This window comes from Bombina bombina, chromosome 5, assembly GCF_027579735.1.
Source record: "Bombina bombina isolate aBomBom1 chromosome 5, aBomBom1.pri, whole genome shotgun sequence".
Lineage (NCBI taxonomy): Eukaryota > Metazoa > Chordata > Amphibia > Anura > Bombinatoridae > Bombina > Bombina bombina.
In genome coordinates, this window is record NC_069503.1 from 1,000,586,151 (window position 1) to 1,000,658,239 (window position 72,089).

Sequence of the window (72,089 nt, forward strand, 5' to 3'; positions counted from 1 at the left end):
AGTCTTGCTGCTGCTTGCTGGTGATACCTGTGTTATTATAGGCAGGAAAGCCCTTAACGATCAGTGATGTAAAGGGTACTTTGTGGGTGTTAAAGGGTTAAGCTGTAAGGAAAATATTTGCATTACAATTGCAAAAAAAAGGTAATACATATATATTCAACAAATCTTGATCATTACAGTACTTTGTATTTCCATTCAGAACATTCACCTGCCATATACACAAATATCCTATTGGAAGAGCTGTAATTGCTCATTGTGTCACTTTAACGAGACATTCCAGCTCAAGTTGGAATGCACATGGGTTGATTTCAGTTTTGAATAAAAGCATAGTGTTCAGAGGGACCAGACTGGGATGTCCATTATCCCCTCTCCTTTTCAATGTGTCTGTAGAACCTTTGGCAATATTATTAAGACAACATTTAACAGGCATTCAAGTGGGTGGACAGAAGTTTATCCTTTCTTTATATGCAGATGACCTCCTAATTTACTTAAGTAATCTAGGTGACTTGTTGCCCAAGCCGTTAACGGATATACAGTTAATTGGTGCTATTTCAGGGTATAAAATCAATTTGGGGACTAAACCTTAATAAAAATACACCTATTTTTACAGTTTTATCTCACATAAAAATTGTAGATTCTGAATCTGCTGAACATTTATTTTTTTTGTTTATTGTGCAGATGGATAATTATCTAGTATGTACTTTACCAAACACAACAGCACAATGCTGACTATACATTTAACTGGTCTATGAGTGTTTCAAAAGCAATGCTATCAACTCAGCATTAACCCCTTCCCAGCCAGGGCTTATTTGTCTACATCAGAACAAAGTTCTAATGTAAACAAATAAGTTTAAATTGAAATCATGTGATCATTCAAGTGATCGCATGATTTCAACGATGAGATTGGGTCAGGGGCAGTGCCTATGACGCTGAGAATGCCCTCCAGCCCGCGATCCCAGTTAGGAAGCAGTTATGGCTTCAGTACAGCCAAATGGCTAGGACATTCCATCCTAACGGGGCTAAAGTCCAGCGCAGTTAGGACAGCATGGAACATCCTAACGGCGGAAGGGGTAAAAATAATCAGACAACGGGGGCGTGTCTGAACAGCAAACCTGAACGGTCGCACTTCCAGGAGCTCCGGTTTAATAGCCCTAAATCCGACGATTATAGGCACCATCCTACAGCTGCTTTATTAAATCTCACACCTATAACGATAATTAGCCCTATTTAGGGTTCATCACTACATTAGTGGCTGTTTTCTTGACACCAGAACTCAGATCGGACAGTAAGGGCTTGGAGCGGCGGCTCACAACAGGAGAAGCTTCCCCCTTGGTAACACCAAAGTATCTGACCTCAATTGGACAATAAACCCATGTACTTTATGCAGCTAGGCATCTACCTTAGCACCAGAGATAAATTGCAAGAACCCACACTGAAATACCATATCCTGATGACATCCAGAATGGCGGACATGGCGGGAGAACACCATCTACAACAGCTTGATGAGCACCTAAAAAACTTGAATGATTGATAAAGCTCCATATGACCATCTCCTACAACTTCTACTGGTAAGCCCGATCGAGTCCTCAGACATAGAAAATCTTGATGACACGATATCTCCAACTTACCCGACCTCACTAATGACACAGCATGGCCCCTAGCCATCTCAGAGGGCCCTTATGGGGCAGCACACAGCAAAATTTTCAAAGCCGCCACCAAGAACCCTCAAAACCCCAACAAACCATCCTGCTGACAACCCTAAGAAATGATAAGAAAGAAAGAAAATGCTCTTAGCTAGTTATATCACACACCTCACAATCCCTAACTCCTTTTCTATTAGGGGAAAAGATAACTGGATAAAAGATTTATAGTGAGTGCGCTCAAAGGGTTAAGATACTAAAAAGATTTAATATCTCTAAAATGCACAATATTATTGGACAATTTATATTCAACACAGTAAAATTATGGTAAAAGGTGGGACGTCTCCCAATATATTCAACAATTCATATTAATGATATAAAACATAAATAAATCTAAAAAGTCCATTAGATACACAATAGTATCCAGAGATAAGTGTCCAAAAGGTAAAACATAACAGCATCAATAGATTTTCAGGATCCTGAAAAAATAAAAATTAGATGTCTGTCCGTTGTATATGGTAAGCCACAATTCAATGCCGTTATTTAATACAGGGCTTACTAAAGAATGTCACATGATTTATAGTAAAAATTGATCCTTAGTAGAAAATTCCATATCAGTTAAAACAAATAAGGGACTTACAGTTCCTTGCAGACTAACTTTGTATATCTCTTTATCCTGGCAGGTAAAGTGAACACTCTGTGTCAGTATTTAACCGTTCTGCCTCAGCCGTTCCTAATCCTACCCAGCATCTGATTACAACGCCGGATCACGTGCGTTTGCGTGATGTGGTGGATTACAGGCTTTTACTGAGAATAGTTGGAAGTGTCAAGCCTCCTGTTGTGATTGGCTTAGAATGCCCAGCCTCTTTCCTCCATCTAAAGTTAGAGATACTTAGGGTGTCAATGTTTTGTATTGCCCTGCATATACGCATGCAGGGATAAGTTATATTTCCAAGTGTGATGTCGGTTCCAAAATAATATGTACCCGTAACCCGGGTAACAATTACTAGGGTGAATAGGTAATACTTCACAAAGTGCTATCCTTTCTTTTCTACACATTTCACCCTCTTACAGGGTTTTATCAAGATCTGGATAAAGCTCTGTAAGAGGGTGAAACGCGTTGAAAAGAGAGGATACCACTTTGTAAAGTAATAAGCAGGCAATGTATTATTTAAATGGGACAAGACTTAGCCAAACCCAGGAGGAAAGGGATTTGGGGGTAGTAATAGATAACAAGCTAAAGATGGGTGCACAATGCAGGGCAGCAGCTTCAAAGGCTAATAAAATACTAGCATGTATTAAAAGAGGCATTGACTCAAGGGAGGAAAGCATAATTATGTCACTATATAAAGGCCTGGTAAGACCTCACCTTGAGTATGGAGTGCAGTTCTTGGGACCAATCGCAAAAAAAGATATTGCAGAACTAGAAAAAGTTCAGAGAAGGGCCACAAAGCTAATAAGGGGATTGGAGAATTTAACCTATGAGGAGAGGCTAGCCAAACTGGGTCTGTTTTATTTCGAAAAAAGGCGCTTAAGAGGTGACATGATTACTTTATATAAATATATTTCTACGCCCATATACAGAGATGGCAGAAGCTCTGTTTATTCCAAGAAAATTGTTTGTGACCAGAGGTCACAATTTAAGGTTGGAGGAAAGGAAATTTAATCTCCTGCAACGGAAATGTTTTTTCACTGTAAGAGCAATAAAATTGTGAAACTCATTACCAAAGGAGGTAGTGAATGCCAATACCCTAGATACATTTAAAAATTATTTGGATACATTTCTGTCTATAAACAAAATTCATGGATATGATTGCTAGTATTAAATGGATCACCTTTTAGTGGGATTATTTAAGCTTAACTGGAGCTTTTTGTATATATTTTAGATTTGTATAGGTTGAACTCGATGGACTTCGGTCTTTTTTCAACCTCATCTACTATGTTACTATGTTACCTATTTACCCTAATAATTGTTACCCGGTTACATATTATTTTGGAACAAACATCACACTTGGAATTATAACTTATCCCTGCGTGCGTATATGCACTAATAGCAGAGGACTTTTACACATCCTTTGGGGAATCTGCTACAATAAGGGCAATACAAAACATTGACACCCCAAATATCTCTAACTTTAGATGGAGGAAAGAGGCTGGGCATTCTAAGCCAATCACAACAGGAGGCTTGACACTTCTAACTATCCTCAGTAAAAGCCGGTAATCCACCACGTCACGCAAACGCACCTGAACACGTGATCGGGCGTTGTAATGAGACCCTGGGTAGGATTAGGAACGGCTAAACACTGTGGTGAGTGTTCACTTTACTTGCCAGGATAAAGAGATATACAGAGTTAGTCTGCAAGAAACTGTAAGTCCCTTATTTGTTTTAACTGATATGGAAGTTTTCCACTAAGGATCAATTTTAACTATGTTCTGTGACATTCTTTATTAAAGGGACAGTCAACACCAGACTTTTTATTGTTTTAAAAGATAGATAATCCCTTAATTACCCATTCCCCAGTTTTGCATAACCAACACTGTTATATTAATATACTTTTTACCTCTGTAATTACCTTGTATCTAAGCATCTGCACACTGCCCTCTTATTTTAGTTCTTTTGACAGACTTGCATTTTAGCCAATCAGTGCTCACTCCTTTGTAAATTCATGTGCATGAGCTGAATGTTATCTATATGAGTGGTGTAAAAACTGTCAAATGCAGAAGCGGCCTTCAAGGTCTAAGAAATTAGCATATGAACCTCCTAGGTTTAGCTTTCAACTAAGACTACCAAGAGAACAAAGCAAAATTGGTGATAAAAGTAAATTGGAAAGTTGTTAAAATTACATGCCCTATTTGAATTATGAAAGTTTTTTTCGGACTTGACTGTACCTTTAAGCCCTGTATTAAATAATGCCATTGAATTGGGGCTTATCTACAACGGACAGACATCTGATTTTTTTTTAGATTTATTTATGTTTTATATCATTAATATGAATTGTTGAATATATTGGGAGACGTTATTATTTTTTAATTATTATCGGTTATTTGTAGAGCGCCGACAGATTCTGCAGCGCTATAAACAAAGGCAGAGTACAACAAAACAATTATAGGGATCAAATGGCTAGATGGCCCTGCCAAGAGTTGCACTGATGTAGTCAGCTCTTATGAAGGTGATCTGCAAACAGCTGGACTCAGAGGCTTACATGCTAGGGGGGTTCAGGGGATAGCAATGGAGGAGAGGAACTGGTATAAAGAAAGGTTAGTGTAGGTTGTATGCATCCCTGAACAGTAGAGTCTTTAGGGAGCGCTTGAAGCTTTCAAAACTAGGGGAGAGTCTTTTGGAGCGAGGCAGAGAGTTCCACAAGATGGGAGCCAGTCTGTAGAAGTCCTGTAAACGGGAGTGTGATGAGGTAACAAGAGAGGAGGAGAGTAGGAGGTCATGAGCAGAGCAAAGGGGATGGAAGGGAGAGTATCTGGAGACAAGGTCTGAGATATAGGGGGGAGCAGTGCAGTTGAGGGCCTTGTATGTCAGAGTGAGAATTTTGTGTTTAATCCTAGAGGCAAGAGGAAGCCAGTGAAGGGATTGGCAGAGAGGTGCAGCAGATGAAGAGCGATGTGTAAGGAAGATGAGCCTGGCAGAGGCATTCATTATGGATTGTAAAGGAGCTAGGCAGTAGCTGGGGAGAGCAGAGAGGACAGATTTGCAGTAGTTGAGGCGGGAAAGGATGAGAGAGTGGATTAAAATCTTAGTTGTGTCTTGGGTAAGGAAATGCCTAATTTTAGAGATGTTTTTAAGGTGGAAGCGGCAGGCTTTAGCCAAGGACTGAATGTGAGGAGTGAAAGATATGATTCAAAGGTGCCCCCGAGACATCGGGCATGTGGAGTAGGGGTAATGATGGAGTTGTCGACAGTTATAGAGAGATTGGGGGTAGATATTTTGGAAGGGGGGAAAATAAGGAGCTGTTTTGGAGAGATTTAGCTTGAGGTAGTGAGAGGACATCCAAGAAGAGATGTGAGCAAGACAGTTAGTGACACGGGTTAGCAAGGAGGTAGATTTGGGTGTCGTTGGCATACAAATGATATTGGAATCCATAGAACTTTATTAGGAAACCTAAAGATGATGTGTAGATTGAGAAGAGTAGGGGACCGAGGACAGAGTCTTGTGGTACCCCAACAGAGAGTGGTAACGGGGCAGAGGAGGCCCCAGAGAAGGCTACACTAAAGATACAGTTTGACAGGTAGAAAGAGAACCACAAGAGGGCTGCCGAAGGATTGGAGGGTTTGGAGCAAAAGAGGGTGGTCAACATTATCAAAGGCTGTGGACAGTTCAAGGAGGATAAGCAGAGAGAAGTGGCCTTTTGATTTTGCTCTAAGTAAGTCATTGGTAACCTTAACGATTGCTGTCTCTGTGGAGTGATGGGGATGAAATCCAGATTGCAGTGGGTCAAGCAGGGAGTTTAATGTAAGGAAATGGGATAGACGTGCAATTACTAGTTTTTCGAGAAGCTTTGAGGCAAGAGGGAGGAGGGAAATAGGGCGGTAGTTGGATGGGGCGGTTGGATCAAGGGAAGGTTTTTTGAGGATAGGTGTGACCTGTGAATGTTTTTGAGATGAGGGAAATATACCGGTGCTGATGGAGAGGTTGAACATGTGTGTGAGTATAGGGGTAAGGGTAGAAGAGAGGGAGGGTAGTAGCTGTGAGGGGATAGAGTCAAGGGGACAGGTAGTGAGGTGAGAGCGCAGTATAAGTGCCGAAACGTCTTCCTCAGTGACAGGGGAGAAAGAGCTAATTTTATGGCTATGTGGGTTGTGGTTGGTTGCGAGCGTGTGAGGGGTGAGAGAATAGAATTATGTTGAGAGCTGATTTTGTTTCTGGTGGAGTCAATTTTGTTATTTAAGTGGCTGGCAAAGTCTTGAGCTGACAGAGAAGTTGTATTAGGATGTGGGGGTGGGCGGAGAAGAGTATTGAAAATGTAGAACAGACGTTTTGGGTTGGAAGAAAGATTAGCGATAAGAGTAGAGAAGTAATGTTGCTTATAGAGAATAAGGGCAGAATAGTAGAACATTCCTTAGCCCCACAGTGATGGACATACCATGGACATTGAATAGGGCATCTGCAGGTTACCCTTCTCCTGACGTATTCTTGGTTACCTTGCTCAGAAGTTGACTTTACCCACAGGTTTTTTAAGGGAATATTCTGTTGATATGCTTCTGTCACAGAAAAGTTAAAAATGTTGATCCCTAAGCTGATTGAATGGCATAAGGATGCATTTATTTCTATACTACCAAACTAACACAATATTAAAAGGTAGTCTAACCAAACAACATTAAAAATCGCATGTTCCCCAACATATAATACAAAATTAAGAGGTTTATGATCGTTGTGTTCTGGCATGTACCTTGCGGCCAGCGGCCGAGGCTGCAGGGGGTTCAGACTATTATAAACAATGAAAAAATCGACACACAAACAGTTCTACACAATTGAGAATACCAGTGATTCTTATTACACTTCAGGAACAACCAGTAAAATGTTACTACACTATAATTTGACCACTGGATAGCAGCTATGACACAATAGAAATCATTAAAATACTGGGGCTTAAGGAAAATCACACAGGATTCTAGAGGGGGTGATTTAAACAAAAGATTATTAAAAACAGAAGCAGAATTAATTTTCAATTTTAAGAACTTAGCCCCCCTGGGATTAAATGCTGAGTTAGATTTAAATCCCTTCATATAAATATCTGTACTCAAGTACATGGAATCCATATGTATTCTCAAAGTGTTTATGAAGCTTCTATATATTCCTATACTTATGTAAATATAAATACCTTTCAAAATTGCACCCCTTTCCTAAATTTCTATAAACTTGAGATAATCTGTATATACTCAAATATATTTTTAACATACAAAAAACAGAATTTATGCTTACCTGATAAATTACTTTCTCTTGTGGTGTATCCAGTCCACGGATTCATCCTTTACTTGTGGGATATTCTCATTACCAACAGGAAGTGGCAAAGAGAGCACACAGCAGAGCTGTCCATATAGCTCCCCCTCTAGCTCCACCCCCCAGTCATTCGACCGAAGGTTAGGAAGAAAAAGGAGAAACCATAGGGTGCAGTGGTGACTGTAGTTTAAAAATAAAAACCACCTGTCTTAAAATGACAGGGCGGGCCATGGACTGGATACACCACAAGAGAAAGTAATTTATCAGGTAAGCATAAATTCTGTTTTCTCTTGTAAGGTGTATCCAGTCCACGGATTCATCCTTTACTTGTGGGATACCAATACCAAAGCTTTAGGACACGGATGAAGGGCGGGAACAAGACAGGTACCTTAAACGGAAGGCACCACTGCTTGTAAAACCTTTCTCCCAAAAATAGCCTCAGAAGAAGCAAAAGTATCGAATTTGTAAAATTTGGCAAAAGTATGCAGCGAAGACCAAGTCACTGCCTTACAAATCTGTTCAACAGAAGCCTCATTTTTAAAAGCCCATGTGGAAGCCACTGCTCTGGTAGAATGAGCAGTAATTGCTTCAGGAGGCTGCTGGCCAGCAGTCTCATAGGCCAAACGGATGATGCTTTTCAGCCAAAAGGAAAGAGAGGTAGCGGTCGCCTTCTGACCTCTCCTCTTACCAGAATAGATAACAAACAAAGAAGTTGTTTGTCTGAAATCCTTAGTTGCTTGTAAATAGAACTTTAAAGCACGAACCACATCAAGATTGTGTAACAGACGTTCCTTCTTCGACGAAGGATTAGGAAACAGAGAAGGAACAACAATTTCCTGGTTAATATTCTTATTAGACACAACCTTAGGAAGAAAACCGGGTTTGGTACGCAAAACTACCTTATCTGCATGGAACACCAGGTAAGGTGAATCACACTGTAAATCAGATAACTCTGAAACTCTTCGAGCAGAAGAGATAGCTACCAAAAACAAAACTTTCCAAGATAAAAGTTTAATATCTATGGAATGTAAAGGTTCAAACGGAACCCCTTGCAGAACTGAAAGAACTAAATTCAGACTCCATGGCAGAGTCACAGGTCTATAAACAATCTTAATTCTGACTAAAGCCTGACTAAACGTTTGAACGTCTGGTACCTCTGCCAGACGTTTGTGAAAAAGAATAGACAAAGCAGATATCTGTCCCTTTAAGGAACTAGCTGACAATCCTTTCTCCCAATCCGTCTTGGAGAAAGGACAAAATCCTGGGAATCCTAACCTTACTCCATGAGTAACCCTTGGATTCGCACCAAAAAAGATATTTTCGCCAAATCTTATGGTAGATGTTCCTGGTGACAGGCTTTCTAGCCTGAATCAGGGTATCAATATCCGACTCAGAGAAACCACGCTTTGATAGAATTAGGCGTTCAATCTCCAAGCAGTCAGACGCAGAGAAATTAGATTTGGATGTTTGAAAGGACCTTGTATTAGAAGGTCCTGCCTCATTGGTAGTGTCCATGGTGGCACAGATGACATGTCCACTAGGTCTGCATACCAGGTCCTGCGTGGCCACGCAGGCGCTATTAGAATCACTGAAGCCCTCTCCTGCTTGATTCTGGCAACCAGACGAGGGAGGAGAGGAAACGGTGGAAAAACATAGGCCAAATTGAAGGACCAAGGCGCTGCTAGAGCATCTATCAGGACCGCCTGGGGATCCCGGGACCTGGACCCGTAAAGAGGAAGTTTGGTGTTCTGACGGGACGCCATCAGATCCAATTCTGGAGTGCCCCATAGCTGAGTCAGCTGGGCAAATACCTCCGGGTGGAGTTCCCACTCCCCGGGTGAAAAGTCTGACGACTTAGAAAATCCGCCTCCCAGTTGTCTACTCCTGGGATGTGAATTGCTGAGAGATGGCAAGAGTGATCCTCCGCCCATCTGATTATTTTGGATACTTCCATCATTGCTAGGGAACTCCTTGTTCCGCCTTGATGATTGACGTAAGCTACAGTTGTGATGTTGTCTGACTGAAATCTGATGAATTTGGCCGCCCTCAGTTCCAGAATGTTTATCGGGAGAAGAGCTTCTTCCCGAGACCATAAGCCCTGAGCTTTCAGGGAGTCCCAGACTGCACCCCAGCCCAACAGACTGGCGTCTGTCGTTACGATAATCCACTCTGGTCTGCGGAAACACATTCCCTGAGACAGGTGATCCTGAGACAACCACCAGAGAAGAGAATCTCTGGTCCCCTGGTCCAACTGTATTTGAGGAGACAAATCTGCATAATCCCCATTCCACTGTTTGAGCATGCATAGTTGCAGTGGTCTGAGGTGTATCCGTGCAAAAGGAACTATGTCCATTGCCGCTAACATTAGTCCGATTGTCTCCATGCACTTAGCTACAGATGGCCGAGGAATGGAATGACGAGCTCGGCAAGTAGTTAAGAGTTTTAACTTTCTGACCTCCGTCAGAAATATTTTCATTTCTACCGAGTCTATTAGGGTTCCTAGGAAGGGAACTCTTGTGAGGGGGGAGAGAGAACTCTTTTTGATGTTCACCTTCCACCCGTGAGACCTCAGAAAGGCCACTACAATTTCCGTGTGAGTCTTGGCTCTTGGAAAGTCGACGCCTGAATTAAGATGTCGTCTAGATAAGGCGCCACTGCTATGCCCCGCGGTCTTAGTACCACCAGAAAGGACCCTAGCACCTTTGTGAAAATTCTGGGAGCAGTGGCCAACCCGAAAGGAAGAGCCACAAACTGATAATGCCTGTCCAGAAAGGCGAACCTGAGAAACTGGTATTGATCTTTGTGGATAGGAATGTGCAGATGCGCATCCTTTAGATCCACGGTAGTCATATATTGACCCTCCTGGATCATTGGTAAGATTGTCCAAATGGTCTCCATCTTGAATGATGGGACTCTGAGGAATTTGTTTAGAATTTTGAGATCCAGGATTGGTCTGAAAGTTCCTTCTTTCTTGGGAACCACAAACAGGTTTGAGTAAAAACCCAGCCCTTGTTCCGCAATTGGAACTGGGTGGATCACTCCCATTGTATGTAGGTCTTCTACACAGCGTAAGAACGCCTCTTTCTTTGTCTGGTCTGTAGACAAACAAGAAATGTGGACCCTTCCCCTTGGAGGGGAGTCCTTGAATTCTAGAAGATATCCCTGGGATACAATCTCTAAGGCCCAGGGATCGTGTACATCTCTTGCCCAGGCCTGAGCGAAGAGAGAGAGTCTGCCCCCTACTAGATCCGGTCCCGGATCTGGGGTTACCCCATCATGCTGTCTTGGAGGCAGCTGCAGGCTTCTTGGCCTGTTTACCCTTGTTCCAGCCTTGGTAAGGTTTCCAGGCTGGCCTGGGTTGTGAAGCGTTACCCTCTTGCTTTGTAGTAGGGGAGGATGAAGCGAGGCCGCTCCTGAAATTTCGAAAGGAACGAAAATTATTTTGTTTGTTCTATATCTTAAAGGACTTGTCCTGAGGGAGAGCATGGCCTTTTCCCCCAGTGATTTCTGAAATAATCTCTTTCAATTCAGGCCCGAAGAGGGTCTTTCCTTTGAAAGGGATGTTCAATAGTTTGGATTTTGAGCCATAGCGCCATGCGCGCTAAAATGGCGAAACCTGAATTCTTTGCCGCTAACTTAGCTAGTTGGAAAGCGGCATCTGTGATAAAAGAATTAGCCAGCTAAAGAGCCTTAATTCTGACCATAATGTCCTCATATGAGGTCTCCGTCTGGAGCGCATCTTCCAGCGCCTCGAACCAGAAAGCAGCTGCAGTAGTTACAGGAACAATGCACGCAATGGATAATTTTTTATCCATAGGGTCTTTAAAAGCACAACTGTCTTCAATTGGTATGGTTGTGCGTTTAGCAAGTGAAGAAACAGCCCCCTCCACCTTAGGGACCGTCTGCCACGAGTCCCGCCTGGAGTCAGATATGGGCAACATTTTCTTAAAAACAGGAGGGGGAACAAACGGAATACCTGGTCTATCCCACTCCCTAGTAACGATATCCGCAATCCTCTTAGGGACCGGGAACACATCAGTGTAAACAGGAACTTCTAAGTACTTGTCCATTTTACACAATTTCTCTGGAACCACCAAAGGGTCGCATTCATCCAGAGTAACTAATACCTCCCTGAGCAATAAGCGGAGGTGTTCTAGTTTAAATTTAAAAGCCAACGTATCTGAGTCTGTCTGAGGAGCAACCTTTCCTGAATCAGAAATTTCTCCCTCAGACAGCACATCCCTCGCCCCCATTTCAGAGCGTTGTGAGTGTATATCGGATACGGCTACTAAAGCGTCAGAATGCTCAGAATCTGTTCTTAAAACAGAGCTATCACGCTTTGCAGGTAACACGGGCAGTTTAGATAAAAACACTGAGAGGGTATTATCCATAACTGCCGCCAAGTCTTGCAGGGTAAAAGAGTTAGACGCACTAGAGGTGCTAGGCGTCGCTTGAGCGGGCGTAACTGGTTGTGACACTTGGAGAGAGGTTAACGGGCTAACCTCATTACCTTCTGTCTGAGAATCATCTTGGGCCACATTTTTAAGTGCAACAATATGTTCTTTAAAGTGTATAGACATATCAGTACAAGTGGAACACATTCTGAGAGGGGGTTCCACCATGGCTTCTAAAAACATTGAACAAGGATTTTACTTGGTGTCAGACATGTTTAACAGACTAGTAGTAAGACAAACAGGCTTAGAAATCACTTTAATCAAGTAAAAACACACTTTGAAAAAAACGTTACTGTGCGCCTTTAAGAGATAAAAAAGGCACACAATTTTGCAAAACAGTGAAAAATGCAGCAAACTTTTCAAAATTTTTACAGTATGTACCTAAAGCATTAGTAAGATTGCACCACTAGCAATAAAAACGATTAAGCCCTTAATGCCCAAACCAGATCGACAGTAAGCCAAAAAAACGGTTAAAAACCGTTCAAGCACCTTGCCACAGCTCTGCTGTGGCCCTACCTTCCCTTATTTAGGAACCAGATTTGTGGGGAAAAAGCTTCTTATAGGCCCTCAAACTGCAGCAGGACCCTCCATGTGAAACAGCCTGAACTTCTAGTCAAATATTACTGCGCAACAGAGGCGCGAAATTAGGCCCCTCCCACCTCACTCCGGTGCTTGTGAGGCCTAAAGAAACACTCCTAAGTGTTTTAATAAAAGCCATGTGGGTAACAACCCCTGAAAGAAACCCAAAGGAACCTTCAAAGTGTCTCAAAAAACAAAATTTTTCAATAAAAACCGTTTGCCATTAAGTAGTGTCAGCCAGCATAAACTAGCCCTGTTATGTAAGCTTGCAATTCCATACTTACGGCTAGATTTAGAGTTTGGCGGTAGCCGTCAAAACCAGCGTTAGGGGGTCCTAACGCTGGTTTTTACCGCCCGCTTGTATTTGGAGTCAGGCAGGAAAGGGTCTAACGCTCACTTTCCAGCCGCGACTTTTCCATACCGCAGATCCCCTTACGTCAATTGCGTATCCTATCTTTCCAATGGGATCTTTCTAATGCCGGTATTTAGAGTCTTGGCTGAAGTGAGCGTTAGAAATCTAACGACAAAACTCCAGCCGCAGAAAAAAAACAGGAGTTAAGAGCTTTTTGGGCTAACGCCGGTTCATAAAGCTCTTAACTACTGTGCTCTAAAGTACACTAACACCCATAAACTACCTATGTACCCCTAAACCGAGGCCCCCCCACATCGCCGCCACTCGATTAAATTTTTTTAACCCCTAATCTGCCGACCGCACACCGCCGCAACCTACGTTATCCCTATGTACCCCTATTCTGCTGCCCCTAACACCGCCGACCCCTATATTATATTTATTAACCCCTAATCTGCCCCCCCCCAACGTCGCCGACACCTACCTACACTTATTAACCCCTAATCTGCCGACCGGACCTCGCCGCTACTATAATAAAGTTATTAATCCCTAAAGCTAAGTCTAACCCTAACACCCCCTAAGTTAAATATAATTTAAATCTAACGAAATAAAATAAATCTTATTAAATAAATTATTCCTATTTAAGGCTAAATACTTAGCTGTAAAATAAACCCTAATATAGCTACAATATAAATTATAATTATATTGTAGCTATTTTAGGATTAATATTTATTTTACAGGCAACTTTGTAATTATTTTAACCAGGTACAATAGCTATTAAATAGTTAATAACTATTTAATAGCTACCTAGTTAAAATAATTACAAAATTACCTGTAAAATAAATCCTAACCTAAGTTACAATTAAACCTAACACTACACTAGCAATAAATGAATTAAATAAAATACCTACAATTAAACCTAACACTACACTATCAATAAATTAATTAAATAAAATACCTACAATTAAATACAATTAAATAAACTAACTAAAGTACAAAAAATAAAAAAATATTTACAAACATTAGAAAAATATTACAACAATTTTAAACTAATTACACCTACTCTAAGCCCCCTAATAAAATAATAAAGCCCCCCAAAATAAAAAAATGCCCTACCCTATTCTAAAATTAAAATAGAAAAGCTCTTTTACCTTACCAGCCCTTAAAAGGGCCATTTGCGGGGCATGCCCCAAAGAATTCAGCTCTTTTGCCTGGAAAAAAACATACAATACCCCCCCAACATTACAACCCACCACCCACATACCCCTAATATAACCCAAACCCCCCTTAAATAAACCTAACACTAAGCCCCTGAAGATCTTCCTACCTTATCTTCACCACACCGGGTATCAGCGATCCGTCCAGGCTCCGATGTCTTGATCCAAGCCCACGCGGGGGGCTGAAGACATCCATCCTCCGGCTGAAGTCTTGATCCAAGCGGGCAGAAGAGGACATCTGGACCGGCAAACATCTTCATCCAAGCCGCATCTTCTATGTTCTTCCATCCGATGACGACCGGCTGATCTTCAAAACCTCCAGCGCGGATCCATCCTCTTCTTCCGACGACTAGACGACGAATGAAGGTTCCTTTAAGGGATGTCATCCAAGATGGCGTCTGTTACGGTACCAACAGTGTACCAAGGTTAATATCAGATGAACAATGTCCTGCATAGGGAATCAGCAATTCACAACCCAGCCAGTTTTCAGGTTTAAAACAGAATGACATTTATTAAAAGGCTATGCCTAGTATTTATGCAGGTCTGACCCCCCCCCCCCCCCAGATGGGGGTTGAAAGGCTGTTGTACATTACATGGAGGGAACAAGCCCTTTGACATGATACAATAGAATTATATTACTTAAACACTTCAACCACAAGACACTCTTGGCCCTTCTTATCACTTAGGCGTTTTCTCTCTGGAGGTGATCAAACAATAGAATGCTTAGCACTAATTAGATTATAGCTGGAGCCAGCAACTCTGTCTTTAGAAATTAGTTTCTTAGCTAAACACAATTAACTCCTTCAGTCCTGACAGAAGGGTCTGTCACATATCTCCCCCCTTGTGGAACACTCCGGCAGACCCGGCTTGACCCTTTGGCGGGTCAACCTGGGGATGACCGGACTAGGAGGTGGTAGGCATGTCAGTTTGCCAGGACAATCCATCTGTATTCCCGTTATGAGAGAGAATTCCTGTCCATACAAACAAGGGTTCAAATTCCTCAGTGCCCAGACCAGGGCTAAACAGTCCTTCAAAATCCCATCAGCTTCTTTACGAGTTTTCTGTACCTGCTCTTTATAGGTATCCACAATCCCTTCATACTGACATAGGGTGCCCTTGAGTTGCTGCACCTCACTATGAGCCAGCTTCTCCTCAAGTGTCACTAAGTTTGTCTTTAATGTTTCATGTCCCACTCTCAAGCTGGTGTTTTCTGCAGTCTGTCGGTGCAGCTTGTCTAGCAGAGATTCACGTTCTAAACATGCTTTTTCCTCTGCGCTCCTCTTCTCCTTCATCAGCGCATTGTAACGGGACTTCCACGTATCAATAGCGGATAGAGATTTACTGAGCTCAGCGTCCTGGGGCTTAGCAGCAGGGGGGTCAGTCTCTGCTGCACGGATCTGAGCACGGGTAGTCACAGGGTTAACATCAGCGGGACCCATGGGAGCATAGGCAGAAACAAGGGGAGCCAAGTCATTTCCAAGAAGAACATCAGCAGGTAAGTCCTTCTTGACCCCCACATTCACAGGTCTAGCGCCCACTCCCCAATCCAAATGTACCCTGGCAACAGGTAGGCTGAACACATCGCCCCCTGCTACCCTCACAGCCACAGTGTCTCCAGTGTACTGTTTCTCAGACACCAAGTTTTTTTGAAGCAAGGTCATGGTAGCACCAGTATCCCGTAGACCACTGACCTTCTTCCCATTCACTTTAACCAGTTGCCGGTTATTCCGGTGGGCAGCTTGCACAAGGTCTGCCTCATGTAGGATGCTCCAGCATTCTTGCGCCTCTACGTAGCGGGCCGCAGGCTGAGAGTTACGTGGGATTCCGCCGGCGGGTCTTCTCCAGGACTGTGCTTGGTTCGCTGCATTTAGGGGACACTCTGGTCTTTTGTGCCCTAGTTGCTTACATCCAAAGCACCAAATAGGCTGTGAGTAGCCCCGTGAATTGAACCGGGCTCTCTGAGGGTAGTTCGTGGCCGGAGGCCGTGTGGTATAGCGGTGCGCCGGGGGTTGGTAACTGGCAGCTGCTGGGGTGACTGGGGGTCTGTACTCCACTCTAGCAGGGGGCTTAGTGGTAGCAGTGTCCAGTTTGCGGGCATCCATATACTCATCTGCCAGGCGAGCAGCTTCATGCAGGGTGGAGGGTTTACGGTCCCGAACCCACTCTCTAACTCCTGCTGATAACTTGTCAAAGCAATGTTCCAACAGGAATAGCTGCAGCACCTCTTCCCCAGATACGGCTTGGCACCCCGCTATCCAGTGAGCTGCTGTGCGGTGCACCTTACATGCCCACTCAACGTAGGAATCACCAGCTAATTTAACAGTGTCTCTGAACCGCCTCCAGTGTAACCGCATACCTGGAGAGCAGAGCCTCTTTCACAGTATTATAATCCCCAACCTCCTCATCTGGAATGGCCCGAAAAGCCTCACTGGCCCCGCCGGATAATTTTCCGGATAATATCGTGACCCAGTCCTCTGCGGGTACCTTGTGTAGTGCACATTGCCTCTCAAAATCCGCAAGGAACCCATCAATCTCTCCTTCTGTTTCCAGGAAGTTTTTAAAAGCTGCAAAATTTACTTTTCTCTTTTCCACTTGGGCTGCTGCAGCGCTGCTTTGGCGAAGTAGGTTGGCCTCCACAGCTGCTATGACCCGGTCGATAATTTCCGTAGATGGGTTGGGGCCATAATATGCCAGTCTTATTTTAACCGCCCGATCAAAGCTTGCTTCTTCAGGGGTTCTGTCTGATATGCTGGGCCCATTGGTTCCTTCTGTCCCTGGTACTCTTTCCATCTTAGTCAGTATTGTAATAATCCCCCTCTTCCTGAGGTTACTGGCTTGTGTAGTTGCTCTTCTGGGCGATAAGGTTCATTCCGTCGCTTGCCACCAATTGTTACGGTACCAACAGTGTACCAAGGTTAATATCAGATGAACAATGTCCTGCATAGGGAATCAGCAATTCACAACCCAGCCAGTTTTCAGGTTTAAAACAGAATGACATTTATTAAAAGGCTATGCCTAGTATTTATGCAGGTCTGACCCCCCCCAGATGGGGGTTGAAAGGCTGTTGTACATTACATGGAGGGAACAAGCCCTTTGACATGATACAATAGAATTATATTACTTAAACACTTCAACCACAAGACACTCTTGGCCCTTCTTATCACTTAGGCGTTTTCTCTCTGGAGGTGATCAAACAATAGAATGCTTAGCACTAATTAGATTATAGCTGGAGCCAGCAACTCTGTCTTTAGAAATTAGTTTCTTAGCTAAACACAATTAACTCCTTCAGTCCTGACAGAAGGGTCTGTCACAGCGTCCCTCGAATTCCGATTGGCTGATAGGATTCTATCAGCCAATCGGAATTAAGGTAGGAAAATTCTGATTGGCTGATGGAATCAGCCAATCAGATTCAAGTTCAATCCCATTGGCTGATCCAATCAGCCAATTAGATTGAGCTCGCATTCTATTGGCTGTTCCGATCAGCCAATAGAATACAAGCTCAATCTGATTGGCTGATTGGATCAGCCAATCGGATTGAACTTGAATCTGATTGGCTGATTCCATCAGCCAATCAGAATTTTCCTACCTTAATTCCGATTGGCTGATAGAATCCTATCAGCCAATCGGAATTTGAGGGACGCCATCTTGGATGACGTCCCTTAAAGGAACCGTCATTCGTCGGGAAGTCGTCGGTGAAGAAGGATGTTCCGCGTCGGCAGGATGAACTACATGGATCCGGAAGAAAGAAGATTGAAGATGCCGCTTGATAGAAGACTTCAGTCGGATCATGGACCTCTTCAGCTCCCGCTTGGATGAAGACTTCAGCCGGATCATGGACATCTTCAGCCCCCCGCTTGGGCTTGGATCAAGACATCGGAGGCTCTTCTGGATCGATCGGTGAACCCGGCGTGGTGAAGACAAGGTAGGGAGATCTTCAGGGGCTTAGTGTTAGGTTTATTTAAGGGGGGTTTGGGTTATATTAGGGGTATGTGGGTGGTGGGTTGTAATGTTGGGGGGGTATTGTATGTTTTGTTTTACAGGCAAAAGAGCTGAATTCTTTGGGGCATGCCCCGCAAAGGGCCCTTTTCAGGGCTGGTAAGGTAAAAGCTTTTCTATTTTAATTTTAGAATAGGGTAGGGCATTTTTTTATTTTGGGGGTCTTTGTTATTTTATTGGGGGCTTAGAGTAGGTGTAATTAGTTTAAAATTGTTGTAATATTTTTCTAATGTTTGTAAATATTTTTTTATTTTTTGTAACAGTTCTTTTTTATTTTTTGTACTTTAGTTAGTTTATTTCATTGTATGTATTTGTAGGTATTGTATTTAATTAATTTATTGATAGTGTAGTGTTAGGTTTAATTGTAGATAATTGTAGGTAGTTTATTTAATTTATTTATTGATAGTGTAGTGTTAGGTTTAATTGTAACTTAGGTTAGGATTTATTTTACAGGTAATTTTGTAATTATTTTAACTAGGTAGCTATTAAATAGTTCTTAACTATTTAATAGCTATTGTACCTGGTTAATATAATTACAAAGTTACCTGTAAAATAAATATAAATCCTAAAATAGCTACAATATAATTATAATTTATATTGTAGCTATATTAGGATTTATTTTACAGGTAAGTATTTAGCTTTAAATAGGAATAATTTATTTAATAAGAGTTAATTTATTTCGTTAGATTTAAATTATATTTAAATTAGGGGGGTGTTAGTGTTAGGGTTAGACTTAGCTTTAGGGGTTAATACATTTTAGTAGCGGTTAGGTCTGGTCGGCAGATTAGGGGTTAATAAATATAATATAGGGGTCGGCGGTGTTAGGGGCAGCAGATTAGGGGTACATAGGGATAATGTAGGTTGCGGCGGTGTACGGAGCGGCAGATTAGGGTTTAATAATAATATGCAGGGGTCAGCGATAGTGGGGTCGGCAGATTAGGGGTGTTTAGAATCGGGGTACATGTTAGGTGCAGACTTAGAGAGTGTTTCCCCATAGGAAACAATGTGGCTGCGTTAAGAGCTGAACACTGCTTTTTTGCAGGTGTTAGTTTTTTTTTTTTTTTAGCTCAAACAGCCCCATTGTTTCCTATGGGGGAATCGTGCACAAGCACGTTTTTGAAGCTGGCCGCATCCGTAAGCACCACTGGTATCGAGAGTTGCAGTGGCGGTAAATTATGCTCTACGCTCCTTTTTTGGAGCCTAACGCAGCCATTCTGTGAACTCTAAATACCAGCGGTATTTAAAAGGTGCGGGGGAAAAAAGCATGCGTAGCTAACGCACACCTTTGGCCGCAGAACTCTAAATCTAGCCGTTAGTCTCTGAATACAGCTTACCCCTCCCTCATGGGGATATTATCAGTCTTTTCTAGCATTATCAAAGTCTTGTCTAGAAATAAATGACTGAACATACCTTATTGCAGCCTAACCTGCAAACCGTTCCCCCCAACTGAAGTTTTCTTGCACTCCTCAGTCCTATGTGGGAACAGCAGTGGAGTCATCTTCCTCCCTGCAGAACTCTTCATCTCCTTTCTGCTAGAGAGTAAATAGTACACACCGGTACCATTTAAAACAACAAACTTTTGCTTGTAGAAAATAAAAACTACATTTCTAACACCACATTCACTTTACCCTTCCGATTGCTTAGAGCCGGCAAAGAAAATGACTGGGGGGTGGAGCTAGAGGGGGAGCTATATGGACAGCTCTGCTGTGTGCTCTCTTTGCCACTTCCTGTTGGGAAGGAGAATATCCCACAAGTAAAGGATGAATCCGTGGACTGGATACACCTTTCAAGAGAAATATGTTTTTAAGTTTATATTGATTGTATTTTATTATAGTCTTTATATATTATATGTGTCTCCCCTAAAAATTAAATTAAGGAGGTTTTAAGTATAGTTAGGAATAATATACTAGAAAAGTAGCATGAGTTCTATTAATTTTAATAATTTTAATAATATTAGTGATTTTAAATGTACTCCCAACTGTGTCTTTTAGTGTTTCGAATGGTATATTTTATTCTGTTATATACTCATATTTTTATTTTAGTAAAACTAGTGCTATTTGTTTACGCTTACAGATAAGACTATTATGACAATTTATAAGCATTGTTCAAATGTCCATAATGATTTGGAAAATAGCAAGCTTTAAATTATGAGGTTCTCAACTAAGAGCGTGCAGGAAAATTTTCTTTTTCAATTGAAGGAATGGACGTTTTCAAATAGAAGCAGCCTGTAACTTTAAGAAAACAGGTATAAAAGGTATGATGGGAAGTCCACAGGCACATCTTGGAAAAAAGCACTTTAGCTGAAACGCGTAGATGATTTAGACCTGTGAAAGCTGGCCAGCTTTATATGGACGTCTCCTAAAGTAAAGATTGGACTTTTCAAAATATTACTGGAGCAGTAATCATGTAAGGCACACGACATGTACCGGGACACAGCCTAAACTATCGGGGTGTTTGTTGTTCCTAGTGTGGTGCCACAATATTGCAGTTGTTTGCATTGGTTGAAGCATTGCCCTTGACATAATTTTGACTGATCGATGTTTACAAAGCTCTTTGCTTTTGAAAAACTAAACCACCGGCAACCTGACCCAGTGATTGGTGGAGGAGTGCAGCACGTGTAGGAGACACGTCACAGCCCGAACAAACGGGTAGCAGCACGCCGAAAAAATCCGTACTGAAGGTAAAAGAGTCAGAGAAAGGCAGTGTATGTCTGCAACTTTCGTATTCTGGTGAGTGAATCACATTCTGGGCTACATTGATCGTTTATAAGATGATATCACAAAAAAATGCTTACAGTATATCCTATGAAAGTAACGTATAAACACCATAATTCAATCTCCTGCTCATCACCAATATTGGTTTGATACACATCCAAAGACTGGATACATTATTACAGAGCGGGATAAAACTTTGTTACAAGGTCTGGAAAAGAGCTTATTAGCACGCTTATAACCTCAAGTACCTTTTTTTGATATTTGGGATTGTGAAAGGACATTTAGAAAATGCACTAGTTTAGGTCTTTTTTGTGATTAGAATATTGTGTATTTAATATAAGGTGCACCTTATATCATTTTTATTTCATTTATGATTGCATATGATGTATAAGTTTTATAGCCGACTACTAAATAAACAAATTTATGTACCTTAACTGCTAGTACTATATCTGGGGCGCGATCCGATATAGATCGTAGTTTGCGGCGCAAGCGAGGGAAACCGCGTCGCCCGCAGTTTCAGCTCGCAACTCGAGCTAACCCATATACTGCGCCGTCAGATGCTAACGTGCCGTATATCAGATAAACCAGCGATGTCCAGAAATCTGCGCAAGTACAAATTTCTGGCGTCGCCAGTGACTTGCGGCACGTTAGAAACTGCCGGCGCCTACAAAACCTGACTAAAGTCTAAATCACCCGCACTGTCGAACACGCCTCCCTAACATAGCCCGACACGTCTAACCCTCTATCCGCTATCCCCCCTCACTAGCCTAACAATAAAATATGTATTAACCCCTAAACCGCCGCTCCCGGAGCCCGCCGCTACCTAAAAAAGTTATTAACCCCTAAACCGCCGCCAGCTATATTAAATCTATAACCCCCTAAAGTGAGCCCCTAACACCGCCGCCATCTACCTTACCTACCCCCTAAAGTGAGCCCCTACCCCGCCGCTATCTATTTTAAAATTATTAACCCCTAATCTAATCCCCCTACCCCGCCGCCATCTATATTAAATTATTTAACCCCTAAAATACTAAACTATCCCTACCACTAAACCTAAGTCTTACCCTACAAATAGCCCTGAAAAGGGCTTTTTGCGTGGCATTGCCCCAAAGTAACAGCTCTTTTGCCAGCCCTTAAAAGGGCTTTTGGCGGGGCTTTGTCACAAAGTAAACTGCTCTTTTGCCTACAATCTACATCCCCCTACACCGCGGCCACCTATAATAAATGTATTAACCCCTAATCTAAGCCCCCTACACCGCCGCCAGCTATATTAACTATATTAACCCTAATTATATTAGGGTTAATATAGTTATTATATTATATATATTAACCCTAATTATATTAGGGTTCATATAGTTAATATCGTTATTATAATTATATATATATTAAGTATAATAACCCTATCTAACTCTAACACCCCTAACTAAACTCTTATTAAAATAAATCTAATATTAATATTATTAATTAAAATATTCCTAGTTAAATCTAAATACTTACCTATAAAATAAACCCTAAGATAGCTACAATATAATTAATAATTACATTATAGCTATGTTAGGGTTTATATTTATTTTACAGGTAAATTGTTAATTATTTTAACTAGGTATAATAGCTATTAAATAGTTATGAACTATTTAATAGCTACCTAGTTAAAATAATTACCCAATTACCTGTAAAATAAATCCTAACCTAAGTTACAAATACACCTACACTATCAATAAATTAAATAAACTACAAATATCTATCTAAAAATACAATTAAATTAACTAAACTACAAAAAAAAACAAACACTAAATTACAAAAAATAAAAAAAAGATTACAAGATTTTTAAGCTAATTACACCTATTCTAAGCCCCCTAATAAAATAATAAACCCCCAAAATAAAAAAAATTCCCTACCCTATTCTAAATTAAAACAAGTTCAAAGCTCTTTTACCTTACCAGCCCTTAAAAGGGCCTTTTGTGGGGGCATGCCCCAAAGAAAACTGCTCTTTTGCCTGCAAAAAAAAACACAATACCACCCCCCAACATTACAACCCACCACCCACATACCCCTAATCTAACCCAAACCCCCCTTAAATAAACCTAACACTACCCCCCTGAAGATCTCCCTACCTTGTATTCACCCAGCCGGGCCGAACCGATTCAGGCGATGTGTTCCAGCAAGCGGCAGAGAGTCTTCTTCCATCCGGGCGATGTCTTGAAGCAAGCGGCAGAGAGTCTTCTTCCATCGGCGACTTCTTCAAGCAAATCGGCATCTTCAATCTTCTTACTTCGCTCCTCCGCCGCGGAGCATCCTTCCGGCACGACGACTTCCCGACGAATGAGGTTCCTTTAAATGACGTCATCCAAGATGGCGTCCGCCGAATTCCGATTGGCTGATAGGATTCTATCAGCCAATCGGAATTAAGGTAGAAAAATCTGATTGGCTGATTCAATCAGCCAATCAGATTCAAGTTCAATCCGATTGGCTGATTGGTTCAGCCAATCGGATTGAACTTGAATCTGATTGGCTGATTCAATCAGCCAATCAGATTTTTCTACCTTAATTCCGATTGGCTGATAGAATCCTATCAGCCAATCGGAATTCGGCGGACACCATCTTGGATGACGTCATTTAAAGGAACCTCATTCGTCGGGAAGTCGTCGTGCCGGAAGGATGCTCCGCGGCGGAGGAGCGAAGTAAGAAGATTTAAGATGCCGATTTGCTTGAAGACGTCGCCGATGGAAGAAGACTCTCTGCCGCTTGCTTCAAGACATCGCCCGGATGGAAGAAGACTCTCTGCCGCTTGCTGGAACACATCGCCTGGATCGGTTCGGCCCGGCTGGGTGAATACAAGGTAGGGAGATCTTCAGGGGGGTTTGGGTTAGATTAGGGGTATGTGGGTGGTGGGTTGTAATGTTGGGGGGTGGTATTGTGTTTTTTTTTGCAGGCAAAAGAGCAGTTCTTTGGGGCATGCCCCCACAAAAGGCCCTTTTAAGGGCTGGTAAGGTAAAAGAGCTTTGAACTTGTTTTAATTTAGAATAGGGTAGGGAATTTTTTTATTTTGGGGGGCTTTATTATTTTATTAGGGGGCTTAGAAAAGGTGTAATTAGCTTAAAAATCTTGTAATTTTTTTTATTTTTTGTAATTTAGTGGGGGTTTTTTTTGTAATTTAGTTTAGTTTATTTAATTGCATTTTTAGATAGATATTTGTAGTTTATTTAATTTATTGATAGTGTAGGTGTATTTGTAACTTAGGTTAGGATTTATTTTACAGGTAATTGGGTAATTATTTTAACTAGGTAGCTATTAAATAGGTAATAACTAATAGCTATTATACCTAGTTAAAATAATTAACAATTTACCTGTAAAATAAATATAAACCCTAACATAGCTATAATGTAATTATTAATTATATTGTAGCTACCTTAGGGTTTATTTTATAGGTAAGTATTTAGATTTAAATAGGAATATTTTAGTTTATAATATGAATTAGATTTATTTAATAAGAATTTAGTTAGGGGTGTTAGGGTTAGAGAGTTAATATAGTTAATATAAATACTATAGTAACTATATTAACCCTATAGTTAGGTAGATTAAATTAGGGGTTAATTTTAATATAGATGGCGGCGGTTTTAGGGGCTCACAGTAGGGGGTTAGTTTATGTAGATGGCGACGGTTTAGGGGTTAAATACTTTATTAGGGATTGCGGCGGGGGATCACGGTTGACAGGGAGATAGACATTGCGCATGCGTTAGGTGTTAGGTTTATTTTAGCAGATCGCGGTTGACAGGGAGATAGACATCGCGCATGCGTTAGGTGTTAGGTTTATTTTAGCAGCCAGTTTAGGGAGTTACGGGGCTCCAATACTCAGCGTAAGGCTTCTTACGGCTGCTTTTTGTGGCGAGGTGAAAATGGAGTAAGATTTCTCCATTTTCGCCACGTAAGTCCTTACGCTGTATATTGGATACCAAACTGCGCGGGTTTGGTATACCTGCCTATGGCCCAAAAAACTACGGGCGACGGCAGAAATATACGCGCGTAACTTCTAGGTTACGCCGTATATAGGATACCAAACCCGCGCAAATGTTGGCGTCGCCGACTTTTGCGGGCGACGATTTTTATCGGATCGACCCCCAGTTCTATTAATTATAGGTTTATAACATCCTTATAATTTAAAGTGCCTCTGATTAACCCTGAATAAAGTTTAGCTGTTCTAGTAGGTCTTTCCTGACATTTTCTTAGTCGCGTCCTACACAAAAGCCATGGTCCACAGAGAGCTTCCAAAGCATCAGAGGGATCTCATTGTTAAAAGGTATCAGTCAGGAGAAGGGTCTAAAAGAATTTTACAAGGCATTAGATATACCATGGAACACAGTGAAGACAGTCATCATCAAGTGGAGAACAAATGGCACAACAGTGACATTATCAAGAACTGGATGTCCCTCCAAAATTGATGAAAAGACGAGAAGAAAACTGGTCTGGGAGGCTACAAAGAGGCCTGCAGCAAAATTAAAGGAGCTGCAGGAATATCTGGCAAGTACTGGCTGTGTAGTACATGTGACAATAATCTCACATATTCTTCATATGTTTGGGCTTTGGGGTAGACGGCAAGACGGAAGCCTTTTTCTTACGAAGAAAAACATGCAAGCCCAGCTAAATTGAGCAAAAAACATAATTTATGTAAGAACTTACCTGATAAATTCATTTCTTTCATATTGGCAAGAGTCCATGAGCTAGTGACATATGGGATATACAATCCTACCAGGAGGGGCAAAGTTTCCCAAACCTCAAAATGCCTATAAATACACCCTTCACCACAACCACAATTCAGTTTAACGAATAGCCAAGCAGTGGGGTGATAAAGAAAGGAGTAGAAAGCATCAACAAAGGAAATTTGGAAATAATTGTGCTTTATACAAAAAATCATAACCACCATAAAAAGGGTGGGCCTCATGGACTCTTGCCAATATGAAAGAAATGAATTTATCAGGTAAGTTCTTACATAAATTATGTTTTCTTTCATGTAATTGGCAAGAGTCCATGAGCTAGTGACATATGGGATATCAATACCCAAGATGTGGAGTCTTCCACTCAAGAGTCACTAGAGAGGGAGGGAATAAAAAAAAACCAGCCATATTCCGCTGAAAAAATTAATCCACAACCCAAAACAAAAATAATTTTATTTCATCTTTGAAAGAAAAAAACTTAAATCAAAAGCAGAAGAATCAAACTGAAACAGCTGCCTGAAGAACTTTTCTACCAAAAACTGAATCCGAAGAAGCAAATACATCAAAACGGTAGAATTTAGTAAATGTATGCAAAGAGGACCAAGTCACTGCTTTGCAAATCTGATCAACTGAAGCTTCATTCTTAAAAGCTCACGAAGTGGAAACTGATCTAGTAGAATGAGCTGTAATTCTCTGAGGCGGGGCCTGACCCGACTCCAAATAAGTTTGATGAATCAAAAGTTTCAACCAAGAAGCCAAGGAACTAGCAGAAGCCTTCTGACCTTTCCTAGGACCAGAAAATAAAACAAATAGACTGGAAGTCTTCCTGAAATCTTTAGTAGCTTCCACATAATATTTCAAAGCTCTTACCACATCCAAAGAATGTAAGGATCTATCCAAAGAATTCTTAGGATTAGGACATAAGGAAAGGACAACAATTTATCTACTAATGTTGTTAGAATTTACAACCTTAAGTAAAAATTGAAAAGAAGTCAGCAAAACTGCCTTATCCTGATGAAAAATCAGAAAAGGAGACTCACAAGAAAGAGCAGATAGCTCAGAAACTCTTCTAGCAGAAGAGATAGCCAAAAGGAACAACACTTTCCAAGAAAGTAGTTTAATGTCCAAAGAATGCATAGGCTCAAATGGAGGAGCCTGTAACGCCTTCAGAACCAAATTAAGACTCCAAGGAGGAGAAATTGATTTAATGACAGGCTTAATACGAACTAAAGCCTGTACAAAACAGTGAATATCAGGAAGTATAGCAATCTTTCTGTGAAATAAAACAGAAAGAGCGGAGATTTGTCCTTTCAAGGAACTTGCAGACAAACCCTTATCCAAACCATCATGAAGGAACTGTAAAATTCTAGGAATTCTAAAAGAATGCCAGGAGAATTTGAGAAGAACAACATGAAATGTAAGTCTTCCAAACTCTATAATAAATCTTTCTAGAGACAGATTTACAAGCTTGTAACATAGTATTAATCACTGAGTCAGAGAAACCTCTATGACTTAGAACTAAGCGTTCAATTTCCACACCTTCAAATTTAATGATTTGAGATCCTGATGGAAAAACGGACCTTGAGATAGTAGGTCCAGCCGTAACGGAAGTGGCCAAGGCGGGCAACTGGACATCCGCACCAGATCCGCATACCAAAAACTGTGTGACCATGCTGGAGCCACCAGCAACACAAAAGACTGTTCCATGATGATTTTGGAGATTACTCTTGGAAGGGGATAACACCAAGGAAGTGTCAGTGCATCCACTGCTTCCGCCTGAAGATCCCTAGACCTGGACAGGTATCTGGGAAGTTTCTTGTTTAGATGAGAGGCCATGAGATCTATCTCTGGAAGACCCCACATCTGAACAATCTGAGAAAACACATCTGGATGGAGAGACCACTCCCCTGGATGTAAAGTCTGGCGGCTGAGATAATACGCCTCCCAATTGTCTACACCTGGGATATGTACTGTAGAGATTAGACAGGAGGTGGATTCCGCCCAAGCAAGTATCCGAGATACTTCTTTCATAGCTTGGGGACTGTGAGTCCCACCCTGATGATTGACATAAGCCACAGTTATGATATTGTCTGTCTGAAAAAAAATGAACAGTTCTCTCTTAAGCAGAGGCCAAAACTGAAGAGCCCTGAGAATTGCACGGAGTTGTAAAATATTTATTGGTAATCTCGCCTCTCGAGATTTCCAAACCCCTTGTGCTGTCAGAGATCCCCAAACAGCTCCCCAACCTGAAAGACTCGCATCTGTTGAGATCACAGTCCAGGTTGGCCGAACAAAAGAAGCCCCTTGAACCAAACTATGGTGATCTATCCACCATGTCAGAGAGTGTCGTACATTGGGATTCATTGATATTAATTGTGATATCTTTGTATAATCCCTGCACCATTGATTCAGCATGCAAAGCTGTAGAAGTCTCATGTGAAAACGAGCAAAGAGGATCGCGTCCGATGCTGCAGTCATGAGACCTAAAACTTCCATGCACATATCCACTGAAGGGAATGACTGAGACTGAAGGTGCCGGCATGCTGCAACCAATTTTAAACGTCTCTTGTCTGTTAGAGACAGAGTCATGGACACTGAATCTATCTGGAAACCTAAAAAGGTGACCCTTGTCTGAAGAATCAAGAAACTTTTTGGTAAATTGATCCTCCAACCATGTTTCCGAAGAAACAACACTGGTTGATTCGTGTGAGATTCTGCAGTATGTAAAGACTGAGCTAGTACCAAGATATCGCCCAAATAAGGAAACACCGCAATACCCTGTTCTCTGATTACATATAGTAGGGCACCCAGAACCTTTGAAAAGATTCTTGGAGCTGTTGCTAGGCCAAATGGAAGAGCAACAAATTGGTAATGCTTGTCTAGAAAAGAGAATCTCAGAAACTGATAGTGTTCTGGATGAATCGGAATATGAAGGTATGCATCCTGCAAGTCTATTGTGGACATATGTCCTTGCTGAACAAAAGGCAGAATAGTCCTTATAGTCACCATCTTGAAAGTTGCTACTCTTACATAACGATTCAAAATTTTCAGATCCAGTACTTGAACAAATTTTCTTTCTTTGGTACGATGAATAGGTTGGAATAAAACCCCAAACCTTGTTCCTGAGGAGGAACTGGCATGATTACCCCTGAAGACTCCAGGTCTTAAACACACTTCAGAAAAGCCTGAGTTTTTACTGGATTTACAGGGATGCGTGAGAGAAAAAAAATCTTTTCACAGGAGGTCTTACTTTGAATCCTATTCGATACCCTTGAGAGACAATGCTCTGAATCCAATGATTTTGGACAGATTTTATCCAGAAATCCTTGAAAAACCTTAATCTGCCCCCTACCAGCTGAGCTGGAATGAGGGCCGCACCTCCATGCGGACTTAGGGGCAGAATTTGGTTTCCTAAATGGCTTGGATTTATTCCAATTTTTAGGAAGGCTTCCAACTGGAAGCAGATTCCTTGGGAGGAGGATTGAGTTTTTGTTCCTTATTCTGACAAAAGGAAGGAAAACGGTTAGAAGCCTTAGATTTACCCTTAGGTTTTTTATCCTGAGGCAAAAAAACTCCTTTTCCTCCAGTGATAGTTGAAATAATAGAATCCAACTGAGAACCAAATAAATTATTACCTTGGAAAGAAAGAGATAGTAATCTAGATTTAGATGTCATATCAGTATTCCAAGATTTAAGCCACAAAGCTCTTCTAGCTAATACAGCTAAAGACATGGATCTAACATCAATTTTGATATCATCAAAAATGGCATCACAAATAAAAATTTTAGCATGTTGCAGTAAGCGAGTAATGCTAGATATGTCAGGATCCAATTCTCGTTGCACTAAATTCTCCAACCAAAAAGTTGAGGCAGCCGCAACATCAGCCAAATAAATAGCAGGTCTGAGAAGATGACCTGAATATAAATAGGCCTTCCTTAGATAGGATTCAAGCTTCCTATCTAAAGGATCCTTAAAGGAAGTACTATCTTCCATAGGAATAGTGGTACGTTTAGCAAGAGTAGAAATAGCCCAATCAACTTTAGGGATCTTTTCCCAAAACTCTATAGATTTTGCTGGTAAAGGATACAATTTTTTAAACCTTGAAGGAATAAAAGTACCTGGCTTATTCCATTCCCTAGAAATCATATCAGAAATAGCCTCAGGAATAGGAAAAACCCCTGGGGAAACAACAGGAGGTTTAAAAACAGCATTTAAACGTTTATTAGACTGAACGTCAAGAGGACTGGTTACCTCAATATCCAAAGTAATTAACACTTCTTTTAATAAAGAACGCATATACTCTATTTTAAATAAATAAGTAGATTTGTCAGTGTCAATGTCTGAGGAAGGATCTTCTGAAACAGATAGATCCTCATCAGAAGAGGATAAAATATTATGTTGCTGGTCATTTGAAATTTCATCAGCTAAATGAGAAGTTTTAAAAGACCTTTTACGTTTATTAGAAGGTGGAAATGCAGACAAAGCCTTCAGAATATAATCAGAAACAAATTCTTAAAAATTTACAGGTATATCATGTACATTAGAAGTTGAAGGAACCAGTACTAAAACAGTTATTAGTAGAGATAATGGTAAATTGAGAGTATATCGTCGATCTGAAAAGGGAGGTAGGAGATGAATCTCTACGACCGATAACAGAGAACCTATGAAATAGAACCCCATTAGGGAAATCATCGTATTCAAATAAGTGATACTCCCTTCACGTCATGTTGAGTGCTGCTGTTTTGCTTTAAACAATAGAAATCATTGCCATGTAATATCTTGAATACTGTGCTGGATTCAATCACATTATGACACTGGTTTTCAAACCTGTCCTCAGGCCTCCCCAACAGTTCAGGCTTTCTGGATTAGCTTGGATGAGAGTAGGTAAACTAACAATGTTTACTAACCAGCTGATTGTTTCCGCTGTGCCCTGTGGTTATTTATTAATTTAAAATATCTTTACTTTCTACTAAATATAATATACTAAATCTCTATGGTGAAACCACTAAAACCAACACAAATAAATTGTGAAACTCTGAGAGGGTCTCCATTATTTCCAAACAGTTTATTTAGGAATCAATATATGTTAAAGGGACAGTCTACCCCAGAATTGTTATTGTTTTAAAAGATAGATAATCCCTTTATTACCCATTCCCCAGTTTTGCATAATCAACAGTTATAATAATATACTTTTAACCTCTGTGATTATTTTGTATCTAAGCCTCTGCAAACTGCCCCTTTATTTCAGTTCTTTTGACAGACTTGCAGTCTAGCCAATCAGTGCCTGCTCCCAGATAACTTCACGTGCACAGTGTTATCTATATGAAATACGTGCACTAACACCCTTTAGTGGTGAAAAACTGTTAAAATGCATTCTGAAAAGAGGTGGCCTTCAAGGTCTAAGAAATTAGCATATAAACCTCCTAGGTTAAGCTTTCAACTAAGAAAACCAAGAGATCAAAGCAAAATTGGTGATAAAAGTAAATTGGAAAATTGTTTAAAATTACATGCTCTATCTGAATCATGAAAGTTTATTTTGGCCTAGACTGCCCCTTTAATAATAAGATACATATTTACAGGTATATATACAAATCTATTTTACAGCATACAGTCCAATATTGAACTTTACTACAATAACACCAATTTATCCAATAATGCTAAAATAATCATAGGAATATACTTAGCCACATTTTCCAAGGTGTCCACCATCAGCCATCTTTCCAGGATAAGTAAGATAAGAAAAAGAGACAGAGGTTCTGGTGTTACAGTATTTTATACCCCAATTCAAAAGGGAGTGGCCTATCAAATGCCACTCACAGGCCATTGGGAGTGTCCCACCTAGACAGACACTAGACAAAAGAAATACTTGAATATTCAACTTTAAAACCAGCTATGTGAATTGCCAGGTATAAAATCTGTGAGCTATATTCCAATATTCCTGTGATAAAATGTCACCACATTCCCTCATCTGTGAGCTATATTCCAATGATAAAATGTCACCACATGCCCTAGTTCAGATAACCTCAAAATGTGGCCTGTTAGTGAGGCCGAGGACAGGACGACAGGTTTGAAAACCAGTGCATTAAGGGCTAGATTTATTAAAGTCCTACGGCTGCAAGTTCTCATAAGAACTTGCTCGCCGTATTTATCAAGCAGCGGTCACCAGTCCGCCGCTTCCCTAACCTATTCGCCACCTCTAAGGTGGCGAAATTCAATCTCCTCGGTCTAGTCAGCTCCTGCCCGCGCTTGATTGGCTGTGCGCGGGCGGGATTGCACGCAAGCGCAAAATTGCGCTCGTGTGCAATAGCGAATACCTGCGGGTAATTTCGCCCCGCCACAGGCGAGCTGAGGCGTACAGGGGCGCGTATAAATCTAGCCCTATGACTACCTTCCTACTCTAACTATATAATTTCAAAATCAGTTCCTAGAGTACTAAGTCATCACACAAGGATCTCTAAACATAATCTTTAACGCTACATTAAGTACTTACCTTTTTCTCATTGAGTAAAGTTAGCAATTTGTTCTACATAAGCTGCACTGACACCAATTCAAACTATTTGCTCAGTATAATTTGTTCTCTGCTATGTTTACATTTACAGTAAAGTTTAATAGTCTGCAATTAGAATATCTTATATGCCCATAGACCAGTTAGAGGCTTTTTCTTTTGTTTGACCCTTTTTTTATATTTTATCACCCAACCCCATGAAGCCCCATAATGATGTAGAACGCAACTTTATGTTATACTTTTTTTCTTATATAGCTTACATTAAACAACCCCTTAAAGATCAACTTCAAATGCTTGTCTTTCAGTTAAAGACCAAAGAAATTTTTGCTGTGTGTTAAAGCGCAATTTCTATCTCTTTCTCATTTATTGCACCATTTTTTTAAAGGACAAAAAGGGTTTTAATTTGATGTGACATCCAGTATATATAAGTTCATTTATTATAAAAATGTTTTTACAATGTTGGCAATAATGTGTACATACTTAGTGCAGCTTAAGTAAAAGTAGTTTAAAATATTCATTTATTTGACCTGATTTACAGAGTACATCATATGTCTAGGATTTCAGTTTCTTTTTGGTAGTTACAGGTCACAAAATGGAAGGAGTAAAATAAAATTTCAATATGGAACAATTATAGACATTGATAAGTTTGTCTTCAAAGATTAAGAACCATAAAAGAAAAAATTGCCACACAAAAGTATATATTTATATAAAGTAGACATCACAAGCTATTTACCCAAGAGTATTTTGACACTTGACGTAGCCATTGAACTGCCAATATCTGCTAAATATTGTAATAAAACTGTTTCTTCTGATTTAACACACACACATAACAAGGTTTTTTTTATGATGTATTTCGTAAACCTGTGTGCCACGCCTATACAAAACCCCATATTGTGTCCAGCTACATCTTCTGAGTAAAACAATAGCCCCAATGTATACCTTTTATCCTGTGAAGCTACAATGCCATATAAGAGACTTAACCATTTCAGTTTTTATGGTTGGAATTTTGATATATGAATTTAATGGGCCTGTGTCTCATTTTGGGGCATATGAACAGTTTTACTGTTCAAAATTACCCCATGAAGGCCTACCATTTGCAAAAGTAGACACTCCAGGTTATATAATATGGTGAATATTGTGCCTTAAAGGGACAGTATACACTAATTTTCATTGAACTGCATGTAATATAAAGAATATGCACAGATACTGATCTAAAAATCCAGTATAAAACAATTTAAAAACTTACTTAGAAGCTCCCAGTTTAGCTCTGTTGAAAAGGTAGCTGTAACACCCACTACAAGTGCTTCAAAAGCAAAAAAAGCAGACACTTCCCTCCCCTGCATATGAAAAGACTATTTACACAAACAGGAGCAAGCTGGAGTAGGTACACATCGGAATTCTAAAACTTTGGGGCTTGGTTAGGAGCCTGAAAATCAGCACTTTTTTTAAAAAATAAGCAAAACTATACATTTAATAAAAAAAAAACAAGCTGTATAGGCTACATAAAAAGGGATAATCTACAAAAACATTTATGCAAAAAAAAGTAGCGTATAATGTCCCTTTAATGTGCCACCTTTTTTCACTATTCAAAGTTTGTAGTGAAAAAAAGTTTTTGCAATTTCTTGCATACATATTTCATTTTTGCTGAGCATTTTGTTAATCTGTTGTGTGCCACTATGATCAAATGCGCCAAATTATGCTCATGAGTAAAACAATACCCCCAATGTATGCCTTTGCCACAATCTTGTGATGGTACAGTGCCATATAAGAGGCCACACCATTTCAGCTTCTTATGTGTGAATTTTCATAGCTGGATTTGATTGGTCTATGTCTATTTTAAAGCATTTAGCAGGTTGCTAGTCAAGAAATAAGGCCTTTGTGGAGTATTTTGAAAGAAGACACCCTAGGGTATCAAATGGCAAATTTTGATAATGGGGCCATTTTTGGCTGTCACTTGTACGAATTCCTAAGCATTTTGAACTTTTTACAAAAATAAGAGAATTTTAATTTTAACTAGAAGAGCTTTAACTATACAAAAAAAAAAGTGAATTCAAAACAAATGATGGCTAAAATGATGCCCCAAAATCTGCTCTAATTGCCCTGGGTGTAGTAAACCTTAAAACAGTTACCAATGCAAAGACCTAGCTGAGAGGGGAAGTGAAAGCTTGTTTCCGTCCTTATGCCCCTCTGGTAACACCGTGCATATCTCTTCTGTGGGGCTTTTTTTTGGGGGGGGGGGGGGGATGTTGGAAGAATCCTGAAGCAGAAATGTGTTGCCCCAATTCTTTGACTTGCAAAGTCTACAGAATGACCCCCACTGTGGCACTCCGTCAGCATCTCTGAAATAAGCTGAAATGTCAAAAACGTGCATTTCACTTCAGCATTTGCCTTTTTGTATAAAATAAAAAAAAGGCATTGTGGGTTGCCATCTGCATCAAGTAAATGCCCACTTTTTTGTATAGGATGCCTGAATTTTCCTCATCAGGTATGGCTGCATTAACTGGTCAGACAGGTCCATTCCCCCCCATGTGCCTGTTATAGTGTGTGATGCAGACTGGCACCTGCCTGGTTTCCGCTTTGCCATGGACTGCTACCCTGCGACTATGCTGATCATGGATGGTGGTCAGTATATACACCACTTTCTTGTCCTTTTACTTTATTGCCAGCAGTTACTCCTTGCAGAGAGCAACTGATTCACCCCTTTACAGATTCTTTTTTGCTAGGTCCTTTGGGAAACCAGTTTGTGTTTCTTATAGTGCCACAGGCCACGGTTTCAAGCCAGTAAAGCATTTGTAATAGGGGGATGCTGTTATCTATGAATTGGTGATAACCACTTGTTTAAGGGGTTCATTAGGTCCCATACAATCTTCCCACTTGTCCCTATAAGCGCTCTGGGCGACCTGGGGGATCACGGTAGCCGTCTTTTCCCTTGTATATGTGAAAGGAATAAACGTAACCACTACAACTTTTGCACAGTTTATACAGCTTAATGCCATATCTTGCTTTTTTAGATGATATAAACTGTTTGAAACCCAATCTACCCTTGAATTTTATTAGGGACTCATCAATACAGATGTTCTTTTTTGGGGACATAAGTTTCCAAATGTCTAATTAAAGTGGGATAGTAGAGGGCAAATTCTAAACAATTATATACTGTGGGTTACTTTTTTGCAGGCACTTCCTATTATCATTGAAATGCATAAACCACAGTAGCATCTCATATCTGTCTATTCATAGTTTGCGAAAAATGAGGAGTACATAACATAGGATTCTTAGACCGATAACAGATAATGGTCTTCTTTATTATGCCCATTAACATTGTGAGTCCCAAAAATTGCTTAAATTCAGGGACACAGGTGGGGTACCATGTCACTTTCCTAGCAATAAAGGATGCATGGTTCTGGGCAAGGTACTGTTCAGCATACAAATTAGCTTTCTTTACAATTTCCCCTGAAAAGGCATCCCCCAGGAATAACCGCAGAAACTCCACTGGGCCATAGCTTGACACATCAGTCTGTATGCCTGGAGTTGCAGTAAAAAAAAGTCATGTCAGGGGTAAAAATCACAGGGGGGGTGTACCCAATCCTCTGTGCCTTGGGCAGCACAAGGGGAATCCGCGCTTGCGTCTAACGCAGGCAAATATGCGCAGTCACTTGCGTCACTTTGTCGCCTCCGAGTCGGCTGTTAAAATTGTATAAGCCTCCTGGGCAGTAAACTTCCAACATTTTAAAATGTAACTACAGCTACAACTAAATAGCTTTGCTATTCCACACTAAATAACTATCAAAGATTAAGATACAACAAGAAGGTATATATGAAAACCTATCTAGCTGGATCCTTAGCTTGGTGCAGAGTGTAGCAATAGTAAAAAGAAAGTTAAAAAGGGAAGAATATTTGGCATTGTGAACGCAACCTTAAAACTATTTTTGTCAATCAATCCAGCTAGAAGTTTCGAAGTATAATTTTTTTTTATAAATATATAAAATGGTACCAATTACTTTTTCCCACATGTAGCGAAGTTTGCTTGAGATGTGGAGAACATCTGGGCACCATGTCACATATTTGGTGGACCTACCCCGTTATAGAAAAAATTTGGGATGAGACAGCACGAGATGTCAAAAATGGTGGGAATTACATTGCCAGCAGACCCACTTACATGGTTATTCAATATCACCCCAAATAAGATTTCTAAGGACAAAAGGAACTTAATCTTTATAGGTAGTAATAGCATCAAAAAATTAGTGGTAAAAAATTGGAAAAGCAGGCTAGTACCGAATGTGGCACAGTGGTTACACATTTTTAATCAGATCCTAGAACTTGAAGAGTACACTTATTTGACCAATAAAAGGTTAGATACATATACCCAAATGAAGACGCTGTGGGAGGAATATGTGAATTCTAGAACCCAGGCTCCACAAACTGAGGCCCAGTTATAAGTTTAATGCAGATAAATTCCGAGAGCTAACATTCCGACATTGTTATTGGTTATGTTATGGTGTATTATATTCGAGGCTTTTTCTTTTATAAAATGACAGCTGTACCCAATGTTTACATGTAGTGCATCCCAAAGTTGGAGGCCTTTTCCTGTGAACTCTCACTGAACAATATGTATTATGCATTGTTTGTAAATTTTCTCTAATGCCTTAATAAAGCTGTCCTTATAAATAAAAAAGAAAAATGGTACTTATTACTGGTTAGAATGATATATTGTCCTAAATTAACAATACAAATTATACACAAAGTATTTTCATTAACTTAAGGAAATCATAGCAGTGACATGATCAACTGATGTTCATACTTACTATAGATCTACCCCATATACAGGGGGGAAAACATCTTTCCTGCTTCCATTTTCTTCATTGAGATAATTTTCCAGATAACCCCTAAACTCTCAAGTTTAAAGCATCAGTCTCTCTGGCTTTGCTAACTATTCAAGGCAGGGCATATAATGCTCTTGTAGAATGTGCATTGGCACATGGTTCGTATGACTTCAAGTAAGGAAAACATTTTTTTAAAAAAAAATGAATTTATTCTAATGTAAACATTAAACCAGAACATAAACCAAAACTACCTTTTAGAAATGTTATACGTGACATTACTTAATAATGAAACCCATCACATTCAATCCATTAAAATACCGAAGTGCACTTCCAAACAAAGCCTTAACTTATAGATATACAGAAATGTCTAACATCTGGACTTCCTGCATCCAACGATGGTAAAGTTATCAGAAACAAAAACAGAATTATTCATTAATTGACCAAACTCCTACCAAAGAAGAAGTGGGTTGTGAAGTACAGTAAGGCAGGCCACTCAGTTTAGATTATTATTTTCCCACTACTGCTGGTTGACATTAATTAGGTTTTTCCCAACAAAGGATACAATTGCAAACTTCACTTATTTCCATGACATAACAGGAGTTAGGTACGTTGCATACTCTATTCAAAATAAGAGTTCAGCCCTTTAAATGTTACATGAATATGTCCAATTAAGTAAAGAAAAAAAAAAAAAGAATAAGTTGGTGATGTCACAAGGGTTTCAGTGCTATATTTACCTACCGCGTTTGGTCATAAATTGCCCACCAGAAGAGATTTATAAATAAAAAGGAGACCAAAGATTTTTGTGAAACCAGTTTTATTTAGTACAGTTGTATACATATTTATTTTTCAATGGCTTGCTGCTGCTCTGGCATGCTTCTGATGATGTCAGAATCACCTATAAAAACAAAAACAATTACACTTGTAGCCATCTCAAACTGCAAAATATACTTCAAAAACTCTAATCTAGCAACACACACAGGTGCAGAGCTAAAAACCTGTCCCAGTAGTAATATTTACAAATTTACATGAACAGCAGCAAAACTCTTTAAACAGTTAAAAATCCTTATTCCAAAATTACGCTTGGAAAAGCAGAGTATGAACAAAATTTGGTTAAAAATTAAGTTGGTCAGGGCAAAACAAGTCTATGAAAAGCTCTTTTAAAAGACTCATCTGCCTCTAGCAACTGCAAGTTTGGATATATGTTACTAGCATTGAAAACACCAGAACCAGACAGACAACACCAGCTCTGAGGACACTAGCTAGTAATAATCTAGCGAATGTCTAGCCCGGCAATGACCACGGTACAGTCAATCCGGCGAGAAGATTCGCAACGTTTATACAAAAATGATAAAGTCTATAGAAACTATGGCAATAGTTACTTATAAATCTGTATTTACCTGGATCAATAATAGCCAGTGTGCATACTCTGAAGTATTTACCGCAGGCTGTACCCAACTCAATGTTGTTTCCGCTGTAGTGGTGGACACCGGTCTTTGCCAACATTGCATAATATTCAATTTCGGATTTCCTGAAAAATGAAAATATTTCCTTAAATTCTAAAAAAATATTTAAACAATGTATTTTACAAGAGTGATGTATGTTTAGAATACATGCAACATATATTTGATAAAAGCACATTAAGAAAATAAGTTTGACAATAAATGGTCAATATATGATTAAAAAATAAAAAGTTGCAATGTTAAAGGGATGCAGATACTCTACAAAACGTTTGGGGGGGCCATTACATTTGTGTGTTAACTTTAGAATCCGATAAAAAAAAAAAAAAAAAAAAAACCAGCCAATTCACAGCAGAGTAATAACAGATGTTACCAACTTACCATTGAACAATTTGAGGTCAATCTTGAGTCAGATCAAAATAGATAAGATTTTTTTTTTAGGAAGTGGCTAGGGACAACCAAGATTGCTTTTCCTAATACAGAAAACTAATTTTTCCTTTTTAAAAAAAAAATCTTTCTAGAGATTGGGGATCCAACAAAATGATTCTCCAGAGGCCTGAGGCTAAGTGTTTTTGAAAAATGGAGAGGATGGGGTACCTTTTTGCCTGCAAGTGAGGCAGATTTATTTATAAATTGTTCTGTTGTATTGCTTGCTGGATACAAATAAAATATGTTCTGTTATATATTAGTTATAATTTTATAATTCTGGTCATTAGCTATGTAAAGCCAATATTTGCTCCATCAGAATGTTAAAGGGATACTAAACCCACATTTTTTCCCATGATTCAGATAGAGCATGCAATTCTAAGCAACTTTCTAATTTACTCCTATTATCAAATTCTTTAATTTGAAAAAGTAGGATTCTAAGCTAAGGAGCAGGCACGTTTGTTTCAGAACCCTGGATAGCGCTTGTTGATTGGCAGCTACATTTAGCCACCAATCAACAAGCGCAACCCAGGTGTTGACCCAAAAATGAGCTGGCTTCTTAGCTTAGATTCCTGCTTTTTCAAAATAAAGATAACATGAGAACAATTTAAAATGGATAATAGGAGTAAATTAGAAAGTTGCTTAGAATTGCATGCTCTAAACCAAAAAAAATTTCATGATTCAGATAGTGTCCCATTAATGTGGTATAACTTAAGGTAACCCTACTTATGTTTGATACTTCGTCTTGTTTCTATGGTAAAATAAAGACTGCACTATTGATTATCTTTACAGGTACAAAATAGTACTCTGTGTTGACCTGAGTTAGGTAATATATGTTTTTTATATATGCTTGTAAATATTTTATATAGGTCTAATAAAAAGACTTTAAACATAAATGATGTGCTCTGTTTGAGGCATTGTTAAGCTAGAGCACAGAAGAGTTTGTAAGGCAAGAATATTTTTGTTCTCAGTTTATGCTACATTGATTTCTTGGATCATTACAGGAACTATTAGACCAAGCCTCTAAACTGATCACACCATTAAACATGCTAAGGGGGGTATATCCTTGGGATGTATAATTTACAAAACCATGAAAATTTGCTTAAAGGGACTTTAAAGCTAGCATTAAACGTTCATTATTCAGATAAATTAAATTTTAAACAATTTACTTTGTTCCCTTGGTATCTTGTGTTGAAGAGTAAATCTATATAGACTGAAAGGAGCTCAGTAGCATGCACTTTAGAATGCTATGGCTAGAGATAAGTGCAAACTCCTGAGCTCACTTAAGAGTACTCTTCAACAAAGGATACCAAAAGAACTAAGGAAAAGTGATAGTAGCTTATAAGTCAATGCTCTATCCAATCCATTTAAAGAGAAAGAAAAGCCAAAATTAAACTTGCAGGATTTCGATAGCATATAATTTTAAGATACTTTTAAATTCACTTCCATTTTCAAATGTGCTTTGTTCTTTTGGTATCCCTTGTTGAAAAATAATATGCACTTATCCTACACTAGGAGGAGCTGCTGCTTATTGGCGCCAGCACACGTCTTTTGTGATTGGCTGACTAGATGTCGGCATCTTGCTTTCAGTAGTGCAATTATGTTCAAAGGATAACAGAATGAAGGAAATCTGATAATGGAATTAAATTGGGAAAGTTTTTTAGAATTTTATGTTCTATCCAAATCATGAAAGAAAATGTTGGGGTTTCCTGTATAAGTTTAATTTTGACTTTTACTTACTGTCCCTTTAAAAGTGTTAACATTTTGCAAGTTGTTTTTTTTTTTAAAAAAAAAAATGTACCAACCACCAATGTTAAAGAACTTCAAATGTAGGTGCCAGACTCAAGAACCAAAATTATTATTATTATTATCTGTATTCTAAAGTTTAAATACAAAAAAAGTAAAATTCTATGCACCAAGTCATGTCTTGATTATGGGATTTGTGAAGTCATGCACCACATTAAATGCTTAGTGTTATGAATTGGAGCTAGTGAAATACTCCCTTTTAACCATAGCTATTGTCAAACTAGCACCAGTTAAAGGGCCACTAAACCCAAAATCTTTCTTTCATGATTCAGATACAACATACAAATTTAAACTACATTACAATTTACTTCTATTAATTTTGCTTCATTTTTTAGATATCCTTAGTTGAAGAAAAAGCAATGCACATGGGTGAGCCAATCACATGAGGCTTCTATGTGCAGCAACCAATCAGCAGCTACTGAGCATATCTAGATATGCTTTTCAGCGAAGAATATCAAGAGAATAAAACAAATTAGATAATAGAAGTAAATTGGAAAGATGTTTAAAAATGCATTCTCTTTCTAAATCATGAAAGAAAAAATGTGGGTGTCATGTCCCTTTAAGATGAACTATATGGTATTAATACAGGGCATCAAAAGAAAACTGCAGTGTCTAATACAAAATGGATTGAAGAAGTACAGAACTGCTTAACTGTAGTCATGCAGTATATAATGAATGACCATCTAGCCTTCAAGAGTTGAATAAATCGTGATGTAGTAATCTGAAAATTCCTTCTATGATGAAGCTATAAACATGTAGGTAGCTACTATTTTTTACATAGTCTTCTACTGAACAGTGCCAAAATAGGACATGAACAAAGCCCAAGAAGATGTTGTACAGAAAGCACAAGATCACTCCAGCCAGTAAAGCAGCATCTATTGCGTGGATAAAGAGAACTCTAGAAAAGTATCTTATTTGTTACCAAGAAAAATGATTTAAAAGGGATTGTAAACTTTAAACAAATTAAAGCTCAGTATCAAATCTTAAAAACAGGAGCACCTCAATTCTTTAAAGTTTACAATGCTTATTTTTTTAAAATACGTACCTTTGTGTTATGGTAAGCATAACACCGATCCTCCGCCGCAGCTCCTCCTTTCATTAGCATATTAATGACGAATTCGGCTTCCTCCAATGGTTGCGTTGCCCCACGAGCTGGACGCTAAATGGGGCACGCAACGATTGGAGGAAGCAGAGTTAGTTATCGATATGCTAACGAAAGCAGCAGATGCGGCCTGAGGATTGGCATTATGTTTACCATAAATAACACAAAAGTTCGCATTTTAAAAATAAGCATAATTGTAAACTAAAATTAATTCAAGTGCCCCTGTTTTTAAGATTATTATTTGATACTGGGCTTTAATTCATTAAAGTTTACAATCCCTTTAACAGAAATGTAAACATTTTTGAAGAACAATCCCATAATTGCAGACAGGAATTTAGTTCAGACAATGGAAAAATAAAATACCCGACAGCAATTTAAAAACAAACAAATATTAAATAAATGACACCATAAGATGTGCTGTTACTATACATTAACCACTAGATTGTGTTTGTGTGGGTGGGAATCACTAGTAATTGCTAAACTGAACTAAAGTTGACTAAGAACTTGTGTAAATGCTGTTGAAGTCTGCAAACTTACTATAGAAGACCTGAAAGGCTGGCGTGAAAAGGAATAACTAGATATAAAACCACAAACAGCTAGGTGTCCAAGTATAGTAGAAGATGCAGACAATAGACCATACAACTGTCAAACACCCCACCATTCTCAGTTACCAACAATGCTAGACTATTATGAAAGTTTGAAATAACACCTCTATATCAAAGAGGATTCACATTTTACTGCGCCAAAATTTCAGAGAGAGTGTAACCAGACTTGAGCTCTAAAAATCTAACAAAGCTTTACTAACCTGCCAATAACGGGACTGTCACAAGTGATTTGCATTGACAGTAGAAAACTAGATACTTCAATTTACATGTATATATGAAATCATGGCACTAAAAGCTGTAGTAATTATGACAGGGGTGACCTAAGCAATGCTCAGGCTCAAACACACAAGTGTTTGTGCTCAGCATTTTAACAGTAACCATCAAATGTTTACAAGAATAAACTTCAGATCCAAGAACGGGTTTGTTAAGAATACATTGTTTTATTTTCAGATGTGGGTAGAGGTAATAGTAAGTAAATTCCCACATTATAAAAGGGATCCAACTCCAAATTACCCTCACCCAAAAATACATAAAAACAAAAAGGTAATGTTCAGTTTTCCTGTAATGCACCACTGTAAATTATGTTTTTTTAACCTTTGCCAGAGAGGATGGAGTGTATACAGCATACGTTACTATAATGTCTCTAGCATGCTACACCATGGTGTTTAAATCAGTGCAGGAGCTCATTTTACAGCTGGTCTGTAACTGACCACAGCAAAGCTTGCACTAGATTCTCACAAAAAAATTAATAGTTTGAGTTAGAGTTCTCTAACGTTTTTGCCTGCAGACCTTTTAGAATGCTGTGTTTAACACTATAAAAACATCCACTTGATCGTACCTCAGAGCTGGGCAGTTGTTGGCAAGAATAACCAGCTTAGCCTTGCCCTGACGGATCATTTTCAAAGTCTGCTTGTAACCCAGGACATATTTACCACTTTTCATAACCAGCTGGAGCCGAGAGTTGATAGACTCCAAAGACTTTTTCTAGGGGGAAAAAATAATAAATATTCAAACACCACAATTAGTATTTCATAAAGGTCTATAATAAAAACTAAAATGCCATCCACCGCAATTTAAAGGGACATAATACTCATATGCTAAATCACTTTAAACTGATGCAGCATAACTAAAAAGCTGACAGGGAAATATCACCTGAGTATCTATGTAAAAAAAAAGATATTTAACCTCACAATTTCCTTAGCCCAGCAAAGTAAGTTCTGTGTAAAAAGTTACTCAGCTGCAGGTAAAAAAATAAATTAAAAAAATGAAGAAATGAACAGCAGCCAATCAGCACCAGCAGTGCTGAGGTCATAAACGTTTACTGTGATCTCATGAGATTTCTTTGTAAACTTCCTTACACTGAATAGGGAAATAAGATGAGCGTGCACGAAAGCTCACTCCTTCCGATGTCTCGGGACAGACATACTGATTTGTTGCTTAGAAGTCCTTTACAATGGGATGTGGCTACTGAGAAACTTTTGAGGTAAAATCTTTCTTTTTTACATAGAGATGTTCAGGTGATATTTTCTAGTTAGCTTTTTACAGATATACTGCATCACTTTCAAATGTTTAAACATTTGGGTATTATGGCAGTATTTAATGAAAAAGGGACAGTCAACTGCAAAACGGTTATTGTTTAAAAAGGGATAATCCCTCTACTACCCATTCCCCAGCCAACATTGAAATGTTATCGTTTTAAAAGATAGATAATCCCTTTATTACCAATTCCCCAGTTTTTCATAACCAACAGTTATATTAAAAGGGACAGTCTACACTAAAATTGTTTAAAAAGATAATGCCTTTACTACACATCCCCCAGCTTTGCAAACCTAGAAATTTACTTTATAACATTTAAATCTCCTAATTTCTGCCTGTTTCTAAGCCACTATAGACAGCCTCTTATCACATGCTTTTGTATTTGCTTTTCACAAGAGGATACTGCTAGTTCATGTGGACCATATAGATAACATTGTGTTCACACCCGAGAAGTTTAAGATTTAGCACAACACCGTACTAAATGAAAGTCAATAAAATTCTACCGTTGACTGTCCCTTAATATACTTTTTACCTCTGATTACCTTGTATCTAAGCATCTTCTGACAGCCCCCTGATCACATGACTATCTGTTAGCTTGCATTTTAGCCAATTAGTGCTGTGTTGTGCTGACTTGAATAACTTGACGGGCGTGAACACAATGTTATCTATATGGCCCACATGAACTAGCAGTCTCCTGTTGTGAAAAGCTAAAAAAAGCATGTGATAAGAGGCTGTCTGTAGTGGCTTAGAAACAGAAATTTAGAGGTTTAAATATTATAAAGTATATTAATATAACAATGTTGGTTATGCAAAGCTGGGGAATGGTAAGTAAAGGCGTTATCCATCTTTTAAAGCAAAAACAATTTGTGTAGACTGTCCCTTTTAATATACTTTTTACCTTTGTGATTACCTTGTATCTAAGCCTCTTCGAACAGCCCTTTATCACATGATGTTTTATCGATCTACTGACTTGCATTTTAGCCAATTAGTGCTGTGTACAACCCACAAGTGTGAGCAGAATGTTATCTATATGGCTCACATGAACTAGCAGTCTCCTGTTGTGAAAAGCTAATAAAGCATGTGATAAGAGGCTGTCTGCAGTGGCTTAGAAACCAGCAGAAATTTTGAGGTTTGAATGTTATAACATTAATATAAATATTGGTTGTGCAAAGCTGCGGAATGGGTAGTAAAGGTATTTTCTATCTTTTTTTAAAACAACAATTTTGGTGTTGACTGCCCCTTTAAAGATTGGGACTGCTCCTCAAAGGGAAAAATATAACTTTTTCACAAGATACTGCCAACTGTTTACTAGGAGACAAATAAAACAGGATATATTTAATATATTGAATAAAAGCCCCTAACTTGTGACAAAAAAATATAAATACAAACACTAAGACATCAGGTATGTAACTAGCTAATATTTATTTTTTGTTGTAGGGGAATAGGGTCAACTGCTAACCACAGACCAATTGTCCTCAATTACACATGGAGTATGCTTGTCCAAGAAATTTGAGCATGATAAACCAAAACATTTTTAACAGCCACATGCAGCTCCAATAAATACTGTTTTGGTGCTGGCAACATAGCTCTATGTTGTCTCCTATAAGCACCAACAAAGTAAAGCAACAGAATTGACATATACTACTACAGCTTCATTATGTGCATCATTAATACTTAAAGGGGTTTTCCTTTAATGTGTGTGGTAGTAATTTACTTAATGGCACTAGCTAGAAAAAATATATATCCCTTGGATGTTTCTTGTGGGTTACACTCCTGCAGAACATAAGCACGCCCTGTGATCTCAGTGACAGCATAGGAGTCCCATACTAAAGAAAAATACGACTACAGAATAGAAAAAGCCTCCGGAGCAGTTTTATCTCTGATGTGTGACAGGAACAAACCGAACAGCAATGCAGGTAGTTTGTTGGAGCTATTGACACTCCACGTGAGAGCCCAGGCCGCACTCACCGTCTTCTTGGCGGCCACCATGATTGCAGCGTTGTGATCCCGGACCTGAACAAGGATAAAAAAACAGATGGTCAGGCCCGGGGGAATTTATTTTCTTAAAACGTACAAACTTTAACCTCACTAGACACCAGATAGTGTCACAAAGTTTAAAAGAACTCGGAGCCTCACTCACCAGTGATGTAGCTCCAAGATGGCCGGAGACCGAGAAAGGAAGGTGCTCCCAGAATGCATTGCTTTTCAAAGCTAAGGACCGCCTGTTCCATAGGAGTAGGCGGTGTTTACCAGGAATTCACGCAGTTTTGGAACGCAACGCTACGGGTAGCAGTAAGGGTAGACCAATAACCAATCAAATGGTAATAGATACATTACGTAATTGTGTGTATAAATACGTATGGTTTTACCGGTAGTTTAAGCAGAGGGATGGGAAGGTTCCGTTTATGCTAACCCTAATAGTTGGAGATTTGTTGAAAACCTCTTTAAGTTATGCGTGTTGTTTTATTGGCTGACTTTCAGCGCGCATTAAGAGGAGTTGCTGCCCAGGACTAAAAAATGTCAGCTGGGAGTCCTTCCTCTCCCTTATTTCTGCCTCACAACCTGGACTCTTTATTTAGCGGTGCCCCATTTGTTTAGGCCGCAGTCAGTCTTGTTCTTATACGTTGCTGCTGCGAAGAGTTCGCCTCTGTCAGCCTCTGGGGCAGTGCAGTGAATTTGGAGAGTCTGGGAATGTAACAAGGGGTAGGGAAAACAACGAGAGCTGGGCTGGCGTCTCCGGTGCTGTTCCTGAGCTGTGGAACTTGCTATCGCAGTCGGCTCTGACACTTTGGTTAAACAGGGATTTTAAAAAGACAATGTCAATACTCGTTGCTGCACGTGTCATTTTAAGATTATTTTCAATTTGTTTCTATCGTCTAAATTGCTTTGTTCATTTGCTATCCTTTGTTGAAAAGCACGCGTAGGTATTTGCAGACATTCACTACTGGGAGCTAACGTGACTGCACACATTCTTGTTATTGGTTTGTGACCAGCTTAGCTAGCTTACTGTAGTGCATTGCTTCTCTGGAGCTGACTAGATTTTGAGCACTTTATTTATTTTTCTATAAATGTCCTTAACTATGTATAATCCTTCTGCTGCAGTTATATATTTATATTATGCAAACAATAGGGTTATTAACTCTGAACACTTCATATTTTAAAACTCAAACACCTCGTATAGCTTAGGGTGTGACACAGAATTAAGTGCCATAATAGTAAAAATGACATGCAGTGTTGTGCCATTAGTGCTGCTGATTGGATTAGTCGTGCTCTGAGGGTCCCAAGTGCCATTTCTACTGTGTTTTACCTTTTTGTTGGGGTTAAATACAAAGTGGTATTGGTTTGATAGTTTTTAAATTATGTACCTAATAAGTTAGAGTATGCAATTTCACTAGTATTGTTATTTAAAGGGATAATCTAGTCAAAATTAAAATTTCCTAGTTCAGATAGGGCATACAATTTTAAACAGCTTTACCATTTAAACTGCATTGGAAATAGGCAAAAACAAAAGCTCACCCCAATTAAAGGTAAAATCTGCATCACATTTATTTAAATAAAATGTGCTTGCACTTACTGGAAGCAAACTTATAAACTCAAAGTATATGAGGCTTTCTGTCATACAGACGGGTCTTTTTCCTCTGTAACAGACGTCAGGGCTTCTGTTTGACCGGATACACCTCCTGATCACACGCCTTCTACTTCTCTATGCGTTTTGTCCGCCTACTCAGCGGACTTTCTCAAGCGATGTGGAGATGATGTATCTCCATTGATTTTTTTTTTTTTAATTAAATAAAGGTACATATGTGCTGTGTTCTTATTTAACAGATCTATTGTCCATATATTTGATTGTTAACAACCAATGGTGAATTGACATAGTGGGTAGTAAAGATTGCATCCATAGACAACTGCCGCTCCAGTCCGTTGCTGGCTGTAGACGCCACCGGAAGTCACAGGGGGAATGTAATTGGTGTGAAGCCACAGGGGGTGCAAGCCGAAAATGCGGCCGGTTCCGCCGCAATAATAGCAAAGGAAAAAAATGTAATCAGCTGCACTGGCGGTTGTAATATAAAAATCCAAAATTTATTAATTCAGTTTAAAAACAAGGTACAAGCAGGCTAGGCAGACAGAACATCCTAACATGTTTCGTGCCCAACACGGCACTTAATCATAGGACAGGTGTTCAAGGTATGGCCCCTTCCTTTTAAAGGGGCCATATCCAATAGAATGCTAAGTACAATTTAAAAAGACAGTACTTGGGAAACCTATGCACTAAAGGGGAAACACGGGGAGACAAATGTTGGGGCCAAATATGAAAGTGAAAAAGGACATCATATGAATCACCCCATAATATAATACAACAGTTGATAAGTGAATACATAAATGAATTACCTTAAATAATGCTAGTATATTATGTCTAATAGCAATAATACTACTACTACACTGATTTAAGCCTAAGGTTCTTTGTTAGAGCAACATCAATAGTGATGATGTAATAGAGTAAATACGCAATAAAGCTTGCTATGATATGTGTATTAACTATGGTGCTTTAAGTGTATACATTTGAATAAATGGATAATAAAGGAAAATAAATAATCAGTGAATTATTGTTAATAAATTAAAGGACTATCATCTATTTCTGATTGGATACAAGAGTATACAGATATATGTAACAGTACCTCCTTAATGGTACCCCAAAACATTAAACATGACGGTATCATTCATTTAAAGTAAGTATTGTATGCTCCTAACAAGAAACATTGTATATCAAAAAATAGATAAGACCAAAACAGAAACAGAAATGAGAAAAAGTCACTTATTCAAAGTAATAAGACATATCCCACTCTCTATTTAAACCTGAGGGAGTTACAGTTTTGAGTTTGTGTATCCAGTATAACTCGCGTTTCTGTAATAATTTACATTTATTCCCCCCTCTAATTGGTGCTTCTATTTTGTCTATCACCATAACAGTTAACAGTGCCTCATGTGTGAAGTGTATTTGATTAAAGTGTCTCGCCACAGCGGAATCCTTGTTGTAATTCTTGGTGTCATTAATGTGTTCCCTGACCCTAGATCTAAGTTCCCTCGTCGTTTGTCCGACGTATTGAAGGGAGCAAAGATTACATTCAAGTAGGTAAACAGTGAATTCACTTCTGCAGTTGGCATAAAAATTGACCATGAAGTTTTCCCTGGTTACAGAGCTGGAGAAGCTGTTACTTTGTTTGATGACACCACAAGTAATGCAAAACCTTGCTCCACACTTGAAAGTGCCTTTTTTCTTTAACCAATTGGCTGCTTGTTTTCTATTGCTAGTAACCATACTGGGAGCCAGTTTGGTAGCTAAGGTAGGGGGCTTTTTAGAGACAAATTTGCAAGACTCAGAGATATTACACAGAAGTTCATCACTATTCAAAACATGGAGATTGTTTCTTAAAATCTTACAGATATCATTAAATTGTTTAGAATATTCTGTAGAAAATACCACAGAGTCTCTGTTAAATTTGCTCTTCTCCTTTTTATGACCAATAACTTCTGATTGTTTTTTATCTCTGATATTATCAAATGATTTCTGTAGCTCTTTTTCTGAATAACCCCTCATTTTGAGCCTATTGGTAAGATCCACTGACTGTGTGTGGAAGTTACTATCGGAGTTGGTATTCCTCCTCATGCGAATATATTGAGCTCTCGGAATGGAGCGAATAAGATGAGGTGGATGACATGACTTAGCATGGAGTATAGTATTCCCTGCTGTGGGCTTACGGAAAGTATCAGTGAGTATGATACCACTATCAGCATCTCCTGTTAGTGTTAAATCCAAGAAGCATATTTTATATGGATCTATTTGTCCCGTGAATCTAAGATTCAACTGATTATCATTAAGATAGTGTAAAAAATCATTGAAATCTAGTGGGTCTTGTACTATAAAGATCAAGTCATCGATAAATCTCGTATTTAATTATTGAGTCTGCGAAAGGATTCAGGGTAGTGTAAAGGTACATGTCCTCCCACCATGCTACAAATAAGTTGGCAAACGAGGGGGCAAACTTGGCCCCCATCGCCGTGCCACATACTTGTAAGAAATAAATGCCATCAAACATGAAAAAATTATGCTTCAATAAAAACTCCACAATTTCACAGAAAAAAATAATAAATTCGACAGAATATTGGGTCCTGGAGGTTAAGACATATTGTAATGCCCTTATCCCCAAGGCATGAGGTATGCTTGAGTATAATGCTGTAGCATCAACAACTACCCAGCTAAAACCTTTGCACCACCTAGTATTTTCGAGATAGCTAATGAGGTGTGTTGAATCCCTCAAATAGCTATTCAAGTCCTGAACAAGAGGCTGCAAGATTGAGTCCACCCATTCAGACAGTGGCTCAAACATAGAGCCAATCCCCGAAATGATGGGTCTCCCCGGGGGACGTTGTATATCTTTATGTGTTTTAGGCACATGATGAAATATAGGAGTGATAGGGTGTGTGGGAATCAATGACTCTGCCTGTTCCTCTGAAAAAATATTTAAGGCTATACCTTGTTCAATTAAATGGCGTAGCTTGGATTTGAACACAGTAGTGGGATTACTCTCTAATCTTCTATACGTATTGGCGTCAGCCTTCCTCAATGTAGTAGTCTTTGTCAAGGACCACTACATTGCCACCCTTATCTGACGCCCTGATGACTATGTTAACATTTGTTTGTAATTTTTGAAGGGCTATTTTTTCACCTTTTGTCAGATTAGAGTGAACAACGTGTTGACTGGCAGTGGTTTCTAATTCTAATAGCTCTTTCTGTACTTTTTTCTGAAAGAGATTGATTGCATGACCCCTAGCAAAGGTAGGATAAAATTCGGATGGCTTCTTACTTGGCGATGGGATTTCACAATCTTTTGGACCGAACGAGTCCTCATTTTGCTTCAATTGATTTAGTGTTATAAAATCGCCAAATCCGAAGTCAGCCCCTCTATCAGTTTCAATGTTAGTGTTAACAGTTATGTCAGTATTGCTACCTTCTGCACAGATGGCATTATCCCCATTATTTTCCTGCAGTTTAAAAAACCTTTTCAAGGTGATTTTCCTGACAAATTTATTAACATCTATCATGGTTTTAAATGCAGAAAAAGTGTTGGTAGGGGCAAAGCCCAGTCCTTTGCTAAGAAGTGACCTTTCTTCAACAGTAAGATCTACTTTAGACAAGTTTAAGACTGAGAGTCCTTCTGATTCTGTTTCTGTTTCCTCGTTAGTTTTCTTTTTTCTTCTGCCGCCCCTCCTGATGCGTTTCCTAAAGGGACTGCAGGTTCTATTGTATCTCCTGAGCGAACCACTGGAGTCTCGTCTTCATCTGTGTCGCTATCGCTTAATACCTGTAACGACAGAAGGGAGCAGGAGGAATGGGGAACAGAGGAAGAAAAGGAAGAAATAGTAGAAGAAGAAGCTTTTGTGGCCACTGCTGATAAGGAAGCTCCACTGCTGTCAGATGCATAGGAATCTTGGTCTGATGTTTCTGGTGATGAAAAGGCAACCTTCCTTTTGTGTTTGAGAATGGGCTTCAGGGTCTTCTCTTTATCCTCATCCGTCGAGGACTTGTTACCCCCTCTACTACGGTGTGCCCCTCGCCTGGGTTTATTCTGAAACCTGGACCAATTATAGACTTTGTTGTTTTGATAGTCCTCTAGGTCTCTATTAAATTTCTTGCCTTTTCTTTCAGCCAAAATTGCATCTGTCTTCTCAATTTTAGATTTGAGATTATTTTTAAAGTCTCTATATTTTGGATCCGATTTTTTCAATTTTACCTCCACTTTGAGACTGTCAATTTTTGCTTTAACTTTCTCACGCTTGTTTGCTTTGCTTCTTATTATGATATCCATAAGGGTCATAGAACAGACTGTCAATGCCTCATTACACTCATTCTGGAGGCCCTGATCCTCTAAGTCAAAGGAGGGGTACTTCTTTATTCTAAGACCCCTTGGAATTCTTTTGGCTTTAATGTAGTGATCAAATGAGGCCACATCCCACATCAATCTGAGGTCTGTGAGTAATGATCTTTCTAATTGTACAAATTGTCATTTGAGATCACTATTGGCCCCGACGGATGAGGATAAAGAGAAGACCCTGAAGCCCATTCTCAAACACAAACACAAAAGGAAGGTTGCCTTTTCATCACCAGAAACATCAGACCAAGATTCCTATGCATCTGACAGCAGTGGAGCTTCCTTATCAGCAGTGGCCACAAAAGCTTCTTCTTCTACTATTTCTTCCTTTTCTTCCTCTGTTCCCCATTCCTCCTGCTCCCTTCTGTCGTTACAGGTATTAAGCGATAGCGACACAGATGAAGACGAGACTCCAGTGGTTCGCTCAGGAGATACAATAGAACCTGCAGTCCCTTTAGGAAACTCATCAGGAGGGGCGGCAGAAGAAAAAAGAAAACTAACGAAGAAACAGAATCAGAAGGACTCTCAGTCTTAAACTTGTCTAAAGTAGATCTTACTGTTGAAGAAAGGTCACTTCTTAGCAAAGGACTGGGCTTTGCCCCTACCAACACTTTTTCTGCATTTAAAACCATGATAGATGTTAATAAATTTGTCAGGAAAATCACCTTGAAAAGGTTTTTTAAACTGCAGGAAAATAATGGGGATAATGCCATCTGTGCAGAAGGTAGCAATACTGACATAACTGTTAACACTAACATTGAAACTGATAGAGGGGCTGACTTCGGATTTGGCGATTTTATAACACTAAATCAATTGAAGCAAAATGAGGACTCGTTCGGTCCAAAAGATTGTGAAATCCCATCGCCAAGTAAGAAGCCATCCGAATTTTATCCTACCTTTGCTAGGGGTCATGCAATCAATCTCTTTCAGAAAAAAGTACAGAAAGAGCTATTAGAATTAGAAACCACTGCCAGTCAACACGTTGTTCACTCTAATCTGACAAAAGGTGAAAAATTAGCCCTTCAAAAATTACAAACAAATGATAACATAGTCATCAGGGCGTCAGATAAGGGTGGCAATGTAGTGGTCCTTGACAAAGACTACTACATTGAGGAAGCTCAACGCCAATTGGCTGACGCCAATACGTATAGAAGATTAGAGAGTAATCCCACTACTGTGTTCAAATCCAAGCTACGCCATTTAATTGAACAAGGTATAGCCTTAAATATTTTTTCAGAGGAACAGGCAGAGTCATTGATTCCCACACACCCTATCACTCCTATATTTCATCATGTGCCTAAAACACATAAAGATATACAACGTCCCCCGGGGAGACCCATCATTTCGGGGATTGGCTCTATGTTTGAGCCACTGTCTGAATGGGTGGACTCAATCTTGCAGCCTCTTGTTCAGGACTTGAATAGCTATTTGAGGGATTCAACACACCTCATTAGCTATCTCGAAAATACTAGGTGGTGCAAAGGTTTTAACTGGGTAGTTGTTGATGCTACAGCATTATACTCAAGCATACCTCATGCCTTGGGGATAAGGGCATTACAATATGTCTTAACCTCCAGGACCCAATATTCTGTCGAATTTATTATTTTTTTCTGTGAAACTGTGGAGTTTTTATTGAAGCATAATTTTTTCATGTTTGATGGCATTTATTTCTTACAAGTATGTGGCACGGCGATGGGGGCCAAGTTTGCCCCCTCGTTTGCCAACTTATTTGTAGCATGGTGGGAGGACATGTACCTTTACACTACCCTGAATCCTTTCGCAGACTCAATAATTAAATACATGAGATTTATCGATGACTTGATCTTTATAGTACAAGACCCACTAGATTTCAATGATTTTTTACACTATCTTAATGATAATCAGTTGAATCTTAGATTCACGGGACAAATAGATCCATATAAAATATGCTTCTTGGATTTAACACTAACAGGAGATGCTGATAGTGGTATCATACTCACTGATACTTTCCGTAAGCCCACAGCAGGGAATACTATACTCCATGCTAAGTCATGTCATCCACCTCATCTTATTCGCTCCATTCCGAGAGCTCAATATATTCGCATGAGGAGGAATACCAACTCCGATAGTAACTTCCACACACAGTCAGTGGATCTTACCAATAGGCTCAAAATGAGGGGTTATTCAGAAAAAGAGCTACAGAAATCATTTGATAATATCAGAGATAAAAAACAATCAGAAGTTATTGGTCATAAAAAGGAGAAGAGCAAATTTAACAGAGACTCTGTGGTATTTTCTACAGAATATTCTAAACAATTTAATGATATCTGTAAGATTTTAAGAAACAATCTCCATGTTTTGAATAGTGATGAACTTCTGTGTAATATCTCTGAGTCTTGCAAATTTGTCTCTAAAAAGCCCCCTACCTTAGCTACCAAACTGGCTCCCAGTATGGTTACTAGCAATAGAAAACAAGCAGCCAATTGGTTAAAGAAAAAAGGCACTTTCAAGTGTGGAGCAAGGTTTTGCATTACTTGTGGTGTCATCAAACAAAGTAACAGCTTCTCCAGCTCTGTAACCAGGGAAAACTTCATGGTCAATTTTTATGCCAACTGCAGAAGTGAATTCACTGTTTACCTACTTGAATGTAATCTTTGCTCCCTTCAATACGTCGGACAAACGACGAGGGAACTTAGATCTAGGGTCAGGGAACACATTAATGACACCAAGAATTACAACAAGGATTCCGCTGTGGCGAGACACTTTAATCAAATACACTTCACACATGAGGCACTGTTAACTGTTATGGTGATAGACAAAATAGAAGCACCAATTAGAGGGGGGAATAAATGTAAATTATTACAGAAACGTGAGTTATACTGGATACACAAACTCAAAACTGTAACTCCCTCAGGTTTAAATAGAGAGTGGAATATGTCTTATTACTTTGAATAAGTGACTTTTTCTCATTTCTGTTTCTGTTTTGGTCTTATCTATTTTTTGATATACAATGTTTCTTGTTAGGAGCATACAATACTTACTTTAAATGAATGATACCGTCATGTTTAATGTTTTGGGGTACCATTAAGGAGGTACTGTTACATATATCTGTATACTCTTGTATCCAATCAGAAATAGATAATGATAGTCCTTTAATTTATTAACAATAATTCACTGATTATTTATTTTCATTTATTATCCATTTATTCAAATGTATACACTTAAAGCACCGTAGTTAATACACATATCATAGCAAGCTTTATTGCGTATTTACTCTATTACATCATCACTATTGATGTTGCTCTTACAAAGAACCTTAGGCTTAAATCAGTGTAGTAGTAGTATTATTGCTATTAGACATAATATACTAGCATTATTTAAGGTAATTCATTTATGTATTCACTTATCAACTGTTGTATTATATTATGGGGTGATTCATATGATGTCCTTTTTCACTTTCATATTTGGCCCCAACATTTGTCTCCCCGTGTTTCCCCTTTAGTGCATAGGTTTCCCAAGTACTGTCTTTTTAAATTGTACTTAGCATTCTATTGGATATGGCCCCTTTAAAAGGAAGGGGCCATACCTTGAACACCTGTCCTATGATTAAGTGCCGTGTTGGGCACGAAACATGTTAGGATGTTCTGTCTGCCTAGCCTGCTTGTACCTTGTTTTTAAACTGAATTAATAAATTTTGGATTTTTATATTACAACCGCCAGTGCAGCTGATTACATTTTTTTCCTTTGGTAGTAAAGATTGCCCATGTATCCTATTTTAAAACAACCTTATGATATGTTGTAAAATCATTCATTCTTACTTCATCCTAATAATCCACACGTTCCCAACCTTCATGCTTTTAAAAAAGTTACTGAACGTACAATGAGAATATAGATCAGAAATTGTAATAAAAAAAAATTACAGGTACTGTATACCTCACTTTACAGCGCTTTACTAATGCAGCTCTGTGGAGCTGAAGTTCAACCTCCAAGGATTTTGAAACAGTGCTGTAATCATTGCGAGAAATGTGGCAACATTTTGTTCTGTGCAGTTCACTCTGTTTACAGCATTACAGTGCAATCTGTGTCTCGGTGTTAATCTGGCAAATTTTACTACAGTAATTGTCACTATTTTACAGGTACAGTATTTATTGAATACTGTACGGTGCTAGTGTTAAACTAAACGTAGCACTATTGCACCTCTAATATATGTTAGTTTTAGTTTTTAAGCACACTGGCAAGTGAAAAGAAAGCTAAAACTGCCTTGTTTCACTTTAAGGTGGTTTTCACTTTAAGGCGTTTTTCACTTTACAGCAGGGCTCCTGTCCCTAACCCGCTGAATGAGCTGTGTATACCTGTACTACCTAAAAATACAATCAACCATATATGTATACATAGTACAGTGTGTATGTATGTGTGTATATATATATATATATATATATATACATACACACACACACACGTGTGTCACAGTAATCAACCTATATTATCACAAATGTGCATGAGCACATAAACATCTGTTTGTGAAAAGAATAAAACAACTTAAAATGAAATACCCTGTAACAGCATTACATTGTTATATAATCAATTAACTTCAAATGTGACTTGCCCATAAATAAAATATATCCCTACATGCCTTGTTATTCCTGCCTTAATTTGATTCTATTTATTCCATAAATGCCTGCAAATCTAAATCTATATTCAGGCCTCTTGGTGTCAGGCTATTCAGTATATGGATCCACTTTGTTCAACACTTTCTTAAAAACAATCTTGAAACTTAATTTAACTTAGGTGGAATAGTTTCTGCTACCATTATTTTTTAAACAACTAGGTTCTTTATTGTGGCATATTATAAAATGTTCTGAGACACTGTTTAGTTAGACCCTCCTTTATGTTTTATGCTTTCCATTTTACTTTTATCATCAAATTTTGCTTTGTATTCTTTATTGAAAGCTAAACCTAGGTAGGCTCATATTCTAACTTCTAAAACCTTGAAGGCTACCACCTACTTCTCAGTGCATTATGACATTTTTTCATAACTGGACAGTACTAGTTCATGTGTGCCATAAAAATAACACTGTGCTCTTTCCTGTGGAGCTACTTATGAGTCAGCACTGGCTAAAATGCAAATTTGATGATAAAAGTAAATTGGAAAGTTGTTGAAAATTGCATGCCCTATCTGAATCATGACATTTTAATTTTGACTAGACTGTCCCTTTAATATTACTCTGGTCCAGTGGCTTTTGGGTATGGTATGTAATGCTAATCTTGGCATAGGTTGTGTGTGGGTGTTTTTTTTATTTTTTTATTGTTTTAACCATTTTGAATAAGTGACCATTTTTTTTTTTTTTTTAGGCTTAATCATTAAGTGCCTGAATTCAATATAGATAAATATAAGTTTACTAGTACTAAAGCCCATGTACACGGGCCATTTTTTGCAGTACAGCGGTCCCACCCATTGCTCTCTCCCCCCTCTCTTTTGCTCTCTCTTCCCCCCTTTCTTTTGCTTTCTCTCCCCCCCTCTCTTTTGCTTTCTCTCCCCCCTCTCTTTTGCTTTCTCTCCCCCCTCTCTTTTGCTTTCTCTCCCCCCTCTCTTTTGCTTTCTCTCCCCCCTCTCCTTTGCTCTCTCTCTCTCCCCTCTTTTGCTCTCTCCCTCCTTTTTCTTTTGCGCTCTCCTCCCCCCTCTTTGGCTCTCCTCCCCCCTCTTTGGCTCTCTCCCCCCCTCTTTGGCTCTCTCCCCCCCTCTTTGGCTCCCCCCCCCCCCTCTTTGGCTCTCTCCCCTCTTTTGCTCTCTCTCCTCTTTGGCTCTCCCCCCCCTTTGGCTCTCTCACCCCCCTTTGGCTCTCTACCCCCCCCTTTGGCTCTCTTCCCCCCCCCTTTGGCTCTCTTCCCCCCCCCTTTGGCTCTCTCTCCCCCCCCCTTTGGCTCTCCCCCCCCCCCCTTTGGCTCTCTCCCCCCCCCCTTTGGCTCTCTCTCCCCCCCCTTTGGCTCTCTCCCCCCCCCCCTTTGGCTCTCTCTCCCCCCCCCCCTTTGGCTCTCTCCCCCCCCTTTGGCTCTCTCCCCCCCCCCCTTTGGCTCTCTCTCTCCCCCCCCTTTGGCTCTCTCCCCCCCCCTTTGGCTCTCTCTCTCCCCCCCCCTTTGGCTCTCTCTCTCCCCTCTTTGGCTCTCTCTCCCCCCCCTTTGGCTCTCCCCCCCCTTTGGCTCTCCCCCCCCTTTGGCTCTCTCTCCCCCCCCCCTTTGGCTCGCTCTCCCCCCCCCCTTTGGCTCTCTCTCCCCCCCCCTTTGGCTCTCTCTCTCCCCCCCTTTGGCTCTCTCTCTCCCCTCTTTGGCTCTCTCTCTCCCCTATTTTGCTCTCCCCCCCTTTGGCTCTCCCCCCCCCCCTTTGGCTCTCCCCCCCCCTTTGGCTCTCTCCCCCCCCCCTTTGGCTCTCTCCCCCCCCCCTTTGGCTCTCTCTCCCCCCCCCCTTTGGCTCTCTCCCCCCCCTTTGGCTCTCTCTCCCCCCCCCCCTTTGGCTCTCTCTCCCCCCCCCCTTTGGCTCTCTCCCCCCCCCCCTTTGGCTCTCTCTCCCCCCCCCCCTTTGGCTCTCTCTCCCCCCCCCCCCTTTGGCTCTCTCTCCCCCCCCCCTTTGGCTCTCTCTCCCCCCCCCCCCTTTGGCTCTCTCTCCCCCCCCCCCTTTGGCTCCCCCCCCCCCTTTGGCTCTCTCTCTCCCCCCCCCCCTTTGGCTCTCTCTCCCCCCCCCCCTTTGGCTCTCTCTCCCCCCCCTTTGGCTCTCTCTCTCCCCCCCCTTTGGCTCTCTCTCTCCCCCCCTTTGGCTCTCTCTCTCCCCCCCTTTGGCTCTCTCTCTCCCCCCCCTTTGGCTCTCTCTCTCCCCTCTTTGGCTCTCTCCCCTCTTTGGCTCTCTCCCCTCTTTGGCTCTCTTTCCTCTTTGGCTCTCTCTCTCCCCCCTCTTTGGCTCTCTCTCTCCCCTCTTTGGCTCTCTCTCCCCCCTCTTTGGCTCTCTCCCCCCCTCTTTGGCTCTCTCCCCCCCCTCTTTGGCTCTCTCTCCCCCCCCTCTTTGGCTCTCTCTCCCCCCTCTTTGGCTCTCTCTCCCCCCTCTTTGGCTCTCTCTCCCCCCCTCTTTGGCTCTCTCTCCCCCCCTCTTTGGCTCTCTCTCCCCCCTCTTTGGCTCTCTCTCCCCCCTCTTTGGCTCTCTCTCCCCCCTCTTTGGCTCTTTTTCCTCTTTGGCTCTCCCCCCCCTTCTCTTTGGCTCTTCCCCCCCCCCCCTTCTCTTTGGCTCTTTCCCCCCCCCCCCTTCTCTTTGGCTCTTTCCCCCCCCCCCCCTTCTCTTTGGCTCTTCCCCCCCCCCTTCTCTTTGGCTCTTCCCCCCCCCCTTCTCTTTGGCTCTTCCCCCCCTTCTCTTTGGCTCTCCCCCCCCCCCCTTCTCTTTGGCTCTCCCCCCCCTTCTCTTTGGCTCTCCCCCCCCCCCTTCTCTTTGGCTCTCCCCCCCCCTTCTCTTTGGCTCTCCCCCCCCTTCTCTTTGGCTCTCCCCCCCCCCCTTCTCTTTGGCTCTCCCCCCCCTTCTCTTTGGCTCTCCCCCCCCCCTTCTCTTTGGCTCTTTCTCCCCCCTTCTCTTTGGCTCTCTCTCCCCCCTTCTCTTTGGCTCTCTCTCCCCCCTTCTCTTTGGCTCTCTCTCCGCCCTTCTCTTTGGCTCTCTCTCCCCCCTTTGGCTCTCTCTCCCCTCTTAGGCCCTTCTCTGCTCCTTCTCCCCCCTCTTCTGCTCCCTCTCTGGCTCTGTCTTGAAGTCTTCACATCGCGGGACCCCGTTCGGCCACGCCCCATCGCGGCGGCACCCGCCCGGCCACGCCCATCGCGACGCCCGGCCATGCCCCATCGCGACGCCCGGCCATGCCCATCGCGACGCCCGGCCACGCCCCAATCGCAACGCTCCCGTCAGCCACAAACAGCTGTGAGGTCTGGGGAGCGTGTGGCCGCTTCTCACGCAGCACACATCACAGCTGTTGAGTAGCTCGCGCTCCATATCTCTTGACACAGGCTGTTTCAATCAGCTTACCTCGCGCTCCCCAGACCTCACAGCTGTTTGTGTACCTCGCGCTCCCTATCTCAAGGCCAAGTGTTTGTCTCTACTGCGCATGACGGCTTCAGACAAACACTTGGCCTTTTATAATATAGGATGAAATTGTCATGTCTTTTTATATACATGGCTGGTCTTTTTCAAAGGGATAATATTAATTGGAGCACTGATTTTAAGGTGGATGGGAACAGACTGGCTGCTTTTCCATAACACCCACTTGCATGTGAAAGCTCAATGATAGAATTTAATGCTAATGAGCAAAGCAAGGTCTCTTTACACCAATTCAAAGTCTGGAGTAGGAGACTGATGTAAATTTGCATAGATGCAAAGCGAGTGTACATTAAATCTGTTCCATAAATGCACACAGCAGTTTGTCAAACTTTCTATAAAATCTAATGAGATGGGATGGCCAAGCAATCTTATCTCAGAACATTTGTGCATCAATCATCCAATGTACCCTTTCAGGAATTAGAACCTGTAAGCTGTACTAAGCAGGGAGCTTATGAGTTTAGGTTTCAAACTTTATTCAGAGATCTTCTTCTGTCATCCAAATGCATTCTTTCATGTATTAACTAGGTACAGGCATTAGTTTGGCTTGTTCCTAGGCAGTGCATGGAAGTGTCCATTCATAGGTAAATGAAAATCACTGGAGGCAAGACTTGTATTTTAAAAAAGTATTTGTTAAAGATGTGTGTCTGCCTCTAAAGCTCCTAGCTTTTACTGAAATAATTTGTGCTAATAGAAGTAGATTGTAATAATGTTTCTGTTCTAAATTGAAATGTACTTGTGCAGTTGTGAATTAAATAGTCATAAGAGGCAAAATGAAGATGTTTCATCGAAATTATTTTAATATTCAGAATGGAATAATTTGGACAAACACAAGGAGGTTACTGTATTCTGAAGACTGGTTAGACTAATGTCCTAACAAAAAACTTAAAGTATTAGAAAATACACCTATGATACAGTGAAAACAACATTCTTGAAATAGTACTCTCAGTACTGGTGTGTGATGTACATGTGCTAGGTATACATAGTACCATATCTCAAACACAAATCTATTAAAGGCTTACACTTTTCTTTCACAGTAAATACTGCTGCTGTTCCATTAACCATTTAAAAAAAAAAATATAAACATATAAACATTTTTTTGGGGGGAATAAACTAAAGCCAAAGCGTCAACAAACGAGTATTGTGTTGCATACAAATAAAAAAGCAAAAGGACAACTTATGTCTTTTAATCTAAATGCAGCAAAACCAACTGAGGTATTCAGAATGTTAAGTTTTAAAAATATAGGAAACGGACAAGATAAATTATTTCTTAGACTATGTTGATGTATTTTTTGTGTGATATTTTTTCCCCATTCCATAATAGCCAAACATGCTTACTCTATTCAGTACTACTGGATGCTACTGTTTTTTATTTTATTTTATAAATGCTACAGGTTCTGATGTAGAGAAATTACTCAATCCACACAAAACTGTATTATGATCTATGCTCTCACATGCAGATTACAAAATTTACCAACCCAATGAAAGAAATGTCTGCTAATGAGAGTGCGCCAAAAATGTGTGTCATTTTTAATACTTGAAAACAAAATTTGAGTGACAGCGCTAACAAGCGCAGGTCTAAGAATGATTATTTTAAAATATGTTGTTTTGTTTTTTTTAATCCTTTTATTTATATCCAAAAAAAAAAATCAAAGAAAAAACAAATACATCAAAAAAGAGAAAAAGAAAGAAAACAAACAATCAACACATAAAACAAATTACATAGAGCAAATTTCCCCAAAATAGCAACAAATTTAAATCAAACCAGTTCCCAAATTATTCATTTTCCTTGTCCCTGTCCCCCTATCCTCCCCCGTCTATTTCACAAATACTAACTATCCATATGAAAAGAAAAAAGAAGGGGGCCCCTCACTCAACTCTCACGCACTCCACTCCCCCTCCTCTCTCACCCCTCCTCTACCATCTACTGTCTTCCTCAAGTTATCTTTAGATTGATAATTTGCTCTATATAGAGTACCGTACCCTCGCTTTGACAGCAAGCGAACTCTCTCCAATTCTTGAGAAAGGAATTTCCTCTTCCCAGACTCAATTTAAACTCAAAGGCTGCCTTTATCATTGAGTCAAGCAGAAGATGTTTCACTTCCCTCATAGAGGGGGTTTTAGAAGTTATCCAATATTTAAAAATAAGTGTCCTCACTATTATTATTACCGTACGTATGAAGTTTGCTAAATTTCCACAAGAGTTATGACCGACCAGAAAGAGGATAGAGTCCATTTCTATGTAAATCCTTGATTTCCCTATTAAAGAAAGATAATACTCTAACTTCGCCCAAAATTGTTTAAGTTTAGGACAATCCCATAACAAATGACCCAAATTAGGATCTTGGAAAGAACATTTAGGGCAGACATTAGTCACTTCTTTATTCCATTTAGCCACCCTACGAGGGGTTAAATAGTCCCCCTGAATTCATCTAAACTGTGATTCTCTATAATAAGAAGCCGAAAAAAGTCTTTGAGTAAGTTTAAGACTGTTAATAAGTGATTTTTCTAAGTCCGTTGAGTCAGTTATTCTATCCCACCGTTTAGCTAACTCCTGTGACACATCCTTTTCTTCTAAAGATAGAAGAAATCTGTAGATATTTGACAAAAGCCTTTTCTCTGATAATTTAGCATTAATAAGAGGATGATCCTCCCATATATGGGGAGAAATTCTAACAAGACCAAGAATATAACTCTTAATTTGTAAGAAATAAAAAATATGTTTTCTCTGAATTCCTGGAAACTTTTTTTGAAAATTATCAAATACATATACTTTCTGCTGGTTATAGTCGTAAAAATCACTAACAATCAAAGGATTAGCCGGTGACCATCTTTCATAAATAGCCGTCATATTACCCAGCGGAAATCGGGTATTACCTTTTATCAGTAACCATTTAGAAATATTCGGTGCTAAGCCCAAATGTTTAGATAGCTTCTTCCAACACAGCAATATATCCTTAAATAATGGATGGTCAAAAATAACCCTACTGAGCTCCTTGTTGGTAGCAAAAAGAACAAAATTCAGGGAGAGAAAGGAACAGACCTGTCTTTCTAGAGACTCTTCTGAGTATATAAAAGACTGTTTTAACCAGTCTATTGGAAATCGCAAGATGGCAGCCTGATTATACCATTCTAAATTGGATAACCCTAAACCTCCTTTATAATACGGTTGATATAACCTGGCTAGCTTAAGTCTTGGTTTCCTTCCACTCCAAAGATAGTACCTTAATGTTTGATTAAAGCACAAAAGATCAGTCTTCTTAATCAAAAAGGGGAGCATCCTTAATGTATACAAAAATTTTTGGAACAATAAACATTTTAAACAGGGCCACTTTACCAGTCAAAGAGACTGGGAGTGTCGCCCAAGATTTCATCTTCTCCTCAGTGTCTCTTAAAACCATGTCAATATTGTCCCTATACCAATTAGCCGAGTTGGCAGAGATCTTCAGCCCTAAATAGCTCAGAGTCTTAGTTTCCATAAATTGATACGTTTGGAGGTCCTCTACATCTTGTTCTAACCAAAGGATCTTAGATTTTGCAAGGTTAATCTTATAACCTGACACTATACTGTATTGATCCAGTAACTTCACGATTTCTTCTTCTGCTTTTTTGGTTTGGATACATATAATAAGAGGTCATCCGCAAATAATGCAGTTTTAAATGTCTCCTTTCCTATGTTAGTTCTGATGAGCAGATTCCTTAATCTGATAGCTAAGGGCTCAATTATAAGATCAAACAACAAAGGCGACATAGGACACCCCTGTCTAGTGCCTCTTGTCAAAGAAAAAACATCTGAGATCCCATAATTTATCAAGATAGAAGCTTTAATGTCTGAGTAAATATTAGTCACAAAATCCCCAAACTGCCCCACAATCCCAAACCTCTCCAATACCTGTAAAAGGAAGGGCCACTCCACTCTGTCGAAGGCCTTCTCTGCATCCAAAGATAGCAGGAAGGCCTCCGGCAGAGCCGAGCCGCCCCCCCCCCCATAATGACAAATTACATGTAGAATTTTCCTTATATTGAATTCCGAGGCCCTGCCCATAATAAACCCCGCCTGATCCTGGTGAATTATCCTAGGGAGAATTAACTTCAACCTATCGGCCAGAATTTTCATTAAGATTTTATAATCCAGACCCAGCAAGGAGATTGGTCTATACGAGGCAATATCCAACGGGTCTTTGTTACTTTTAGGGATTACAATAATATTCACTCTTTTAAAATTGTCTGATGTTTTAAGATTTGATCCAAAATACGCATTATAAAGATCTACCAGAACCGGGCCAATCTCAGTCCGTAACATCTGGTAGAAATCCAGAGGTAAATTATCTGGCCCTGGCGTTTTCCCCCTAGCCATTGAACTGATTGTTTTCTGAATCTCATTTTCAGATATCGTTGGTTCAGACGCTCGCGATCTGCTTCTGAGATTTGAGGAATGTCAGTTCTATCTAGAAATTCCGTAATTTTTCCCATTTCAGGGCTCTGAGTTGAATAGAGTTCTTTATAAAAGTTCTGAAATAGTTGTGTAATTTTCTCCTGCCCTGTATAAGATGTACCCTTTATTTTCAAGGCTGTAACTGGTTTCCTCCTAGTTTGTCTCTTAAAAGTTGCAGCCATCAATTTACCGGCTTTATTGCCAAATTTTGAAAATCTAGCAGCATTCCTGTAAAGAAGTTCCTGTGCCTCCCCCAGTAGAAAAGTCTCTATCTTTCCTTATAGAGAAATAACTTTCTGTGTTAACTTTATTAGGATTTTTTAAATACAAAGCATATGCTTCCCTAACCTTTTCAGATAGATCCTTCTCTTTCCCTACCCTGTCCCTCTTTTGCCTTGCTACATAAGTATTAATTTCCGCTTTCATATAAACTTTAGCAGTCTCCGAAAATAGTTGGATATTTTCTCTACAATGACTATTAAATGTCCCAAATTCTTCCCATGTATTCAAGAGAAAGTTTTTAAATTTAACCGAATCTCTAAGGTACGTAGGGAAAAAGAAGCAATTATAAGTGAAGTTTAACTTTGTTTTAAAAGATAGAGTTACTGGGGCATGGTCTGATAGCACAAAATCGTGTATATTGCACTTCTCAATTCTAGTTACCAAAGATTCAGAGATAAGGAACATATCCAATCTTGAAAGAGTATTATGTGATTTTGAACAGCAGGTATATTCCAAATTACTAGGATTCAAAAGTCTCCATATATCCACTACGTTTAAAGCCTCAGACAATAATCCAAAAAACTTTTTCTCAAATTTAATCTGAGAAGATTTATATTTGCCCTTATTTCTGTCTGGACCCATTTTTTTCCTATCCAAAAAAGAGTTAGGAGTCAGATTAAAGTCACCTGTTAATAACAATTTAGCTTTAGAAAATTTACATACAATTTTGGTTAAGGACCTCCAAAACCTTTCATCAGAGTTATTTGGACCATAAATATTAACCAGTAAATATTCCTGGTTCTGTATAATAAGCCTGATAATTAAATACCTCCCTTCTTTATCCTTTAAGACTCTGAGAATTTTATAATCAAATTTCGTATGAAATAGGATCATTACCCCTCTAGATGGTTTAATATAAGAAGAAAAGAAAGACTCTCCCATCCATTTTGCTTTAATTTTATTGTGCTCTTTATCTGACAAATGGGTTTCCTGAAGACAGGCTATATCAAAATTACTTTTACCTAAATAATTTAAAATTGCTTTCCTTTTGACTGGGGAATGAATCCCCCCTACATTCCAGGTTAAAACCTTTAGCTACCCAAAAAAGACCTAAAGGAGGAAGAGTAAGCGCCGATTTAAGAAGGAAAGGAGGGAGCGAGAGAGAGGGAGAAGAAAAAAAAAAAAGAAAAAAAAAGAAAAAAAAAAAATATACTTAATATACTCTTATCCAGTGATTGTGCATGTTACAGCCAATAATACAGTGACTAACTATTCTATACTTAAACATATAAACACAAAATAGATTTGCATATGGTGTATAGCCCTTATTAACCAAAAGATACAGACATAATATCATTCTATTGGGTAAATATGTCTTCTTCAAACAATACATAACAGTGATTGTTTAATTCTATACTCAAGCCCATAAAGCATGTGCTAACCAACTGTTCCATAGATGTGCAAGATTCAGACTTTATATTCAAACAGTGACTATTCCACTCAACAACAAAAAAAAACCAAACAAATAAAATAAAAAAAAATACAAGTTTATACTTGATATACTCTTATCCAATGATTGTGCATATTGCAACCAATAATACAGTGACTAACTGTTCTATACTTAAACATATAAACACAAAATAGGTTTGCATATGGTGTTTAACCCTTTTAACCAAAGATACAGACATAATATCATTCTATTGGGTAAATATGTCTTCTTCAAACAATACATAACAGTGATTGTTTAATTCTATACTCAAGCCCATAAAGCATGTGCTAACCAACTGTTCCATAGATGTGCAAGATTCAGACTTTATATTCAAACAGTGACTATTCCACTCAACAACAAAAAAAAACCAAACAAATAAAATAAAAAAAAATACAAGTTTATACTTGATATACTCTTATCCAATGATTGTGCATATTGCAACCAATAATACAGTGACTAACTGTTCTATACTTAAACATATAAACACAAAATAGGTTTGCATATGGTGTTTAACCCTTTTAACCAAAGATACAGACATAATATCATTCTATTGGGTAAATATGTCTTCTTCAAACAATACATAACAGTGATTGTTTAATTCTATACTCAAGCCCATAAAGCATGTGCTAACCAACTGTTCCATAGATGTGCAAGATTCAGACTTTATATTCAAACAGTGACTATTCCACTCAACAACAAAAAAAAAAACCAAACAAATAAAATAAAAAAAATACAAGTTTATACTTGATATACTCTTATCCAGTGATTGTGCATATTGCAACCAATAATACAGTGACTAACTGTTCTATACTTAAACATATAAACACAAAATAGGTTTGCATATGGTGTTTAACCCTTTTAACCAAAGATACAGACATAATATCCTTCTCAAACAGTATATAACAATGATTATTTGCTTCTATACTCAAGCCCATAAAGCATGTGCTAACCAATTCTTCCATAGATGTGCAAGGGGGAATATAGTGTTTAACCCTTATTAGTCAAAAATACAAACATAATATCATTTTGTTTCATAGATGTGCCTTCTTCAAATAATACACTATGTGACCGTGATTGTTTGGTCTCTACTTAAGCCCGTATTGCACATATTATCAATCTGTTCAAATATACAAAATTCAGGCATGAAAATTTTACAGTGACTATTCCACACACAAAAAAAACCCCCGCATTTTTCTGCAATTGAACACAGAAAATACAAAAAAAGAAAAGAAAGAAATTCCTTTGCAGGAATACCTCTAAGTATCTATACATCTATCTGCAATTAAACACAGATAGCATAGGCAGTACTTTAATAATAAGAGGAAAAAAAAAAAACTTAAGTTAAAAAGGGACAGGGAACTCTCATTAGACATATTAACTTTTTGATTCATTTTCTAAAAAAATTTGGGCAGCCTCAGGGGAATAAAAACAAAAACAAAGTCAGACCCAGATTTGATCTTCAGCTTGGCTGGGTACAAAAGAGAAAAAAGTCTGTTTTCAGACACCAGACGAGAACATATTGATGAAAACTGCTTCCTCTTCAGCGATGTTTCCATAGAAAAGTCCTGAAAGAGTAAGATTTTCACTCCTTGAAATTGTAGCGATTTCTTCTTCCTATAGGACCTTAGAATCTCATTTTTCCCTTGAAAGTTCAAGAATTTTGCAATCACAGGCCTCGGTTTCCTCTCCTTCAGCATAATCTCCTCTCTCTCTCTTCCCAGCCTATGTACTCTTTCGATTGTAAAGATGTTACTCTCAGGATTCAGGCCTAGTATTTCCGGAAGTGAGTGCTCAACAAATTTCTTAAGGTCTTGAAATTTCAAAGCTTCTGGTATTCCAATGAGCCGCAGATTGCTTCTCCTTGACCTGTTTTCCATATCCTCAATCTTAATGGATAAAACTGCATTCTGTTTTTGGAGTGCTTCTATTTGTAGCTGTATAGTATTTTGAGTGTCTTCACAGTTAGAGATTCTCTGTTCAGCCTCTCTTAACCTTTCTGCTTGAGATTTTAACTCTTCCAAAATATTATCTACCCTTTTATAGAATTCCTCTATTTTAGGACTAATTAGGTCTGCCACCAAAGCTGCAATTTCACCGGCATTCAGGGCTTTAGAGGCCTCAAAGTTCCTTTCTTCCATCATAGATTTATTTGGGGAGGTAGCAGGGGTGGCTTTATTGTTCTTCCTTTCCATTTGCTTTAATTTAGGTGATATTTTGGGCTGAGTAAGATATTTATCCATGTATAGCAATCTGCAGCTCTTTACGCAGCTTAAGCTTTTACTTATAATACAGCTTGCACCCAAGGTGTAGAGAGTATTTTTTTTTTCCTAAATACCCATATAGGAGAGAAATGTAAAACAAACAAGATAGATGATAACAAAGGGAAGACTTGTAGCCACAGGTGACAGGTGGCAGTGTTATCAATACACACCAACTGCTCCCTCAATTCTTTCAAGGGCCCTTCTATAGCCTAAATCAAAAGTCCCAGCTCATGTGACACAGCTTCATCATTTATACAGGTCGCCTTAGTTATCCTATGAAGCCTCCAAAAAATCAGTTTCGGCAATTCAGGCTCAATTAGGAATACAATTTACACCCAAGGTGAAGAAAATTCTTTCAAATAGATACCCATATAGGAGAGAGAAGTATCATTAAGATAAAAAGTAGTACAATCAAGTTGATGGCAAGTAACAAAGTTTGCAGTATGTGCCAATTACTTCCTCAATATCAAGTCTCTCTGGGGGAGTTTTCTTATTTTAGGAGGGTACTTAGGGGGTAAAATATGGTAAAACAGTGGGAGGATGACAACAATTCTGAGGGGTTAAAAGGGGCCAAGCACCTACTTTTCTCACCAGCTCAGCAGCCTCAGTTCATTTAATCATCCCTTGCCACATTATCCCCTCATCAGCATGACATCAAAAGAGGGCAACTGCGTTCTCCAAAGTGAAGTGAAACAAGAAATAAAAGTTCCTACCTCCCCTTTTCTCCCCTCTCCTTTGGCTTTCCTCACCCCAGGATCCTTCTAGGTCTTCTCCCCTTAGCTTCCTTTATGGGGGTTGAAGACCTCTCAGATAGAGGCAGCTCTGCAGCTCTAGGGTGCACCGCTCTCACTCTCAGGCACCATAGAACCCCAGCGTTAGTCGGCAGCTTCCAGCCACAGGAAAGCCGCTAGACTCTTCTTGTGCTACAACTGTTGCAGCAGCCTGCGTGGTCTCCCACACCTCAGCGCTTCCCTTGCCGTTTTCTCCCCAGAACGCGGGTGTCAGCTCCCTGATGTTCTCTCCCACCGTAGCGCAATGACACTCCTCGCCCTCCCAGGGAAAAAACCTCCAATGGGCACACTTCACTCCCAGCCTCTGTTTCAGACGCGGCTATCTCTCTGCCGCCGTCCTGTCTGCACTTCACCTGGGCTAGCGCCGGTCATGCTGCGTGATGACGCAACAGCGCACTCCGCCCCCCACACATCCCCCTAAAATATGTTTTTTTTATATATATATATATATATATATATATATATATATATATATATATATATATACACAATGTAAGCATATAGAAATATAGATGTATTGTAATTATAGGTGTACTTAAAATTTATAAGAACATATAAAATGGAGATATTAAGTGTTAAATATAAATTAATATGCAAATATCTAGAAATATACGAAAAAACAATAATGCAATATTTAAATAAAAAGTACCTTTTACTGAAGCATGAAAAATGACAATAAATATATATATAAGGGATGTCTCCCTTTAAATGCAATGCATATACATAGAATACACTAAAATGCCTACTACTAGAGGTGGTGGCCAAATGCGAAGGAAAAAGACTATCGTCTCAAAGTGCTATAAATGGAGTGTGGTGATGTTTATACAAGTCCCAGTACTAAATCTCTGTTTTAGATTGATAAAATTGCAATTTAGAGTGGAATTCTTTGGTTAATAAGGTACCTTATTCATGCAATAAATTCTATGAATGGCGTAGTGTTTTTCTTCAAATGATGGGAAAGAGATAATATACAAATACCTCAACTCTGGGATGACTTTTACTCACTGCTTACAGGCAGGAAATCCCCACGGTCTGTTACCTCTCAGATCGGTGCAGTCCTAGATGGTTGTATATATCTCAGACTGGTGCGGTTACAGCGGTCTGTATCACTCTCAGATTGCTGCAGTAAAGCGGTATTCCTACCTTTCAGGTTGATGCGGTCATGTGACAAACTGGGCATTATGATCCACCGTGAATTGTAGCAAAGCAACACTTTGTGGCAATCTTGTTAGTAACAAATTGCGCTAGTAAACTTGGATCTTTCTGATCAATGGTAAATACCATTAGTAGTGGTGTGATCGTTCTGATAGAGAATTCTGAGCGATACTGGAGAAAAGCTGTACACAAAGTTGGTTGTGTATAGAACTTCTGTTCTCATACAGCTGTCGTTTTTTTTTTTTTTTTTGCTGTACTTGCAGACTGTGCAGGTGAAACAGTAGCACAGAGCAAAGTTAGGTATGGTCCTGTCCAACGCGTTTCGCCACTAGTAGATGTCAGCTGAGCTGGGAATGTCTACAAGTAATAGTCGAAAAATTACATGCGCTAAATCATTAGAACATATAATTTTAAACACGTAATCCTTTCACTACATTAAAAGTGAAGCTCGAGACCCACAGGGCACTGCTTGTCCTGTGCAGAACTTGCTGCTGATCTAAGTAGCAGAGCTAGTCATACAACTCACATGTGCAATAAGCACTGCTGATTGAATCCGCAGTCGGTTTTGTGTATCCCGAGTGCCACTTCTAATGTATAGTAAACACATTGGGCTCGATTTATCAAAGCTGAGGCGGACAGGGGCGCATATACTCGTCCCTGTTCGCCTCAGCACTCCTCTGGCGGGGCGAATTTCCCTAGAGGAAATTACCATTGGACACGAGTGCTATTTTGCGCTTCCGTGCAATCCAGCCCCCTGCCTGCGCACAGCCAATCACGCGCGGGCAGGAGCTGTCAATCTCCTCGGTCGGACTAAACCACAGAGATTGAATTTCGCCAACTTAAAGGTGGCGAAGAGGTTAGGAAAGCAGCGGTCTGACAGCTGCTTGTTAAATACGGCGAGCAGGTTCTTGTGAGAACTTGCAGCCGTAGGAGCTTTGATAAATCCAGCCCATAGTAGTGTAGGGTCGATTGTCTTAAAATTACATGCTTTAATTAATTCTATCCATTAATGAATAAGAGCATGTAACTTTTCAACTATTATGGCCCTTTAACCAGATAATACAGTATACATAAGAACATTTCTCTGTAATAAAACAAATGTGTGATTTTATTGTTTAAACATATGCTGCACATATAAAAAAAACTTGTTAATGGGTCACAGAAAAAAATGCCCACAGTTAAGTAAAAGGACTGTTTTTATTAGGATGTTTGCAAAATTCAGCTAATATGCAGGATATTTTAAATTATGCTATTAATTTGTGTCTTGGATAGCAGAAAATGTTTTACTATTAGAAAGTATTATACTGCCCTCACCTAACTACTTCATAATGCCACCCGGCTGGCAACGTTTTCTGGGAGAACACTGAGTCTAGAAACATGGAAGACATTTTAGAGAATACAACATGATTGCATTAAGAAAATGTCTCAGTTTTACATATATTGTTTAGAATAATGGTTCAAAAATAAAAGTTCTATTGGATAGCAAAGAGCAAACTCCTACTACATCAATGTACATTTTCTGCAACTCATATTTTAAAAACACTCTGAAACCAGCACAAGCAAGGGACACTAATTCAGGAGTGTTTTTGTTTCACCAAGAAGGTAATCTTGGGCAGCCAATCACATTCATTGAGCTGAGCACTTTTAAACATACTTTGTAAATAGATTCTTGAAACGTTTTGGAACAAAACCATGAAATATGCCAAAACATGAAAAGGACTGTAGAATGCATAGCAGATTCAAAATTCTACTGCAAACATTTGAAGAAGGAAACATAAAAGGAATATTAGATATCATCATCCACCAACTGTAAGGTAGAACAGGTATATTTTCATATTGTCATTT

At 39.5% G+C, this 72,089-nt stretch overlaps 1 protein-coding gene and 1 non-coding gene across 2 annotated transcripts; both read right to left on the bottom strand.

Moving 5' to 3' along the window:
* Positions 1-37,733: 37,733 nt before the first annotated feature.
* On the bottom strand, positions 37,734-46,084 carry RPL30 (ribosomal protein L30). Its single transcript, XM_053715236.1, has 5 exons — positions 46,009-46,084; positions 45,837-45,881; positions 43,171-43,316; positions 38,334-38,464; positions 37,734-37,831 (listed from the first exon to the last, which is right to left on the bottom strand). Exons 2-5 carry the CDS (start codon positions 45,855-45,857, stop codon positions 37,776-37,778), a joined length of 354 nt encoding a protein of 117 aa, XP_053571211.1. The 5' UTR covers positions 45,858-45,881; positions 46,009-46,084; the 3' UTR covers positions 37,734-37,775.
* LOC128661924 (small nucleolar RNA SNORA72) lies at positions 38,134-38,267 on the bottom strand. The gene has a single exon (XR_008402693.1). It is a non-coding gene; the product is annotated as a small nucleolar RNA SNORA72 (small nucleolar RNA).
* Positions 46,085-72,089: the final 26,005 nt, after the last annotated feature.

Coding starts and splice junctions, on each gene's coding strand:
- RPL30 (XM_053715236.1), bottom strand. CDS start 45,857: ATGGTGGCCGCCAAGAAGACG. Junction 43,317..45,836: donor TGGTGGCCGCCAAGAAGACG/GTGAGTGCGGCC, acceptor TTTTCCCCCTAG/AAAAAGTCTTTGGAGTCTAT. Junction 38,465..43,170: donor AACAACTGCCCAGCTCTGAG/GTACGATCAAGT, acceptor TTCATTTTTCAG/GAAATCCGAAATTGAATATT.